The sequence below is a fragment of the Sus scrofa genome, chromosome 13 (assembly GCF_054392235.1).
Source record: "Sus scrofa isolate SSC_HxYL_T2T_F1_AM1 chromosome 13, Sscrofa_HxYL_maternal_Yorkshire_Landrace_v2.0, whole genome shotgun sequence".
NCBI lineage: Eukaryota > Metazoa > Chordata > Mammalia > Artiodactyla > Suidae > Sus > Sus scrofa.
The window spans coordinates 177411051-177483139 of record NC_139395.1 but is presented as its reverse complement, the minus strand read 5'-3'; the positions used below and the strand labels follow the sequence as shown (position 1 = coordinate 177483139).

The window sequence follows — 72089 nt, the reverse complement described above, 5'->3', positions numbered from 1 at the left end:
CAGGTGGGGTTCATCCCATGTGCACAAGGATGGTTCAATGTAATGCAAGTCAATCAATGTCATACACCACATTAACAAAAGAAAAGTCAAAACTAGATGATCATCTCAATAGATGCAGAAAAAGCATTTGACAGTCCAACATCCCTTCATGATAAAAACTCTTACCAAAGTGGGTATAGAGTGAGAACATACCTTATCATAATAAAAGCCATTTATGACAAACACAGAGCAAATATAGTACTCAATGGAGAAAAACTGAAATACTTCCCACTAAAATCTAGAACAAGACAAGGATTCCCATTCTCACCACTGTTATTCAACACAGTATTGGAAGTCCTATTCACAGCAATCAGATAAACAAAAATAAAAAGTATGAAAATTGGAAGAGAAGAGGTAAAATTGTCATTGTATGCAGATGACATGATACTATATATAGAAAACCCTAAGGCCTCAAACCCACAATTACTTGAACTGATCAACAAATTCAGCAAAGTAGCAGGATATAAGATTAACATTCAGAAATCAGTCACATTTCTGTACATTAAAAATGAAATATTAGAAAAGGATTACAAAAATACATTTTAAAACTGCACCCCTAAAAAATCAAATATCTGGGAATAAACCTGACCAAGGAGGTGAAAGACTTATATGCTGAAAACTATAAAACATTAATCAAGGAAATTAAAGAGGATCCAAAGACATGGAAAGATATTCCATGCTCATGGATTGGAAGAATTAATATTGTAAAAATGGCCATACTACCCAAAGCAATCTACAGATTCAATGCAATCTCTATAAAATTACTCATGACATTTTTCACAGAACTAGAACAAACAATCCAAAAATTTATATGGAGCCACAAAGACCCAGAATTGCCAAAACAATCCTGAGGGAAAAAAAAAACAAGCAAGAGGCATAACTCTCCCAGACTTCAGGCAATATTACAGAGCCACAGTAATCCAGACAGCATGGTGCTCATTCCAAAATAGACATACAGACCAATGGAACAGAGTAGAGAACCCAGAAATAAACTCAAACACTTATGGCCAATTTATTTTTGACAAAGGAGGCAAGAATATAAAATGGGAAAAAGTCTTTTCATCAAGTGGTGGTGGAAAAACTGGGCAGCCAAATGTAAATCAGTGAAACTGGAACCCACCCTCACACCATGCATGAAAATAAACTCAAAATGGCTTAAAGACTTCAGCGTACGGCAAGACACCATCAAATTCCTAGAAGAGAACATCAGCAAAACATTGTCTGACATCAATCTTACAAATATTTTCTCAGGTCAATCTCCCAAGGCAACAAAAATCAAGCAAAAATAAACCAGTGGGACCTAATCAAACTGAGAAGCTTTTGCACAGCAAAGGAAACCATAAAAATAAAGAAAACCTACAGAATGGGAGAAAATAGTTTCAAATGATGCAACTGAAAAGGGCTTAATCTTTAACATATACAAACAACTTATACAACTCAACAGCAAAAAAGCCAACAACCCAATGGAAAAATGGGCAAAAGGCATGAATAGACACTTCTTTTCTTTCCTTTTTTTTTTTTTTTTGTATTTTTGTCATTTCTTGGGCTGCTCCCATGGCATATGGAGGTTCCCAGGCTAGAGGTCCAATTGGAGCTGTAGCCACTGGCCTACGCCAGAGCCATAGCAACGTTGGAACTGAGCCACATCTGCAACATACACCACAGCTCACGGCAACACTGGATCTTTAACCCACTGAGCAAGGCCAGGGATCGAACCCACAACATCATGGTTCTTAGTCGGATTCGTTAACCACTGAGCCACGATGGGAACTCCTAAATAGACATTTCTCCAAGGAAGATATACAGATGGCCAACAAGCACATGAAAAAATGTTCAACATCCCTGATTATTAGAGAAATACAAATCAAAATTACCATGAGACACCATCTCACACCAGTCAGAATGGCCATCATTAGTAAGTCCACAAATAACAAATGCTAAGAAGGTGTAGAGAAAAGGGAACCCTCTTGCACTTTTGGTAAAAATGTAAATTGGTACAACCACTATGGAAAACATGATGGAGGTACCTTAGAAAACTACATGTAGAACTACCTTGTGACCCAGAAATCCCACTCTTGGGAATGTATCCAGCAAAACTTTCCTTGCAAAAGACACATGCACCCACATGTTCATTGTAGCACTATTCACAATAGCCAAAACATGGGTACATCCTACATGTCCATCAAGAGATGAATGGATTAAGAAGATGTGGTACATATCCACAATGGCATACTACTCAGCCATAAAAAGAATAAAATAATGCTATCTGCAGCAACATGGATGGAACTAGAAGACCCTCATACTAAGTGAAGTAAGTCAGAAAGAGAATACCATATGATATCACTTATACTTGGAATATAATATAGGGCACAAATGAAACTTTCCACAGAAAAGAAAATTATGGACATAGAGAACAGGCTTGTTGTTGCCATGGGGGAGGCGGAGGGAGTGGGATGGACTGGGAATTGGGGGTTAACAGATGCAAACCATTGCCTTTGTAATGGATAAGCAATGAGATCCTGCTGTATAGCACTGGGAACTATATCCAGTCACTTTTGATGGAGCATGATGATGTGAGAAAAAAAGAATGTATATATGTATGTGTGACTGGGTCACCTTGCTGTACTACAGAAAATTGACAGTGCACTGTAAACCAGCTATAATTGAAAAAAATAAAAATCATTAAAACAATTAGAACATTTTCTAACACCATATGCAAAAATAAATTCAAAATGGATGAAAGACCTAAATGAAAGGCCAGATCCTCTAGAACTCCTAGAGATAAACATAAACAGACCACTCTTTACATAAATCCCAGGAATATCTTTTTGACCCACATCCTAGAATAAAGACAGTAAAGACACAAATAAACCAGCGGAACTTTATAAAACTCAAAAGCTTATGCATAGCAAAGGAAACCATTAAAAATATGAAAAGACAACATATAGAATGGGAAAAAGTTTAAAAATGACTTAACCAATAAAAGTTTAATCTCCAAAATATAGAAATAACTCATACAACTTCAAAACAAGAAAACAAACAACCCAATTGAAAAACAGGCAGAATATATATATATATATATTCACACACATTTCTCCAAAGAAGACATATAGATGGCTAGCAGGCATATGAAAATATGCTCAATATCTATAATTATTACAGAAATTCAGATCAAAACAACAATGAGGTAGCATCTTACACCATATTGGCCATCATTAGAAGTCAAAAAACAAATGGAGGAAACAGTGTGGAAAATAGGGAACTTTTCTTCACTGTTGGTGGAAATGTAGACTGATACAACCACTATGAAAAACATTATGGAAAGACCTCATAAAACTAAATATAGAAGTACCATATGACCCAGCAATCCCACTCCTATGCATATATCTGGACAGAACTTTCATTGTAAAAGATATATGCACCTGTATGTTCATCAACACATCATTCACAATAGCCAAGACATGGAAACAACTTAAATGCCCAGTGGCAGATGAATGGATTAAGAAGATATAGTACATATATGCAATGGAATACTATTCGCTCATAAGAAGGACAAAATAATGGCATGATATTACTTATATGTGGAGTCTAAAATATGCCTAAAATGACCTATCTATGAAAGAGAAACAGATCATGGTCATGGGGGACAGATTTGTGTTTGCCACGGGGAGTAGGAGGGAGATGGATGGATTGGGATTCTGGAGTTAGTATATGAAAACTGTTGCTTTTGGAGTGGATGGGCAAGGGCATCCTGCTGTGTAGCACAGGAAGCTGTATGTAATCATTTGTGATGGAACATGATGGAGGATAATGTGAGAAATATAATGTGTATATATGCATGACTGGGTCACTTTGCTGTACTGCAGAAATTGACAGAACACTGTAAATCAACTATAATAAAAATTAAATAAAATAAAAAATAAAAGAATAAAAAAGAACTAAATGTTAAAAAAGATGAATATATTTGTATATAAAAGTAAAATCATTATTCTTTTGAAAAATCATGTTTGATTAGCTAAGATCAGACCACACTAATTTAAGCACTTAGAGTAACTTTATAGATAAAGAGGTATTTGCCTAAACATGTCAGAAATTTCACCTGTGGTGGAAAAGAGTGGCATAAAATGCAATTTCAATTGTTAAAACTGGAACTGTTTACAATGACTTGATATACAAGTATTACAGAGTCTGTAATACTCTGGGGGACATTTTAGACTTTTCCTACATGTCCAAGTTTATAATGCCCAGTAGCAGAGCCTAGTTTTATTCTAAAGGGAATATACGGGTGTTATTAGGGGAATTTTATTTCTTTACTTCCCTCCACTTCTGGCAAAAGCAGAGTAGTTCAACTGTCTGACTCTTGGTTTCAAAACAAATTTATATATACAGTTTTTTTCTGATCTTGGGAACTCTATACTCTAAGATTAGTCTGTATGCAAAGAATTTTTTACCCGTGTTATCGTCCTTCTTGTGGTATGTAATTTTTTTCCACTTTAGACTGATTTACCCTTTGATGGATTTTCTCATTTTCTTAAAAGTTATAGGTAAGAGAAATTAATTGATATATTTATCCATATATATATATCCATATATATATATATATAAAGTTAAAATACTGTGTAATTTCTTATAATTTTATATTTGGTTAACAAGATTCCAGTAAAGCCAGGTGAACAAGGAAACTGAATAATCTATATATTTTATTTTAATGACTATAATCTAAATAAGCAAATAGCCTTAAGACTGAATTTTTCCCTTTAAAATGTTTTACTATGTTTCCATAGTTATGACTTTATGAGGTAAATTTTGGAGAACTAAACATTAAACAATTAAAACTGTTGTAAAGTCAGTTCATAATGGGTTCTATGTATGAAATTTCTCTGGTTAGTCTTATTAAAAGATCCACTCAATTTAACTAATAACATTCCCTGAATAAAATTTGCAAGGTAAATCACTTTAATATTAACTCCTCTGTCCTTTTCCCACTTCTGATAGTAATTTCATTCAGTATATTATATTCATGCAGTAGGAAATAGGCACGCAATGTCTCTCTGTTATTGTTTCTAGGATTTTAAGACTTAAGGGGCCACACATATGTGGAATTTGGGAATTTTCAATTACCTAAGTGATTTGGGATTGTATGGAAGCAAGCCTGTTCCAAATAAAAATACACTTAACTACTGCAATTATTGTTGGTGGTTACTTACGAAGCCTGAATTATATCCCAGTAGTTAGCTCAATTTTATTCAGCTAAATCAAATTTGGGGGATAAAAATTGCTCTCAGGTAAAATGAGTAAGATTTCTAGAGAAATTCAGTTTAACCATTGTGATAACAAAGATAAAGCACCTCTCAAATATGGAAAGATTTTTCCACAGTGATAGCATATTTATGAACAGTACACAGTTTCAAAGGTAAAATTTATCATTATTATTATTATTTGATCATAGGGCTGCACCTGTAGCATATGCAAGTTCCCAGGCTAGAGGTCCAATTGGAGCTGCAGTTGCTGGCCTATGCCACAGCCGCAGCAATACCAGATCTGAGTCACGTCTGCAACCTACACTGTAGCTCACAGCAATGCCAGATCCTTAACCCACCGAGCAAGGTCAGGGATTGAACCCATGTCCTCATGGATACTAGTCAGGTTCATTACCACTGAGCCATGATGGGAACTTCCAAAGGTAAAATTTAAATCAAAAATTTCTTTCATATACAAATTCCACAGGAAAATAAACTTTAGACTTTCAATAAAGGAAAAAGAAATGATTTCCACTATTGACAAATTTTGATGAAAACTAGGATTAGGATAAAGATGTACCCTCTACATCTGAGCCATTCCTTTTTTTTAACAACTTCAGACTTTCTCTGACCACCCCCCCCTTACTCCTCTTCTGTGGCTTGTCTTTCCTACACTTATCCATCTAGGATTCTATTATTTTCTTCCTATTTCTCTCTCTCTAGTTTTATGATGTTTTCATCTACTTAAAATTTCTTTCTATTTCTCTATGAATGCCTCCTTTCTCTTCCTAATTCCTTCCTTTTCTCTCCTTTCTTTGGAAAACTTTTCTTAAAATGATCTACATGAAAAATTCTCTATCTCTCCACAGGCAGTGGGCATTAACAACATGAATTCTCCATTTCATTCTCCTCACTGTTGTGCCACTTGTTTGCCTTTCATTTCTCATTATTCTTGGGTCCCATTTCTCTCACATAATGCAAGTTGCTCTCACCAAATCCACTAAAATATCTCTTAATTTTCATGCACAATGATATACTGTTCACTTCTTGACCATCACAACATCTATTTTGGCCACTGCCCTGTGATTTTCTTTGTCCTTCTTGAACATATTTCTTCTCTTTATGTTCATAACACTCTGCTCTCCAGTTACCCTGCTTTTCTGATCATTATGATCTTATGGTCTTACCCTATCTTTATCACTGCCAGCCAAGGATACTGGATGTAATATGAAATGCTTTTTTGAAGCAACTTTTCCCTAACATGCAAATGGCAGTGATATTAGTGGAATCAGCTAGACAAAAATAGGCAGCAATAAAAACAAACATGGCAGTCAGTTAATAGCAGAAATCATGTCACAGCCTTTGCCCCATGAGGTCTCTGCTGCTGTATTGGACACCATGGCTCGTGCTGAGTGCCACTGGTGTGGATGAAGGATGCATTTGCTGTATTTGTCCTGTTGCTGCTTTGGCTACTTTAGCAAACAAAGATATTTAGAATGTCATTCATTTTCAAATCTGTTGACTGTTTTCATGGTTTTTGGATTTCAACAATCATTTAAGTCCATCCCCCCCAATACATTCCATATTATGTATGTAATAAACAAACTTAAGAGAGAATTATGATATGCATTTTTGTCTCTGTTCTCCAGTATGTTTATACTATAATTTCTTAGTGACTTTTCCTTTGATTTACCCCATTTACTTCAGGAAACACCTAGTGAGGAGATGGAAAAGGGAAATACAACATTGCTGACAGAATTTATTCTCACAGGACTTACATATCAACCGGAGTGGCAAATCCCCCTGTTCCTGCTGTTCTTGATTATATACCTCATCACCCTCATGGGAAACCTTGGTCTGATTGCTCTCATCTGCAATGACCCTCACCTTCATATCCCCATGTACTTATTCCTTGGGAATTTGGCCTTTGTTGATGCTTGGTTATCATCCACAGTGACCCCCAAGATGCTGGTCAACTTCTTCACCAAGAACAAAATGATCTCTTTCACTGAATGCCAGGTACAATTTTTTTCCTTTGCAATCTGTGTAACCACAGAATGTTTTTTGCTGGCAACAATGGCATATGATCGTTATGTGGCCATATGCAAACCCTTACTTTATCCAGTAATTATGAACAATAGACTATGCATTTGGCTATTAATTTGGTCATTTTTAGGTGGCCTTTTCCATGCCATAATTCATAATGCTTTTTTATTTAGATTAACCTTCTGTAATTCCATCATAGTACATCAAATTTACTGTGACATCATACCATTGTTTAAGATTTCCTGTACTGATCCATCCATTAATTTTTTGATGGTATTTATTTTCTCTGGGTCAATACAGGTGTTTACCATTCTAATTGTTCTTGTCTCTTACACACTTGTCCTCTTTACAATATTAAAAAAGAAGTCCATGCAAGGCATAAGGAAGGCCTTCTCCACCTGTGGAGCCCACCTCCTATCTGTCTCTTTATACTATGGGCCTCTTCTCTTCATGTATGTGCGCCCAGCATCTTTACAAGCAGATGCTCAAGATATGGTGGACTCTATATTTTACAGCATCATAATTCCTGTATTAAATCCAGTTATCTATAGCTTGAGAAATAAGAAAGTTATAGATTCATTGACAAAAAAGTTGAAGAGCAATGCTTAGAACTCATACTAATACCGGTCTTCCTTCATTTAAACAGTCATATAACTGTGGAGATTAGATGTCACCATGTGTTGATTAGTGTTCAAAGTTTTTTCCATTTACTATTGCCTTAGAGTTTTAATGCCTTAAGGTGGAAGTATTAGTAAACATCTTACAGTAAGTGCATATGCTATTAAAAACTTAGAAAACACAGAATAATTTTTAACCAAGTGCTCATCTTATATTAGGATAAGAGAATAAATTATTAAATTAAAATGTTTTATGCATATGTTATCAATGTGACTTGATACATGCACTAAGCACCATGCTAGTATAACTACTTAGAAAATAAATATACATATGATGTATTTGAGAGTAGTAGAACTGTGCAAACTTGAGACTCATATTACCTATTACTCATATTATATACCACAGTGGAACCAGGATCTTGTTTGCAAGAACAGAGGCCATTCCCAATGAGGCAGGAGATAGATGGGCTTCAGAATAGACATTTACAACTAGCCTCTTGTTTATACTACTTGAGGCAGGAGCTAGGTTGCTTTTGGTATAGACGTTTATGATGAGCCACCTATTTGTACTTCAAGATAGAAATAACAGGAACAAGATAAATAACCAGAATTTGTCTTCGATGGATACTTTAAACAATGGTAATGTCAGGGTTAAAGAGAGGGTTAAGTCCTGCTTGGGCAAAAGATCACATACTTCCTATCCTTGGGGTTAAGGAGACTGACACATGTGGAGAAAGATTCCTAGTGTCAAAAAGGGAGGGGATATCAGAGCATAATAAATCCTGACACCATACCATAATCCTTCACTCTGGAATCAATCTTGGCCCAAAGATGTTCATGCATATTGAGGAGGGCCCTGCGTCTGGTCAGGTATGCGAAATAAAACAAGATAATTAGCCAAAGGAAAAGAAAGACCTGGAAGAACTGTCCTGACTGAGTGAATTAATTCACCTTTCTGTCATGCTTCTCTTTCAAGGGAATACCCACAACCACACTTTTCCTTTGGGTGTGCATTACTGCTTTGCTTCTGCCTTAGAAAAATAGACCACTTCTTTGTGTGCTCCCCCACATGTTGTAATGGGATTTTAAGAATAGAATTGGTACCTGCTTTTAGGAGCCTTTGCCATTTTGAAACATTCTTGCTTTCTATAGGAGGCAAGAATCAGGACAATTCTGCTTTTAGCCTCTAGCTGCTCTGGTGGCTGGTAGTCCTGTTTTTCACACAGGCTGCACATGTTCAACTTCTGAGCAGATAATTAAGATCCCATTTCAAGCCATCACTCCTTGCTGTCTCCCTGAAATCACCAAGACAATGAGAGGGAAACTTCTCTCTCACTGATTCAGAAAGCTAAGAGATGAGATGGTGGATTTAATTGGGATGGACCTTGGAGTAAAAAGTGTCAAATTAGGAAGGAAATGGTTTCTATCATCCAACTATTTTAAAATCTTGAAACTGATAAGAAAAAAAGAAGGAATATGTAAAGTTTACTGGACTATGCTGTTGAGAGCAAAAGTCTTCAAGTAATGTTAAGATCATATGATATCAGAGCATTCAGTAGGCACCCAAGAAAACATGAAAAAGAGAAAGAATTTGCATGTTTTGTGCTCCCCAAATCCTTAAATGTCACCTTTTGTCTTGCCATACACTCCATGAATAAGTGATTCACCTTCGGGTTCATCTCTGACTTTTCCAACCTTATCAATTATTTATACACATTCCTATTGACAATGCACTCATCCTAAAACTACTCACATCTGTAATAACAAATCACATCTGTAATTTAAAATAGCCTTCTTACTTCTCCTGTATCCTGTTTCTATTCTCTTCTCAAACATTGCAGGTTATTTTATGAACAGTACTCTGATTAAATAATAACCGTCTTCAAACATGCTTAGTGGCTTCTTATTTCTACCAGATTATAAGTGTATATTTGGTATACATATTCAGAATTTCATATATGTAAATGTATATGTAATTTGCTCATGTATTTATGTTCTTAGCTTGCCAATTTCTGTTGTTGTATAACATTCCCATGGTTCTGCTTTTTTCCTGTAAGTTGTCTAAACATTTGTTCCTACATTGTCATGACCCAAAGACTACATTGCTAATATAAGCAACTGGTGTGTGTTTCTTTGAAATTTGTAGAAATGCTTCACTAATTGGCCTGGTGTTTGAATGAAAAGGGTGACATCAAGCTGAGTGAATGAGCATCGTGTGCTTACCTGCCCAGTCCTTTTTTTTTTAGTTTAGGTGGATATTAAAGAAGAGGTTAGGTGGATATTAAATTGGAGGGTCTCAGAAATCCAGTCTTCCTATGTGGCATTATTTTGAACTTGTCTGTTTAATCTAGAGATTCTACTGCTTTTATATGTTTTTCATAAAAATCCCAAGTAATTTATCCCTTCCAAAAATTTACCAAAATGTCTTCACTGATATGTTCCTGTTTACACTGTGGTTTTACATATATACACACACACACACACACACACACATATATATAAAACCACATATATATATACACACACACATACATATATATATATATATTCATTTTTGGATCATATATGTCATTTAAGTGGCATGTTTGGAAAGATTTAAAATATAAACCTATATGAATACCACATTTTAGAAGACATTTTGCATATTTCTATAAAAAGAAACAAATATGATATATGTATTACTTAATGGTCTTTAGATGAAAAATATAATATTACAATGCTAAGTTCATCCATTGCCTGGAACACTGATAATATTTAATGAAACCACCCTCTGTAAATACTAATAATATAATAGAAATACTCTTTATTATCAAAATATACAGATTTTTCTTAACCTGGAGAGTTAAAAGAGTTCATAGTTCCCCTCTCTCTGTGTATATGTATAAGCATTTATTCTCATCATTTTATAATACCTTGTGCAGTTGAGAGGTTGCTGACAACATTATGTTAGGCTGTGTTTAATGAGCCAATATAGCTAAAATTAGGTAAAAACAAACACTATCAGATTATAACAGTATGTCTCATTCAGAATTGTGAACTACCTATAGCATAATTTATAGGGTATAGGCTATATATTAAGCATATATGAATCCCCCTGTAGTCCAGGCTTTCTTTTTTCTTGTTGTTTTTCTCTAATAGAGTGGTTCTTAAAGTTTAGTGTGCCTTGGAATCACCTGGGCAGCTTGTGGAAACAAACATTAATAGGCTCTGTCAGGAGAATTTCTGTCCAAATGTTATTTTTCTTGTTTTGGGACTTATGAAATAGCTACTCTTTTTAATAATCAGTGAAGTAAATATTTTAAAATCAAGATGTTAGGGACAAGTTAAATGGAGTTTCTATTCCCTACTTAAAAAGCACTATGTAAATATTCTGAAGATATCCACTCTAGGTTTTATACTTTCCTTCCAATTTTGGGTAGCTGGCTACAGATTTTTTTTCTTTATTTTTTTTTTCCTTTTTAGGGTCACACCCGCACATATGTAGGTTCCCAGGCTAGGGGTCGAATACGAGCTGTAGATGCCAGCCTGAGCTGAAAATAGAGCAATGTGGTTCTGAGCCCCACCTATTATCTACACCACAGATCATGGCAATGCTGGATCCTTAACCCACTCAGCAAGGCCTGGGATTGAACCTGCGTCCTCATGGATACTATTTGTATTCATTAACCACTGAGCCACGACTGGAATTCCCTGGATACAGATTTTAATGGGGCATATTTTCCAAAGGATGAAGTATTATGGACCTTTTTATAAACTTTTCTTGGGAAACTTGACTGACAGTATTGATAGCCAGCCTAAATCCCACTGTATCATATTGATAAAGCTAATGGGAAATATATCTGTTAATCATTAAAATTAGTTGTCAGGTTATATAAACTTATGGACATTCATTATTTCATTTTTATTTTTTTACTTTTATATTTTTATGATAGCTTCCAATTTTGGCTACAGTGTTCTGTCAATTTTCTACTATACAGCATGTTGACCTGGTTACACATACATGTATAGATTCAACAGTCTGCATCTATTAACCCCAGACTCCCAGTCCATCCCACTCCCTCCTCTCCTCCTTGGCAACAACAAATCTTTGCACCAAGTCCATGATTTTCTTTGCTATGGAAAGGTTCATTTGTGTCTTATGTTAGACTCCAGATATAAGTGACATCATATGGTATTTGTCTTTCTCATTCTGATTTACTTTACTCAGTACAGCCAAGACATAGAAACAACCCAAATGTCCATCAACAGACAACTGGATTAGGAAGATGTGATATATATACACAGCAGAATACCACTCAGCCATGAAACAGAACAAAATAATGACATTTACAGCAACATGGGCGGAACTTGGAACTTCATTCTTATTTATTTATTTATTTATTTTACTTATTTACTTATTTATTTTTTTCTGCTGTGCAGCCTGGGGACCCAGTTACACATGTATGTATACATACTTTTTCCTCCCATTGTTGTGTTGCTGTGTAAGTATCTAGACATAGTTCTCAATGCTACACAGCAGGATCTCATTGTAAATCCATTTCAAGAGCAATAGTTTGCATCCATTAACCCCAAGCTCCTGATCCCTCCCATTCCCTCCCTCTCCCACCAGGCAGCCACAATTCTATTCTCCAAGTCTATGATTTTCTTTTCTGTAGAGATGTTCATTTGTACTGTATATTAGATTCCAGTTGTGTGATATCATATGGTATTTATCTTTCTCTGACTTATTTTACTCAGTATGAGAGTCTCTACTTCCATCCATGTTGCTGTAAATGGCATTATGTTCTTCTTTTTTATGGCTGAGTACTATTCCATTGTGTACAGATAACACATCTTCCTAATCCAGTTGTCTGTTGATGGACATTTGGGTTGTTTCCATGTCTTGGCTATTGTGAATAGAGCTGCAATGAACATGCAGGTGTATGTGTTTTTTAAAGGAAAGTTTTGTCTGGATAGATGCCAAAGAGTGGGATTTCTGGGTCATGTGGTAGTTCTATGTATAGATTTCAAAGGTACCTCCATACTGTTCTCCATAGTGACTGTACCAATTTACATTCCCACAAACAATGCAGGAGGGTTCCCTTTTCCCCACACCCCCTCCAGCACTTGTTATTTGTGGACTTATTAATGATGGACATTCTGCTGGTGTGTGGTGATATCTCATGGTAATTTTGATTTGCATTTCTTTAATAATTGGGGATGTTGAGCATTTTTCATGTGCTTGTTGGCCATCTGCATATCTTCTTTACAGAAATGTCTATTCAAGTCTTTTGCCCATTTTTTCTATTGGGTGGTTGACTTTTTTGCTGTTGATTTGTATGAGTTTCTTGTATATCCTAGAGATTAATCTCTTGTCAGTTCCATCATTTGAAACTATTTTCTCTCATTCTGTGAGTTGTCTTTTTGGTTTATTTTTGGTTTCCTTTGCTGTGCAAAACTTGTCTGATTAGGTCCCATTGGTATATTTTTGCTCTTATTTCTGTTGCCTTGGGTGAATGACCTGAGAAAATAATCATGAGGTTGATGTCAGAGAATGTTTTGCCTATGTTCTCTTCCAGGAGTTTGATGGTATCTTGTCTTATATTTAAGTCTTTAAGACATTTGAGTTTATTTTTATGCATGGTGTGAGGGTGTGTTCTGGTTTCATTGCTTTGCAAGCAAATGTCCAGGTTTCCCAGCAATGCTTGCTGAATAGACTTTCTTTTTCCCATTTTATGTTCTTGCCTCCTTTGTCAAAGATTAGTTGACTATAGATGTCAGGGTTTATTTCTGGGTTCTCCATCTGTTCAATTGGTCTATCTGTCTATTTTGGTACCACTACCACACTGTTTTGATGACTGTGGCTTTGTCATATTGCTTGATGTCCGGAAGAGTTATGTCTCCTGCTTGGTTTTTGTTGTTCACAATTGATTTGGCAATTCTGGATCTTTTGTGGCTCCATATAAGTTTTTGGATGGTTTGTTCTAGTTCTGCAAAAATGTCATGGGTAGTTTGATAGGGATTGTATTGAATCTGTAGATTGCTTTGGGAAGAATGTCCATTTTTACACTATTAATGTTTCCAACCCAGGAACATGGAATATCTTCCCATTTCTTTACATTTTCTTTAATTTCCTTGATTAATGTTTTATAGTTCTTGGCATATAGGTCCTTTACCTCCTTGGTCAGGTGTATTCTGAGGTATTTGATTTTTTTGGGGTGGATTTTAAAAGTTATTGTATTTTCGTATTCCTTTTCTAAAGTTTCATTGTTAGTATACAGAAATGTGACTGATTTCTGAGTGTTAATCTTATGTCCTGCTACTTTGCTGAATTTGTTGATCAGTTCAAGTAGATTTTGGGTTGAGTCCTTAGGGTTTTCTATGTATAGTATCATGTCATCTACATACAGTGACAGTTTTATCTCTTCTCGTCCTATTTAGATGCCTTTTATTTCTTTTGTTTGTCTGATTGCTGTGGCTAGGACTTCCAAAACTATGTTGAAGAGCAGTGGTGAGAGTGGGCATCCCTGTCTTGTTCCAGATTTGAGTGAGAAGGCATTCAGTTTTTCTCCACTGAGTATTATATTTGCTGTGGGTTTGTCATAAATGGCTTTGATTATGTTAAGAAATGTTCCCTCTATACCCACTTTAGCAAGAGTTTTTGTCATATGTTGGACTTTGTCAAATGCTTTTTCTGCAGCTATTGAGATGATCATGTGGTTTTTTACTTTTCTTTTGTTAATGTGGTGCATGACATTGATTGATTTGTATATGTTTTACCACCCTTGTGAATCTGGGATGAACCCTACCTGGTCATGATATATGATCTTTTTGATATGTTGCTGGATTCGGTTGGCTAAGATATTGTTGAGAATTTTTGCATCTATATTCATCAAAGATATTGGCTGATAGTTTTCTTTTTTGGTGGTATCTTTCTTTGGTTTTGGAATTAGGGCGATGGTGGCATCATAGAATGTCTTTGGGAGTGTTCCTTCTTCCACCTTTTGAAAAAGTTTAAGGATGATGAGCATATGTTCCTCCTTGTATGTTTGGTAGAATTCGCTTGTGAAGCCATCTGGTCCTGGGCTCTTATTTATTGGGAGTGTTTTTATGATGTATTCTATTTCATTTCTAGTGATCAGTCTGTTCAGATGGTCTATTTATTCTTGATTCAGTTTTGGCAGGCTGAAAGATTCTAGAATGTTGTTCATTTCTTCCAGATTGTCAGATTTGTTGGCATATAGTTGTTCATAGTATTTTCTTATGGCTTTTTTTTTTTTGTATTTCTGCTGTATCTATTGTGATTTCTCCTTTTTCATTTCTTATTTTGTTTATTTGGATTCTTTCTCTCCTCTTCTTAGTGAGTCTAGCCAGGGGTTTGTCAATTTTAATTACCTTTTCAAAGAACCAACTCTTGGTTTTATTAACTTCCTCTATTGTTTTTTGAATCTCTATTTTATTGATTTCCTCTTTACCCTTATAATTTCCTTCCTTCTGCTGACTATAAGTCTTTTTTGTTCTTTTTCTAATTCATTTAGGTGGTGGGATAAGTTGTCAATTTGAGATTTTTCTTCTTTTTTTTAGGAAGGCCTGTATCACTATGAATTTCCCTCTGAGCACTGCTTTTGCAGCATCCCATAGATTTTGAGTGGTTGTGCCTTCATTATCCTTTGCTTCAAGGTATTTTTTAATTTCCTTCTTGATTTCCTCATTGACCCATTGGTTTTTTAGTAGCATATTGTTTAGTCTCCCATGCAGTAGGTTTTTTCTCATTTCTTTCCCTGTGGTTGATTTCTAGTTTCATGCCATTGTGGTCAGAGAAGATAATTGAAATAATTTCTATACTCTTAAATTTGTTGAGGTTAGCTTTGTGTCCCAAGATGTGGTTGATTCTTGAAAATGTTCCAGATGCACTTGAGAAGAATGGGTATTCTGATTTTTTTGAATGTAGTGTCCTGAGGATGTCAATTAAGTCTAACTTTTCTATTCTTTCCTTTAGGATCTCTGTTGCTTTATTGCTTTTCTGTCTAGATGATCTGTCCATTGATGTGAGGGGGGTATTTAGGTCTCCTACTATGATTGTAGTCCCATCAATTTCTCCCTTTATGTCTGTTAATATTTGTTTTATGTATCTGGGTGGTCCTATATTTGGTGCATATATATTGATGATAGCAATCTCCTCTTCTTGAATGGATCCATAATCATTAAATTGTGTCCTTCATTGTTTTTCCTTGTCTTTCATTTTAAAGTTTATTTTGTCTGATTTGAGTATTGCAACCTGTTTTCCTGTCATGTGCATTGGCATGAAATATTTTTTCCCAGCCCCTCACTTTCAATCTATATGTGTCCTTTGTCCTAAGGTGAGTTTCTTGTAGGCAGCATATTGAAGGTTTTTGCTTTTTTATCCACTCAGCCCCTCTTTTGATTGGAGCATTCAGTCCATTGACATTTAAGGTAATTATTGATAAATATGTATTTAAGGTGATAATTGATAGATGTTTATTTATTGCTGTTTTAAACCTCATTTTCCAGTTGATTCTATGATTCTCCATTCTTCCTTTCTTTTTTTGGCTGGATGGTCTGCATTTATTTTCTGCTTGAGTGTTTTTCTTTTCATTTTTTGTGAATGTAATGTTTGGTTTTGATTTGTGCTAGCCCTGTTTTTTTAAGTATGTTACCCCCTTCCTATTATTGTGTGTTTCAGCCTGATAGTCCTGTAGGTGAACACTTCATTGCCATACTAAAACTAAAAAGAAAGAAAATTAAAAAAGAATCTATTTATTTCCTTACTTCCCTTGCCCACATTTTTGATCTCAATGTCTTTTTTCTTAAAAATTTTATTTTGTTTTAAACATGTTCATGATTAGATCTGTATGTTCACCTATTGAAGTGACTGCTCTCTGATTGTGGTTTCCTCCATCCTAGTTCTTCCTCTCTCTCTCTCTCTCTCTTTTTTTTTTTGATTTAGAGAAGCCTTTTAAATATTTCTATTAGAATGGGTTTTGTATTGCTGTATTCATGTAGCTTTTGTTTGTTGGAAAATACTTTTATTTCCCCTTCTATTTTAAATGATATTCTTGCTGGATAGAGTATTCTAGGCTGGGTATTTTTTCCTTTCAGTGCTTTAAATATCCCTTGCCATTCCCTCCTTGCCTGTGGAATTTCTGTAGAGAAAACAACTTATAGCCTTTTGGGGGTTCTCTTATAAGTGACACTTTGCTTTTCTCTCACTGCCTTTAGGATCCTCTCTTTATCATTAACTTTTGCCATTTTTATTATGATATGTCTTGGTGTGGGTCTATTTGGGTTCAACTTGTTTGGGGCCCTCTGTGATTACTGTATCTTGATATCAGTATCCTTTAGACTTGGGAAGTTTCCAATGATAATTTCTTCAAATATATTTTCCATCCCTTTATCTTTTTCTATTCCTTCTGGAATTCCTATTATGTATAGATTGGCCTGCTTTATATTATCCCCTAGGTCTCTGATATTGCTTTTATGTTTTTTTTTCATTTGGTTTTCTGTCTGCTGTCCTGTTTGGCTGATTTCCATTATTCTATCTTCCACATCACTAATTCGTTCCTCTGCATTATTCATTCTGGTCTTTATTGGCTTTAGCAGTTTGTATCTCTGCAAATGAATTTTGTAGTTTTTTTCTTGACTCCTCCTTATATTTTCTAGTTCCTTTCTGAGGGAGGCTGCATTACTGTTCATATCTGCTCTTCATTCCTTCAGCATTTTCACTATCTCCCTTTTAAATTCAAAGTCTGTCAGACTGCAGAGGTCTGTTCCAATATTGACTGCTTTAGGTGAGTTCTCATGTTGGTTTAACTGGGAATGGTTTCTGAGCTTCTTCATCTTGCTTGTTATTTTCTTTTTTGTGGTGGAGGTGTACTCCTTGTGGCTGGGAAGGGTTTGCCCTGGCACTTCTCTGGAGTGTTTCCCAAGGGCTGGCAGTGTTGGCTGGTCTTTTTTGAGGCAGCTGGACATTTCCTGAGGGTGGGCAGGGCTAGAAGCGTCACTCTGAAGCCAAGGAGGACTTCCTGAGGGTGGGCAAGACTGGCAGGTCCACAGCATAATGATTGTAGACTTCCTGTGGTAAGGGAGAGCTTGCTCTGGTGTTTCTGGGCCGTGGAGCACTTCCAGGGGGTGGGCAGTTCTGGGCAGTTCTGTCGGAGTGCAGTGCCTCCTGAGTGTGGGAGCAGCTATCCGGGCCACTGGGAGACCAAGGAGCACTTCTCCAGGGCAGCCAGAACTGGCAAGACCACCCTGTGGTGGAGGTAGACTTTCTGAGGCCTGGCAGGTTTTTCCCTAGTGCTTCTGGGCTGCAGAGCTCTTCCAGGGGACAGGTGGGGCTGGGTAGCTGCTCTGTGGGAGTACAGCATCTCCTGAGGGTGGGAGTAGCTGGTGGGGCACTCAGAGACAAGGGAGCCCTTCCCCAGGGCAGCCAGAACTGGCAGTACTGCACTGCAATGGAGGCATACTTCCCGTGCCTGGGCAGAGCTTGCTCTGGTGTTTCTGGGCTGCAGAACTCTTTCAGTGGGCTGGCAGTGCTGGGTGCTACTCCACAGGGTGTAGCCCCTCCAGAGGGCGGGCAGGCCAGGCCAGGCCAGGGAAAGTACCTGAAGTGGTCAGCTTCCTGCGAGTTGTGAGGCCAGCCCTCCAGGAGGGCAGGTGGCCTCAGGTCAGGCATGCATGGATTAGGGGAGAAGGGATGCACTAGGTAGCACCGCTCTCTGCTGGCTGGTGGGCAAGAGCACTACTGGGGTGCAAGGAGTATTCTATGGCAGCCCGCCCCTCGTGCTCTCTTCTCCCCAACACTGGCACCTTGTCTCTCCTGCGGGTCCAGCTCTTCTCCCAAGTTCCCTCTGTTGTGGCTTTCCACTCCACAGCCCTTAGTGTATTGCTCCCTCCACCTGTGATGCACTGCTTCCTAGTCCCCCAGGCAGTCTCTGCACTGCCAAACCCAGCCTGCTCCCTCCTGGGGACTAACCTCTGGAGCTGAGGTCTTGGTGCCCAGCACCCACCCTAGCGTCTCAGTTTTTGGTGACTGTGCCAATAGTTCAGGTGATCTGTTCAGCTCTCACTGTGCTTTTCAGATCTCAGACCCACTGCTGTGCTCTCCTCAGGGTCTGGAGATCTCTCTGACTTGGTTGATCTTTCCATCGATTAGGTGACTTTCCAAGGTGTGGGTTCCCTTTCTCCTTCCCAGTTCCCTTTCAGGAGTGCTGATCCAGTCCCGATTCCCCTTCTCTCACTCTCCTCTTTTCTCTCCTTTTACCCAGTTATGTCATGAGATTCTTGCTGTTATTGGAGGTTTAATTTCTTCTGCCAGCATTTAGTTGCTGTTCTGTGTTAGTCATTTAGTGTGGGTTTTTTTTTTTGTGGTGTTTCTGGGAGAGGGCGAGCAAGTCCCCCTACTCTTCTGCCATCTTGCCTTCTCCCCCTTCAAAGAAATTTCATTTGCGAGTTATTCCTTTTGTTATGACAATATGATGATATCTTGTTTGAGAAGGTTCTAAATCAGCCTTATTTAATGACAATGGCTAGCAATTCCATTATATTTCTATCTTTTTTAAAAAATAAAGACATTCACTAAACCTACAGTGAGTTTTGGTATTAGGATTGTCCAGAGTAATAAAAACTATATATATACATATCTCCACACCCACCCACATCCACAATATAAAATCTAGATCAATATATATCTAAATCTATATCTATATCTACATATATATCTATAACTAAAAACATTTGTTATAAGATAACTGTGTCACATATTTACTAATGCTAAGAAGTCCCATCATCTGGTATCAGAAAGACAGAGACTCAGGGAAGCTGATGTTAGTATTAAAGCCTGAGAATAGGAGAGCTAATGGTATAGATATCTATTCATGTCTGAAAACCTGAGAATGAAGAGCACTGAGAGCAAAATAAGAATCATAATTCCAAATAATCAGTCCTCCTCTACCTTTTTGCTCCACTCATGCCCACAATGGGGTAGATGATGGCCATTGAATTAGTTCACAAATTCAGTACTAATATTTTATAGAATCATCCTCAAAGACACAAATAAAAATAATGTCTAACCAGATATATAGGCATCCCTAGGCCATGTCAACTTGACACATAAACTAAAGCATTTCCAGTCTCCCTGTGGCCAACTTGGTGCCCATACACAATTCCTTAAACTGTAATTAAACCTTAAATGAAGACAATAGCACCCCTGGGCCAAGGTGGCAAAGCAGGAAGACTGTGAGCTCATGATCTCTCATGGACACACAAACATTAAAACTCTTTAGGGAACAATTATTAATGAGAAAGGACAAAATCAACCAGGATAGATCTTCTACAACTAAAGATAAAAAGAAGGAATTCCCACAAGACAGACGGGGGAATGAGTAGTTGTATAGTCAAGACACATGCTCCTCAGTGAGTGATCCACAACTGGGAGAATAATTACAATTGCAGAGGCTCTCTCCAAATAGTGAGGGGTGAGTCCCACATTAGGCTCCCCACCCTGGGCATTTTATCTCAGGAAAATGAGTTTCCAGAATGTTTGACTTTGAAGGCCACCAGGATCACTTTTGGATAATCAAGAGGTTGGGCTATAAAGACTCCATTCTAAAAAGTTCCATACAAAATATCACACGGAATGTCCACCAGGGGGCTCAGGACCTGGACCCACACACCAGCACACAGGCACTAAATATGGAGAGCCCCAGGCCTCTGCAGTCAGAGAGCCCAGGCCCTAGCTCCATCCACCAGTGAGCAGGCACCAGCCCTAGGGCACTCTTGGGCCAGGCCCAACCAACTGGCAGGCTGAGAATGAATATTGTTAAACTAAACATGGTATCCAAAGCAATTTCTACAGTCAAGACAATTCTGATGGAACAGCATTGACACTTTTCACAGAACTAGAACAAATAATTTAAAAATTTGTATGGAAATACAAAAGACCTCAAATACCTAAAAAATCTTAAGAAAGAACATAGCTGGGGTATCACACTCCCTCATTTCAGACTATACTACAAAGCTACACTAATCAAAACCGTATGGTACTGGCATGAAAACAGACACAGAGATCAGTGGAACAGCAAAGAAAGCCAAGTGGGTGAGGCACCACTTCCATTTCCACCCTTGATTCCAATACTATGTATTGAATGCTGATATAAAATATTACAGTTTTCTGAGGAACCTTGTGTTTTTATGGTATTGTAATCCAAGAAGTGCTATAACTAAGTTCTAAAAGTCCATTCAACCATTCTCTTGAACTAGCTGCTACAGGATTTCTAGGGAACACGGTAAATAAGCTAATTTCATAAAAATAGAATCATTACCACACTTCATTTGCTGTGAAGTGAATTCCTTGATCAGAAGCAATGCTGTATGAAATATCATGACAGTGGATGAAAATTCTCTAGGTCCACAGATAGGTGTTTTGGCAGAAGCACTGATGACAAGGAAGGAAGGAAAATCTGTATCTAGAGTGTCTATTCTCATAAGAACAAAACACTGATCCTTTCAGGATGGAAAATTGTCCAAAGTAATCAATCTGTCACAAGATAGCAGGATAATCACCCCAAGACTAGTGCATTATAAGAGACTTAGTATTGCTTTCTGTGCTGTCAAATGGGGCACTCAGAAATGGCCTTGCAAAGCTGGCCATGCTGAATGCAAGTCCATGTTGCTGAGCCCAAGCATAACTTCCATTTCTGCCATCATGGCCCATTTCTTAACAGGCTCATTTAAGGAGGAGAGGGGTTCCTGAAGAATGATGTTAATTGTTGTCCAGAGACTGAGTTATCCCAGCCATTTGATTTTTAAGGTCTTTCTTTGCTGAAGTCACCCTGTAGTGAACATTCATGTGGGACAAAAATATCAGGGGTTTGTGCATTTAGAAGAATCTATCCATATATTTCTTTCAAAGGTTTCCTTGGTATAATTTTCCAATATCATTCTTCAAAGTACCTTACCATCCAGCTAAACCACTGGCTAAAGCCCATGATCATTATATCATCATAAATCTTCTCCTTCTATGTAGAACACTCAAAGTTTTGCCCAGTATGAGGATATTCCATCACGACAGTCCTACATGGATGTCACAGAGAATGTTGATAGTACTGCAGTTGTCCACTCTCAAAAGGTGTTGGCATGTGGTACAGATTCATTGGAAAATCAGGTCCAGGTAATATATTTCTCTATCTATTTATTACAGAGAACACTGTCCACACCATCATGACGCCATAGTGCAGGCTGGGATAGAGAAACTTACTGGTGCCCTCGGGGCTTGCTCAGACCAGAGAGTGAACATACCACTTCCACTTGATAAAGGAAAACCTTGTCCTGCCCATTTTGTAGCTTGGTGGGTCATATAACACCAAGTTCATGAAATGCAGCTCTGATCCCATAGAAAACTTGTGGCCCATGGTTAAGCATTCAGTCCTTAATAAAGCCCGGTAGCAGACCAAGAGTTATTTCTCACACAGGGAATAGTTATTGGCAATGGATGCCAGGGCTTTGCTCCAAACATAAGTCTGTCTAGATTTTAACCTACAGACATCCCCAAGGCTCCAAGCAGCATCGCTAGCTGCTACTACCACTCTGAGCACCATTCTCTGTGCTGGGTCATGTGGCTCAAGTGTCAGAACTACTTGCACTGCAGCCCATATCTTTGGCAAATCCTTCTTCTATTTTGAGCCCCACTTAAACCTAGCAGCTTTTCTGGATACTTGTTAAATGTGTTGGAATAGCACACCCAGAGACACATGGTGTTGCTCTAAAATCCACAGGTGGTCACGAGGTTTTTTGTCTCTTTTTGGTTTTAAGACATGCCAGATGCAAAATCTTATCCTTCTCTTTAGAAGGTATATCTCCCCTTGACCCAGACTAGTGATCCCCTAGAAATGTCACTGAGTTAAATGGCCCTAGATTTTTGATAGATGCATTTTTCACCTTCTTGATGCAAATGTCTGCTAATAAGTCTACAGGAGTTGCTATTTCTTGCTCACTAGTTCCAAACAGCATGGTGAACCAGTGTTATATCTTCTGCCAGGGAAATAAATCAAGATCCTGGAGAAAATATTTGCAAGTCATATATTTCTATAAAAGCAGTATATCTAGGATATTTGGAAAATTCTCAAAAGTCTATGACAAGAAACTATACAACTCCATTAAAAATGGGCAAAACCTTTGAACAGATTTCACAAAAAAAGATATATCACATAAGTCAAATAACAGAAAACTATGCTCAATATAATAATACCAGGGAAAGGCAAAGGAAGAGCACGATGTGACAACATGACCCACCTATTAAAATGATTATAATTGAAAAGACTAGTCATACTGAAAACAACAATGCAGACCTTTGTACTCATCCATAGGCAGGAAAATGAGTTAAAAGATAATTACAAAAACTGACAGGGATAGTAAATTTATGTCAGGTTTGGTTTATGTCGAAGCTACTAATAGACATTCCCTTACTTACACCACCCATCTGCTGAGGTTTCAGTCACTTGTCTTTGGTCTACAGAGTTTTTTCATGCCTTTTTTAGTTTTCACTAGCACACTTCTAAGTACACAGGATAATGAATTAATGAGCATACCAAAGTTGACATCCTTTGCTTTCCCCCATCGGACAATAGAGTTCCAAGTACATATTAAATATTTTCCAATTTTCAGAATCAAAACAAAACATTACCATTTTTGTATTATACTATTTTGACCCAAATAATGTCATTATATCTCTTAATATAAGTTCAATGGCAAAGTCTCTGTTGATAGTTAAAGTCAAAAGGGAACATGAGGCTACTATGTTTAACATCCCTCAATAGTTTTCCTTTAAGTTGGGATAAAGAACAAAGTCTCTGATTTGGCCTCTAGCTTTTCTGAGATCCAACCCATGTTGGCCTTCATTGTCTATTCTGTCTCCACTTTGCCTCTCTCTTTGCACACCAGCATGTACTTGCCATGTTTTTGTTTTTGTTGTTGTTGTTGTTTTTCCTTAATAATCTAGCTCTTACTAAGCTGGCTTGCAAATGAAGGAAGACCCAGAGGATGGCAAATGTCCAGAGGCATCATCTTGTTGGAAATGAAGAACTTCAGGCCCCACCCTGACCTAGTGATACAGAATGCGAATTTTAAGAAAATCACCAGGAGATTCACAGGAACTGAAGTCTGAGGAGCATTCATCTAGGCCACCTCCTATTGTGTTCTTCCCTTGATTGATAAGTAATATTCCTCAACAATTTTCAGTGTAAAGTGGGAGTTAGTTGTAAGTCTGGATGTGAGCTACAGTTTCCACGAGGGGGACAACCTTCTTGGGGCTGGCTCCTGAGGAGAATTTAGAACTTTGATGTCATGAAAATCAAGCCTGATTAGCTAAGCCAGACCATCCTGAACAAAGCACTCAGAGTATCACAATTCATAGATAAATTTGGAGTTTGCATAAACCTGTCAGAAATATCATCTGTGGTGGAAAGACTGGAATTTCACTTGTTAAAACTGGCCCTGTCAACAAGGACTTGATGTTTATAATTTCAGAGTCTGTTGCCTTATGGAATAACCTGAATTCCTCTTATATGTCCAGGTGCATAATGCCCAGTAGAAAAGCTTAGTTTTGTCCTAAAGGGAATACTTAAGCATTATCAGGGGAATTTCAGTTCTCCTCTCTCCTGGCAAAAACAAACAGTTGTACAACTGGATGACTCTATTCAAAACAAATTCATATAAACAACATGTTCCTGAGCTTGGAAAATAAAGCTTCCAAAACGAGTCAGTGTAGAATGTATTGCTGCTTGTGTTATTGTCATTGCTGTGCCATTATACTATTTTCTACTTCACTACACTGAAAACTGAGAGGGTCTCAACAATTTCTTAACAAACATTGGTAAGAGAGAATTATTCTATAATATTCATTATTGTAATAGATAGTAAAATACTAGTAAATGTGTAAAAAATTTGATTTGTTTTATATGATATCAAAATAGCCAGTTGAAAATGGAAAATAATGAATAATTTGCATATTTTATCATTGTGAATAAAATCTGGATAAGAAAAATAACTCTAAGACTATACCGTACTCTCTGATATATAATTATCTCATTAGAATAATTAAAATGACTCCATAGGATACATTTTGGTGAATTAGAATGTCAAACAAATTAAAAATCTTAGGGATTTAGGTCATTATATTTCCTACATTAGAAATCTTCCTGATAATTGTCTTTGAAATCCTTATTCCATTGAGTTACTCATATTCTATGATAAAATTTTAAGTTAGTTTACTTAAACAGTACCCCTCTCTCTCATTTCACCCACTTCTGACAATAAGGTCATTGAAAAAAATACCTATATGGAAAATATCAGAAAATGTTTCTCCAGTGCTCTTTTCACCATTATGACTTAGTAAGTACTCACATATTGAAATGAAAAATTTGACTGTTTAGTTTTGGGAGTGCATGAAAGGAAGCCCATTTCAAATAAATTTAAATTTAGCAATGCAATTATTGACATTGTTTATTTATACTGCTTGTATTCAGTTGCAGTCTTTGGCTCAATTATTTTCTGCTGTCAAACTGCTGGAAAGGCAAAATCTGTCCAGTAAATTCAGCAGGATTTCTAGGGAGAGTCAGCTTTCATCACAGTAATAGCAAAGATAGGAGGCAGTGGTAGTATATTTAATAACAATACAAATTTATTAAGTAAAATTAAAATGAATGTCTCCATTTCATATATAAATTCCATGGGAAAATAAATTGAGGATTTTGAATAAAAGAAAAAGAAAGGATTCCCAGTGTTGACAACCTTTTTTTCTTTTTGTCTTTTTGTCTTTTTAGGGACACATCTGTGGCATATGGAGGTTCCCAGGCAAGGGGTGTAATCAGAGCTATAGCTGCTGGCCAACATCACAGCCACAGCAATGCCAGATCCAATGAAAACCAGAGTTAAGATGAATATTTGAGCCCTACTTCTAAGCGTATCCCCTTATTTCATCTAACCATTTCTCTGGTACTTCCTCTCTTCCTCTTCAATGCCTTCTCTTTCCTGCAAGTATCCATCAATGTCCTTTCACCTCTTCCTGCTTCTTGATTTCTCCCTTCCTCCCTCAATTTCCCATTTCACTGCTTATCCTCTCTCCTATCAACACCTGCCCCCGTCTCTTTTGACAACTTTCATGACATTGTTCCACAAGACAAGAAATTCACCTCTGTTCTCCACATCTCAGATGCTCTGTTTCATTCTCCACCCTGCTGTGCCACTTGCTTCCCATTCACTTTTCACTATTTGCTGACTCATCTCTAATACAAATTGGCAGCTGCTCTTACTGAAGCCACTAAAAGTCTCTTAAATCCTACATGTAGTGATCTCTGTTCACTCCTTACCCTGTCAGAGCATTTGTTTTGCTTTAAGCATGGTATTCTCTTTGTCTTTCAGATTATTTTCCTTTCTTTGAGTTCCCAACACGGAGACCTTCAATTCCCTCCCTCTTCTCTGATCATTCTGCTCAGTACCTTTTCTCTGGTCATTTCTTCTTCTTTCTTTTTTTTAAATAAAACAATTTTTTTCTCCTTTCTTTTTTCTCTTTCTTTCCCTCCCTCCTTCCTTCCTTCCTTCCTTCCTTCCATCCTTCATCCCTCCCTCCTTCTCTCTCTCCTTTCTTCCTTCTTCCTCTTTCTTTCTTTCTTTCTTTCTTTCTTTCTTTCTTTCTTTCTTTCTTTCTTTCTTTCTTTCTTTCTTTCTTTCTTTCTTTCTCTCTCTTTCTTTCTCTCTTTCTCTCTTTCTTTCCTTCTTTCCTTCTTTCATGTGATCCTGGGTAGAAGTTTTCTGGGTAGAAGAGACAAAAAATTAACTGAATGGAAATCACTCTAAAAAATTAATACTAAAGGAGTTTTAGAAATTCTTTGGAGAAATATACTGAAACACATACAAAAAACTATTTAAACCACCATCAACCAAAATCCTGTCCCAGCTTTGGCTCATTAAGAGTTGCTGTCATTGCTGCTAAACTTGAATGCTACAGCTTACACTGATGAGGCCATTTTTGTGGGCAGAGCATCCATTTCGGTGTCATGATACTTCTTCCTTGCAACCAAAAATCTCTTATAACCAAAATCTCTTTGGTCCACATTTGACTTTTTTCTCCCCTCTTCATATTCCTAATCCAGTGTAGGTAAGGTTGAGTGGCTAACCATAGATCTGGTCCCCTCACTATAGGTTTAAGAGGAGTAAAATTCAGTTTTCAGAATTTTGGTTCTAGAGCGAATGACAGTGTATGTCTACCACCAAGAATTAGGTGGCAGAAAAGAATAGCAGAAGTTATCCATCTAAAAAATGAAGTGTATACATTTTAAGTTAATATAACTCCCTCACATTTATTTTCATTATTTTTAACCTCCTGCACATTGTCCACTGGATAGGTCATCCATATTATGCTTTCAGACACTTCAGTGACTTCCAAGCCATTATTTCTAGTAAGCATTTGTAGAATCATATTGCTAAGTTTATATCATTTTGATGTTTACAAGATGTTCTTTGCAAAAAGTGGCTGCTTTATCTGAGTTTTCAATCTCCATTTTCCAAGATCATCTACCCAGACACTGCGGGGAGCCAAGAAGATACAAGGAGCTGAGGAAGGGAGCTTGCCTGAACAGTGCAATTCTGAGGGCAGGCTCCTAATCAGGATGAGGGGCCTTTCTGAATGATGCAATTCTGAGGGCAGGTTCCTAAACAATGGGATACCTTCCTGAACAGCGCAATTCTGAGGATAGGCCCTAAAAGACAATAAGTCCAGCCCGCTGACATTAGCGGGGAACTGAGTTTTCCAGGAAACAATTTCCATTTTGCATTGCTGAGTGGGGATTGTTCCATGGATGACTTACTCCTTTCTTTTCTTTACTTGTTATTCAGTTTTCCTCAGACTTTCCTGATTATTTATTTATTATTCTTATTTTCCATTCTTATTTTCCTGTAGTGGTTTGTGATTTAACGAAATTACAATAATAATATAGTAACAATTTCCTTCTAAAGGACTTTCCCCTATTCAATTCCGACTTAATTAAAAACATAGTGTTTATCTACTAACTAGTTATACAGTAAACTTTAGAGTTAGGATTTTAATGAGGTTTATAGAAGTTAGACATATATTATTGATGATCAAAAGAAACCTAGTTATGAGTTTTGTCCTTGATTTTAGAAGCTTTTAGTGATAGCTGGCTAAGTTGATTTGTATATTCTCATACTGTCTCTCTGCCAAGGACACTTTGAAGATAGGCACTAGTCTGAAGACAATAATTGTTATATTTGTGGCCTCTTCAGCTTGTAAAAATTGGCTGGCCATGAGATGGTTTGTGCTGGGTCTCCTCTTTCCCACATGATATGTTGTGCCTGTTTGTCCTTGAATTGTACTCACTAAATTTAGTTAAGTTGAAGATTTTAGAACATGATGTATTGCTGCTGTACCATGTGATTGAAAAACAAAATCTAAAAGTTGACTAATGTACTTTTAACACTATGATGTAATCTGTAGTTAGAAACTGTCTATATAATCAACCACTTATGCCAATAAATTTTGAGCAGTCCAGCACCCGGAAAGAAGAGGCTGTATCCATGTGCATTCACCGACGCCATCCCTCTCCTCTCAGGACATGCACTCCCTGGCCGCTGGAGCTGAACTCCAGCAAGACACCAAGTGAATGTTTCACCTTTAGGAACCAACCCTTAACATCTAAGATGTCATAAAGTCCTAGGGGGTCTACATTCTGATTTATTTTGATCTATCTCTTTGCCTTCCTCAGAACTCCTAACGTCCTGTTATACATGGACTAAGAAGCTCACATGCACTTTAATCACCTGGGGAGCATTTAGAAAATACATATTACTAGATACCACTTATGACCTTCTGAATCAATTTCTATAATACCTCAGAATCTGTATTTTGTACCAAACTCACTCAGAAAACTATGATATGTAATCTGGTTTTCAAATCATCGGACAATTGTCCCAGCTTCTTGACTAGTATTTCTGACCCCAAGTTCTTCAATCTCCAGCCTCTATTCTACAAGCAATTATTTATTTAAAAAAGCAAGTACTGATTCCCATCTTAAACATTTTCAGGGTTTTCCTGCTTCATGAAAAATAAAATTAAAGTTCCTTCACATCTAATTCAATTCACTTAAAAATCCAGGCCCGTCTAACATTTTCTTTTGATGCTACTTCCATGAACTAAACAAAGGATTAAACTACCTCATTCAATAATTTCCCCATACATTTGCTCATGTTCAGAATGGCTTTCTTCTTTTCTACATATGTCTATTACTATACATATTTTGAAATACAACAACTGCATGTTTTCAATATAACAATTTCCATAATACTTTCATGTTTTTAGTAAGAATAAATAACATAAAGGCATTTAGGCTGGTGTATGGTTTTATTTAAATTATCCCCACCAAATTTTAATTGTTAAATTCTTAACTGTCTTTTCACATTTCATTTTATTTCAGAGGCCCTTCATTAAGGATATGGGAACCAAGAATGCAACAGAACTGACAGAGTTTGTTCTCACAGGACTGACATATCCACCAGCTTGGCAAATCCCACTGTTCCTGCTTTTCCTCATGCTGTATCTTGTCACGATCATGGGGAATCTCGGTCTGATTACTCTCATTTATAATGACCCTCACCTTCACATCCCCATGTATTTATTTCTTGCGAACTTGGCATTTGTGGATACTTGGTTATCCTCCACAGTGACCCCCAAGATGCTGGTCAACATCATTACCAAGGACAAGATGATATCTCTCCATGAATGCGTGGTACAATTTTTTTCCTTTGGAGTCAGTGGAACCACAGAATGTTTTCTGCTGGCTACAATGGCATATGATCGTTATGTAGCTATATGCAACCCATTACTTTATCCAGTGATTATGACTAATAGGCAATGCCTGAGAATGCTGGTCTCATCATTTGTAGGTGGTCTTAGTCATGCCTTAATTCATACTGGTTTTTTATTCAGATTAACCTTCTGTAATTCTAACACAATACATCACTTTTATTGTGACATCATGCCATTGTTGAAAATTTCTTGTACTGATCCTTCTGTTAATGTTCTGATGATATTTATTTTCTCTGGCTCAATTCAGGTCTTCACAATTCTCATTGTTCTTGTCTCTTATACACGTGTACTCTTTACGATCTTAAAAAAGAGGTCTGTACAAGGTATAAGGAAGGCCTTCTCCACCTGTGGAGCTCACCTCCTATCTGTCTCTTTATACTATGGGTCTCTTCTCTTCATGTATGTGCGCCCTGGGTCTGCACAAGCAGATGATCAAGATATAATTGACTCTCTATTTTACACTGTCATAATCCCTTTCTTAAACCCAATTATTTACAGCCTGAGGAACAAGAAAGTTATGGATTCAATGAGAAAAGTTTTCGAGGGAAAATTTAGATGTAAGAAGAATATGTGTTCCTTTACGTGAAAAGAAAACAAACTTGTACAGATTACATCTTGTTATGTGTAGATTAGTGCTTAACATTTTCTTTCATCATAATTGTCCTGTTACTTTAATGACTTCAAATGTCAGTGCCTCATAAATTCTTCAAAATACTTGTGTATGTTTTGCAAAACAGAGAGGCCATTTCATCAAGTGTTCATGCCACACTAAATTAACTTCAGCAGAAATTAACTTGAAAATATTTTATGTGTCTTTATATTTTTCATTGTGGCTTGATAAGTACAATTATTAAACAGTTGTGAAGCATTAAAATAGTGCTGTGCCTCTGAAAGGTACTTGAGTTTGAGGTACTTGATATAGCTGTACAGCATGAAGAGTCATACCTCATTTAGCTCCACAGAGTGGGCATATTTGTAGTTGAGTGAACAAACATAAACTCTAGAAATTTTGCCAACCATCCAAAGATCTTATATTTGGTTCATGGTGAATCCACTTCCCAGAGATCCATCTCTCATGTCCAACAGAGAAATAAACAGAATAGGAAAGCAATGAGGACAACATGATAAGGGGTTTAAGACAGTGAAGGTCAGGCGAAACCATAAGAGGATGCTCTTAACTCTATGTGCTTCTATGAGATGCTAGAAGCCTAGAGTTCCATCTCATTGTGATGCCTTCTGAGGCCCTTTCTGCCTATGTTGTTTGTTGCTGGGTGTTCTGAATATCTTCACTAACTGAGGGCTAAAATTTAGATCAAAAAACGAAGTATCAATGGGCATGGTGGAAATATAAATGGCAGAACAGGAAGGAAATGGGTTCACTCTTCTAAGAACTAAAAAAGAAAAAAAAGGAATATAACATGTACTATCACATTATTGATTGATTGATTTAAACTTCACTTGGCATTTGTTCCCTCTGACATTATTTGAAATTCTTTCAAAGAAAGTCTTGATTTAACTTAGTTTAACTTGGAAGGCCCTTCCTCCACAATTCTCCTGTGGACTCTACATTATACCCAAACTGAGTTACTGAAAGCCTTCTGGACAAACCTCTCTCTCTGACCGGTTCAAGCTTTTGCTCACAGAGGTCCCTCCGCAGAGAATCCTTTCCACTCAAATGCTCCATCTTCATTTAACATTGACCTGGTATCATTTTCTCAATCTCTCTCTCAAATGTTACAACTTCCAAGATACATTCACAGATCCTCTCAAAGAAGATAGGAATGCTCACTGATTTCAAGCATTTGCCAGTTTATTTATTCTTCTTGGCCCCACTTGGCCATGTATGATAATATGATATATTTTAGTCTATAAGATTTTTTAGATGACAATGTGTAAGTTTTCTGTGTTTTGCAGTAGGTAGCACAGTAGCTTACAGACTTGAGCTCCTAAATAGGAATTTGTGAAATATGTGCAATATGAAAATGATTGAAGGCACAAATATATAGCTTGTGTAAGTGGGTATCTCTCTTTCTTACCTGATAATAAGCCCAGAGAAATTATTGGCTTGGGATGACTGTTGCATGCCAGCTCCATTTTTAAATTTCTTTTATGAAAATCACACATATCTCAGTCCCAAAGTGAAATATGCTTTCCTTTTCATTTTGTTAGAGCCACACCTAAAGCATATGGAAGGTCTCAGGCTAGGGATCGAATTGGAGCTGCAGCTGAGGTGTTATCCAGTGCCACAGCAACAATGGATCCGAGGTGTATCTGAGATCTCCATCGCAGCTTGTGGCAATGCCAGGTCTTTAACCTACTGAGTAAGGCCAGGGATCAAATCCACATCCTCATGGATACTAGTCATGTTCTTAAGCAGCTGAGCAACAACAGGAACACTTAACATGAATTATTCTTCTTATAATTATGACTGGGTCCTGGCACAGAGTATGACAAAATATCATGTCACAATTAAGGAGGTTGTGTGTGTGTGTGTGTGTGTGTGTGTGTGTGTGTGTGTGTGGTGTGAGAGAATGTTCTAATTTCATTGTTTTACATGTAGCTGTCTGTTTTTTGCAGCACCAATTATTAAAGGAATTATCTTTCTTCCACTGTATGTTCCTGCCTCCTTTCTCAAAGATTAGTTGACCATAGGTGTTTGGGTTTATTCCTGGGCTTCCTGTCCTGTCCCATTGACTATATTTCTGTTTTTGTGCTTTTACCTTATGGTTTGGATGACTATAACTTTGTAGTATAGTCTGAAGTCAGGAAGCTTGATGCTTCCAGTTCCATTTTTCTTTTTCAATATTGCTTTGGCTCTTTGGGATCTTTCACGTTTCCATACAAATTTTGAAGTATTTTGTTCTAGTCTGTGAAGAATGTCCTTGATAATTTGATATGGATTGTAGTGAATCTGTAGATGGTTTTGGGTCATAGTCATTTTGACAATACTGATTCTTCAAACATAAAGAGACATTTCTCCAAAGACGACATATGTTTGGCTAGTAAGCACATGAAAAATGCTCAACATCACTCATTATTAGAGAAATGCAAATCAAAATGACAATGAGGTATCACCTCACCTTAGTCAGAATGGTCATTATTTACAAGTCCATAAATAACAAGTGCTGGAGACTGTGTGGAGAAAAAGAAACTTTCCTTCACTGTTGGTGGAAACATAAATTGGAACAACCACTAGGGGAGATTCCTCAGAAAATTAAATATAGGACTACCATATAATCCAGCAATTCAACTCCTGGTCACATATCTGGACAAAACTTTCATTCAAAAGTATACATGTAACTCTATGTTAAGTGCAGCAATACTCATTTGCCAAGACATAGAAACTACTTAAATGTCCATTGACAGATGATTGGCTTAAGACAATGTGGTGCATATAACTGATGGAATACTACTCAGTTGTAAAAAGGAATGAAATAATGCCATTTGCAACAACATGAATGCCACTAGAGATTCTCGTACTGAGTGAAGTAAATCAGAAAGAGATAGTCAAATACAGTATGTTATCACTCATATGTGGAACCTAAAATATGGAACTAATTATTCTATTGACAAAACAGAAATAGATTACAGACAGAGAAAGAAAGTGATACATGTGGTCACTAGGGGGAAGATGGAGGAAGTGGGATGGATGGTGTTTTCAGGGGCTGGCAGATGTAAACTATTGCATTTGGAATGTGTAAGCACTGAGGTCCTTCTGTACAGCACAGGGAACTATGTCAAGTCTCTTGGGGTGGAACATGAGAGATGATTGTATGAAAGAAGAAGATACATAATATCTGGTTCACTATGCTGTACAGCAGAAATTCACTCAACACTTTAACTCAGCTATATTGTAAGAAAAATAGAAATTTTCTTTAAAGATACAAGTCTTTAAAACAATCATGATATCTCTATATTCCTGGAGGTGCAGTTCACAAGATGAGACCTGGGCATCTGCCTAATTTTTATTTCTCAAAGGGATTGTCCCAAAGTCCTAGAAAAAGTAATAGGATTGATCATATTTGAGTTGCTCTTAATATTTCTCCCTAAAGAATTATTGTTATTGCATATGTCCCTAGTTGTTGATTGTTACTGCTTTAGAATGTTTCCATTGTTCAGATATTTCCCTGTCTATTACTGAGATTTTTGCTTGCTCACACAATATATTTACCCCAAGACTAGCTGAAAGTACAGGCAACTGATGTGTATATCTTCTGCCTTCAATGAGGACTGTTTCCTAATGGATCTTACCTTGAGTGAGAATTTTGATGTCAAACTTTGAGTATATACGTGGGACATACACCCTTTCAAGACCTACCTTAGCTTGGTGAGCACAGAGCAGACTGTCAGAGGCCTCCAAGAAACACAGACTTCCTTGTAGCCTTCTAGTATAGATGTCTGATCTACAGATTCCTCTGCTGTGTTTTGACCTTCAGTACAATCCCAACTATTTCATGCTTTTCAGAAATTACCAAAATCTCTGGTCACATGATGTGATCCAACTCATTTCTCTTATAGATTGATTCATTTTGTACATTGTTTTTGTCATTTCAGCTGCATGTTGGGAAAGAGGTAAAATATACACTTGTGAAAAGTGAACATTTTGGAGACGACATTCTGCTGATTCTTTTAAAGAGGTACTATGTATTGTTTAACAGTTATTTAGGTATAAAAGATGATATCATTTTGCTACATTCACCCTGTTGTCTGGAACACTGATAATTTTGGATTAAGTCATCTTTTGGATATATAAATACAATACTTGAAATACTCTTTTTTATGAAATTATATTCATTTTCTTAAGCTAAAGATTAAAAAGAGCGTAATTCCTCTCACTTTACATACATGCATATATGAGTTTTCTCATCATCTTAAAAATACCTTCTAGAAAGTAAGACATCTAACAAGATGTCAAGAGCTTGTGGACAAAATTATCATAGGGTGTATTCCTTTAACGCACTGGGCGAGGTTGAGATTGTGTGGATTGTGTGTTCATAGAATCAACAGAATTAGAACAAGGTAAAAACCAATATCAATTAAAACTAGAACTGTGTAGGAGTTCCCTTGTGGTGCAACTGATTAAGGATCTGGCATTGTCTCTACAGTGATTTGGGTTGTGGCTATGGCATCGGTTTGAACCCTGGCCGAGGAACTTCCACGTGCTGTGGGCATGATCAAAACAAAAACAAGAACCAAAAACAAAACTAGAACTGTGTAACTAAATTCTGGTTGTTGATTAACTATGGTAAAATCTTATTTAGTACATGTATTAACAATGTGTCAAACCTCCCTTGTACAGGCTTTCTCTCTCTTTTTAGTGTTTTTAAAATAACCTTTCTCAACATTCAGTGAACAAAGGAATCACCTGGAGAGCTTACAAAAAACAGAGATTGATGGGTGTCATCGCCAGAGCTTCTGATTTAGTAATGTAAAAACTTGATTTGGGACCACACAGTGCAGGCAGCTGCAGCTGCTGGCCTACACCACAGGCACAGCAACTTGGGATACAAGCTGCGTCAGGAAATACATTGCAGCTCATGGTAACACTGGATCCTTTAACGCACTGGGCGAGGTTGAGATCAAGCTGATATTGTCAGGGATACTAGTTGGGTTCCTTACTGCTGAGCCCTAACAGGAATTCTCCTTAAATATCTTGAATGCTCATAGCTGTGTGTCTTATTTTGTTCTCCTATGCAAGCAGTTACTATTAGGTGAAAGGATGAGAAGGAGAGATAGGATGGGATTAAGATGGTGGAATAGAAAGTCTAGAGCTCACTTTCTCTCATAAAAACAACAAAATTTCAACCAAATGCTGAACAACCTTCAACCAAATGCACTGGAAACTTTCAAAAAGATATCCTACTCCAGAAGACAAAGTGGGGGCCGCATCAAGAGGTAGGAAGGGTGATTATGTGATATAAGCAACCCCATACTTGCTGAGCTGGAAGCCCACAGACTGGAAAATAACTGTATCACAAAGACACACCTATAGGAGTGAGAGTTCTGAGCCCCGTATAAGATCCCCATGCCTGGGGATCTGGCATTGGGAGAAAGAGCCACTGGAGCATCTGGCATTACAGGCCCAAGGGGCTTGTGCACAGAAACTCCACATGACTGGGGGAAATGGAGACCCCATTCTTTTTTTTTTTTTTTTTTTTGCCATTTCTTGGGCTGCTCCCGCGGCATATGGAGGTTCCCAGGCTTGGGGTCTAATTGGAGCTGTAGCTGCCGGCCTACGTCAGAGCCACAGCAACGCAGGATCTGAGCCGCATCTGCAACCTACACCACAGCTCACAGCAACGCCGGATCGTTAACCCACTGAGCAAGGGCAGGGACAGAACCCGCAACCTCATGGTTTCTAGTCGGATTCGTTAACCACTGCACCACGACTGGAACTCCGAGACCCCATTCTTGAAAGGCGCATGCAGGTTTTCATGTGCACTGAGTCCGAGGGTAAAGCAGAGACTCCATGGGAATATGGGTTGGACCTGACTGCAGTTCTTGGAGGATCTCCTGGGAAAATAGGGCGTGACTGTCGTTTGCTGTGGGGGAAAGACATTGAAGGCAAAGATCTTGGGAATATTCATTGGCATGTGTTCTTCTGGAGGTGGCCATTTTGAGAAAGTCTGGCCCCACTTATCAGTGCTGAGAAGCCCCAAGCCAAACAATAATCCAGGTGGGATCACAGCCCTACCCATTAGTAAATAGTCTGTCTAAAGACATCCCAGGCACAGAGCCTCCTCTAATCTCATCTAGAGACAAAGCCCCACCCTCTAGAGGGATAAGAATCGGCCCCTCCTACCAGTGGGCATTCCCTCCAATCAGGAAGCCTACAGAAAGCCCCCATACCAAGTTCAGCCACAAGGGCGGCAGACATCAGAAGTAAGAGAGGCTACAACTTGATTGTCTGCAAAAAGGAGATGACACCAAAAGGCTATAAAAATGAAAAGGCATAGAGCTATAACTCTGATAAGGGAGAAATAAAAAAACTACAGAAAAAGGGCTAAGTGATCTGGAAATTATCAACCTCTAGGAAAAAGACTTTAGACTGATGGGACTACACAGTGCAAACCACTGGGGGACTGAATGTTGGGGTCCCCTCAAATTATAAATTGAAGTTCTAACTGTTGAATGTGGCAACATTTGAAGTGAGGTTTCAGGAGGTAATTATTCTTAGATAAGGTCATAAGGGTAAGGCTTTCATGATGGAATTACTTTCCTTATAAGAAGATAAAGAGACAAGAAAGCTCTCTCTCTACAGGGGTATTGGCCAGGAGAGGCCATGTGAGAAGGCAGGCTGCTGCAGGCCCTAAAGCAAGTTCACACCAGGTAGAGGATCTGTGGGCTACTCCTTCCCGAGCTTCCTGTCCTCCAGAATGTAAAAAATACTTGTCTGTGACATAAGGCCAAACGATCTATGATATTCTACATAGCAGCCTAAGCTAAGACGCCATGAGTTAAAATAATCAGTAAAGCAAAACTGTTATAGTATCAAGATATTTAGAGAGCAGACAGAAAGGAGTGTCTACATATCCTCTATTGCCTACTTACTCAGCACTTTGAAAATATTCTGAAAGTTTCCACCATCATTTTATTCTTACCTCACACTTTTAGACAAAAGGACACAGATGAGGCATACATTTTAAAAGATGAAGTATTGTGGACTCTTTAAAAATGACTTTTTTGTTTAATGAAAAATTAATTTTTTCACTATTGATAGTGGTGATAGCCAATCAAAACTTCATTGCCTGATTTTAGTAAGGTTAATGGGAGGTGTCACAATTCCTTTTGAAAAATAATTATCAAGCTAGATCAGTTTTAGAGCATGATTTTCAAAAAAATTTCATATATGAAGCTGTTCCTTATGCTGTAATGCTTGCCTATTCTGAGAAGGTAGTGAGAATCTTTAGAGCAATAGTCCACAGTTGCCTCATGCTATTTCCCATAATTTTCAAGACACAATATGTTCACTAAATGTACAATGAGTTTCTTTTAGTCCTGTTTATACAGAGTAACAGAACCAAAAAGACTGATCTATCTCCATCATCTCTCTACCATCTCAAGACATCTATTATGAAATAATGGCTCACAGAATTACAAAGGATGAGAAGGTCCCTGAAAAGCTAGAGACAGAGGACAGAAAGTGACAGGTACTGGCTGTCCTTCAGCAAGCACCACAGCTACACATTGTTTTTCACTTGGTAGAGTAACCCTTCTAGTGTAGTCCATTAGAGCAACTGTCTGCATTTGTTTGTTGAAGTTTTCCATTGACCTTCATTACAGGATTGAAAATGCTGAGAGACACCATTGAGGAACGTCTGTATTCCAGATGTATGCTTCCTTACTCATTCTGTGGAGCTCTAATTGAGCTTCCCCTTGTTAGCTATCATAAATCATCTCAGCCAGTATATTAACACTCTACGTTGTCTGATGATTCAAAGGAATGTGGAACTAAAGGGACTGAGTGGCAGCCGACTTTTATCCCAAATGAATCATTGCTGTGAGTCCTGGGGCAAGCCCTCCTCCCTCTGGGAGTGATTCCTCAAGACCAGTAGGGAATAAACTGATGAGAACAGAAAACAAATATTTTGTAGTGGGGCATTAGGGGCAATAGTGACTGTTGCCCTTTGATTCCTAGATCCAAGAATCCTAGCCATAGTAGGAACAGTACCATGTACTAGAAATTGGTTCAGAAATTCTCAGTCTTCTGGAGTTCTTTGCCCTGGCCTTGCAAGATATTGATATCTGGTTCTGCTATAACTCAGTCTTTAAGAGGGCTGCTCTAAATTCTGTCAAACTTTGTGCCTCAAAACAGTGTGATGTGAGGAAAGACCAGTGAATTCCACAAGCATGGGCAACTGTTTTACTGTGAAGTGAATTCTTTGATCAGAATTAGGGTGGTTAGGAATACTATGACAGTGGCTAAGGAATTTTATAGGACCAAGGATGATAATTTTGGCAGAAGCATTGATATCAGGGAAGTGCATATATCTAGAATGAGTGTCTATTCCAATAACAACAAACACTTCTACTTTCATGGTTGAAGTTCTCCAAACTAATAAAGTTGCCACCATGTATCTAGTTGATCACTCCAATAAATGGTGCCACATCAGGAACTCAATGATGGTCTCTGCTACTGGCAGATGGGGATCTCAGGAGTGGTCCGAGTCAGGCTGACTCTAGTAAGTGGAAGTCAAAGGTGTTGATTCCATGCAAAATCTCTATCCCTGCCTCCCTGGTCTCTTTGTTTATGAGTCCTTTGAGTGGTGTCAGAGATTGCCTGAGAAAGACTGACTAGTTTCTATAAATTCATCACTTGATGATAAAATCTTTTCCTGCTGAGGTCACATTTTTTGGTAAGCACATAAAGCAGAAATATCTTCATGTTTTTTTGCCCATTCGAGAGACTTACTAACATTTTCCTTGCCATCAATTTCCAGCCATATTCCTTCAAAGTCCCTGAACATCAAATCAACGACTGGCCACAGGTGATGTATTGGTATATGATCCTACATCTGCCCAGTTCTCCTTCCAAATTAAGGGGAAAACTCAATGCAATGCTTGAAGTTCTTCCAATGGGAAGGTGCTCCCTTCACAACTCTCCTCCTGGAATATCACAGAGAGGAGCTCTAGTGCAACAGCTTCTTCTTCGTGGTGGTGCCAGCATATCATGCAGGACCATCTGTAAATCATGCCCCAGTCTTCTCTTCTCTGTTAACTCACCATACAGGACTCCCTAAGAGGCCTCAGGGATAGTCTGGGAGACAGAAGTCTTTGTAGCAGGACGGGAGGCCAATAACATTTGGACCACTTCTTCATGTAACCAAGCTGTGCTTTCAGGGCTTCTTTGTGCTTGATCAAGTTTATACTACTTCCATTTGATGAAGGAATGCTTCTGTGCCTACCCAAATTTATGGATAGTGGGTCAGATAACATTTAGTCTGTCAAGGGCAGCTCTGGTACCATGGCAAATTGGCAGCTCACAGGTAATCACTCGTTTGCTACTAAGGTCCATTAGCAGGTCAACAGCTGCTTCTATATAGTATGGTAGTTATCCAGGAGATGACAGTGCTTTGCTCAAACATCTAAGGGCTTGTAGTGTTATCCACCTTTTGAGGCCCATTAAAGGACCTGAGCATCTGCCACTGATGTTGCAACCCTACTGGTTATGCTGGATGTGGCCCAAGTGGCAGAACAGCTTGCACTGCAGCCTAGACATGTGGAAAAACCTTTTCTAGCTCTGACCCCCACACAAAAGTAGCTCCCAGTAACTTGGTAAATGGACTGGAGTAACTCATCCAAATAAGGCTAATATTGCCTCCAAAATTCACAGAGGCACATTATGTGTTGTGCTCTCTTTTGGTTTCTGGGCCAGAAGTATCAACCTATCCTTCACTTTAGAAGGGTTATCTCAGCCTGGTCTATATATTTGGACCCATAAAGTAGTTCCCTGAAGTTTAAGATCCATGAATTGTTGTCAGATTTGTTTACCACCTCTTCCTTATGAATGTCTCACCAATAAGTATTACCTCTTGCTCACGAAGACCAATCAGCATAATGTTATCAATATAACAGACTAGTGTGATTTTTATAATATTTGCAAATCTGATAAAAGCTTCTATAGAGGATATATGAAGCTCTCCCAAACTCATAATCCAAAGATAAATAATCCAATTAAAGATTGGGTAAAATACCTAGACAAACACCTCCCCCAAAAAGATAAACAGATATCAAAGTAGAACGCAAAAAGAGGCTCTACATAATCAGCCAGTAATGAAATGCAAATGAAGCACAAAGACATGTTACCTACTAAAATGACTAAAATTGCAAAGACTGCCCATATTGAAAGCAGCAATACAGACCTTTTGGCTCACAGAGAAGCAACTGAATGATTTAGACAGTAATTACACAGAAATGCAGGGGTCAGTGTAGTTTAGTCCACTGTTGATTATGTGGAACCCAACCTCTGCACATCACATTCCCCACTCCACACTTATTTTATCTTGTAGTTTGGACTTCTCCATTAAAATTGTAAGGAAGCAGAATAGTGGAAATGATGCTGTTGCTATACTCCTATCTAGCCAAGGAAGTCCCAAGTGGAGAGTAAACATTTTTTTTTCTATTCAGATATGACATCAAAATGTCAGAAATAAAATTACTGTTTCATTTTCTGAACAAGTGTTCACTGACAACTGTGTTATTGCACAAAAAGCAAATCTGAAAACATTAATCCCTCGATAATTTTCCTCTAAATTAAGGTAGAAAAAAAACTCCATCACCTAGCCCCAGATACTGTGTTACTCATGTATGCTGGCCTCTCTGACTCCACCTGGCTCCTCCTTCATCCCTCTCTGCAAGTTCCATTTATCATGTGCTTTTCCAATAACCTAGGTTCTCTCTGATCATTTAGATCTGGAACAGAGATACACTTACAAGGGAAAGTCAACTTTTTTAAAGTTGCCAGCTGAAGGGACTCTAGAACCTTGGTCTCCTTAAAATCATGTGTGATTAGCTCAGACAAGCTCATACTGATCAGTCATCAGAGCACCAAAATTTATAGATACCCTGGGGTTTGAATAAACATGTCAGAGTGCCATCTGCAGTGGAAAGTAATGGCACAAGGTACAACTCCAGTTGTTAAAACTGGATCTGTCTATAAAGACTGCTGTTCAAGATTTGAGAGCCTGTAATGAATGCCCTGTGGAACCACCTGGATTTCTCAAAAATGTCCAAGTCCAACAATGCCCAAGAGAAAAGCTCAGGTTTGTCCTAATGGGAGTCCACGGGTATTATCAGGGGAATTTCAACTCTTCCTTCCTTCCTCTTCTGGCAAAAGCAGAGAATTGTACAATTGGTCATCTCTTGTGTTCAAAAAAAATTCATGTAAGTTAATATTTTCTTGAGCTTGGATAATGAAGCCTCCAAAATGAATCAGTGTGTAAACTATTTCTGCCTATGTAACTGGCAGTGCAGTGCTGTTATATTATTTTCTACCTCAGAAAGTGAATACTAAAAGGATCTCAACCATTTACTAGCTATTGGTAAGAGAGAATGATTTCTATAATATTCACCATATTTTATAGAAAGTTAAAATACTGTTAAATTCATAATAGTTTTGAATAGGTCAACAAAATGCCAAATGAAGCAGTTGAAAATGGAAAACCTGTAAGGGATAATCCGTATATTTTTCTTTTATGAGTAAAAGCTAAGACTATATTTTTCTCTTTAATAATATACAATCATCTGATTAGAATAATCATAATGACTCCACAGGATAAATTTTGGTGAAATAGAGTGTTAAAGAAATTAAAGGTGAGTTTAGAGAGTTAGGTCACAATGTTTCCTATATAAGAAATCTTTCTGACAATTCTGTTCAAACCATAAATTCCTTTAAATTAATCACATGCTCTGATCAAATTTCAAGAAAAATCACTTAAATTGTCACCTCTATATCCTTTAACCCAATTCTGACAGTAATTTCTTTGGAAATTAAAACAATTTTGTTGACATATATTTTAATTTTGGAAATTAAAATAATTTCATTGACATATATTTTCATACATATAATGAAAATGGTTATATATTTGTATATACACACAATATATGCATACATACATATACATTCAAACACACAGAAAAGCTGTATATCTTGTGTATATATAAGTATATGCAACAATATTACTTTGTAAATAACCACATATTAAATTGAAATTTTGATTATTTAGTTATTTAGGATTTGCATGGTAGGAAGGCAATTCAAATAAATATACATATTACAACTGAAGCTATTGCCATTGTTTATATTGCCTGCTTTAATATTGTAGGACTGGGCTCGATTTTTTTCCTTCTATAAAACTAGAGAGGAGGCAAGGCCGTCAAGTAAACCCAGCAGGATTTCTAAAGAAAGTCAGCTTTCATCACAGTAATAATAAAGATACTAGGCAGTGGTAGCACATTTATTAACGATACAAATTTATAAAGTAAAAGGAAAATGAACGCCTCTATTTCATAAGAAAATAAACTTGGGATTTTGAATGAAAGATAAAGAAAGGATTCCCAGTGCTTACAATTTTTAATGAAAATCAGATTTAAGACAAATATTTATGCCCCACCTTTAAGCCTTTCCCTTTATTTCATCCTCATCCTTTCTTTGATAATTCCTCTCTTCCTCTTCATTGCCTTGTCTTTCCTACACTTACCTATCTCTGGCCCCTTGTTTCTTTGTCTTCTTTTTTTTTTACCTTCCAAATTTCCCATTACATTCCTCATCCTCTTTCCTTTCAATGCCTGCCTCTCTCTTTTCTGAGAACTTTCATGACATTGTTCTACAAGACAAGAAATCCACATCTGTCCTCCACATCTGAGATACTTTATTTCATTCTCTCACTGCTGTGCCACTTTCTTCTTATTCATTTCTCATTATTCTATGACTTCAACTCTATCAGAAAATGCAAACTGCTCTCACTAAAGCCACTGAGTGTCTCTTATTTCCCACAGTGATCTCTGTTCCATTGTTATCTCATCAGAAGATTTATTTTGCCTGAGGCACTATACTTGCCTTATCTTTCCTGAATATTCCTCTCTTTAAGGTCTCAAGTCTCAGTTTTCCAATTCCCTCCTGCTTTTCTGATCACTCTGCTCAGTAGCTTTTTCAGGTCTTTCCTTTTCTCCTTTTGAGTAAGCCAGAGCTCTGGGTTACAAGACACGAAGAGTAAACTGAATGGAAATTGGCTCAAACACGGAAATGCTGGGGTAGTTGGAGAAATTCACTGGTGAAGTGGGTAAGACACAGAGAATGAAACTAGATAGCCAAAACCAAAAATCTTGTTCCAACTCCAGCTCAATAAGAGTTGATCTCAAATGTCACAACTCATATTGACAATGCCACTGTATTGGGCACAGAATGCATTTTGGTGTCTTGTACGCCTGGTTGACTTGAAACAAAAAATCTCTTTGGTCCACATTTGACTTCTTTCTCCCCTCTTTATATTGCAAATCCAGTTAGGTGAGTTTGAGTTGCTCACCCTAGATTTAGTCCCCTCACTCTCAGTGCAAGATTAAAATCAGTTTCTAGACTTTTTGGCATGTTCAGTGGATGACAGCTTTCGTCTGCCACCAAGACTAATGTGGTAGAAAAGACAATCATGGTATCTATCTAATAAATGATGTGTATCCATTGGTAATGTCTTTACTATAACTTCTTCAAGTTCATTTTCATGCCTTCCTGCTCTTTACTTTGTGCACTTTGTCCAGTGGGTAGGATATACATACTTGGCTTTTAGCCACTTCAGTGATTACCAAATGATTATCCCTATTAAGCATTTGTAGAATCATAATGCTAAGGATGTATCACATGGATGTGGGGAATGCTCCTTGCAAAAACTTGCCACTTCATCTGAGTTTTCATCTCCATATTTAGTGACTTTCTACTGAGTCATCAAGTGATTCTCTCTTTAGTAAGCACCCCTTCATATCTACTATGTCACCAGTGCAAGTGACTCTGTTCTTATTTATTTGAATGATTATCTTTAATTCCTCATCATCCCAAAGATAAATCAGGCAGAAAATAAGAATTTTGCAACAGTTTAATCGCCTAGGAAGCATTTTTAAAATGCATACTAATAGATGATCTACTAAATCATCAAGTGATTCTCTGTTTCCTAAGCACCGCTTCACATCTGATATTTTGCCAGCTCAAATGACTCTATGTTCTGATTTATTTGAAGTTATCTTTAATTCCTCATCGTCCCAAAAAAATTCACACAGAGAATAAGTGTTTCATATATATTTTAATCACCTAGGAAGAATTTTAAAAATGCATTCTACTAGATGACATTCATGATCTACTAAATCAATTTTTATAACACCTCGGAATCTATATTTTGTCCCAGAACCTCCCCCAGAAGATTCTGATATGTAATCTGGTGTTAGAATCATGGGACTATAGTTGCAGCTTCCTGATTAGTATTTTTGAAACCATGTTATTTTCCCTGAAGGCTATTGTCTGCAAACACCTATTTAATTAAAAAACACTTGATGATGCCACCTCCTATTTCAAAAATTTTCAATATTCATATATGCCAAAGGAATAAAATTCAGTAAAGTTTCATGTAGCGTCAATTCATGTTATAATCCAGGTCCTTCTAACATCTTTCCTTTAATGATACATCCATGTTGAAACAAGATTTATTTACCCCCTTCAGTATTTTCACCATAAATTTTCTCATGTTCAGAATGTCTTTTTTCTCCCTTATATACATTCATGGCTGTATATATTTTGAACTAAAATAATTGCATTTTTCCAACATAACTTCCTCAAAACTTCTCATCTATTTTAGTAAGATTAGATAAAATAAGGACATTCAGGCTATGGTATGGTTCGGTTTGTATTACCCTTACTGAATTTTCTTTTTTAAATTATAGCTAGATATTCACTTTCCATTTATTGCATTGTATTTCAGAGGCCATCCATTAAGCACATGGAAACAAAAAATGCAACAGAACTGACAGAGTTTGTTCTCACAGGACTGAAGTATCAGTCAGAGTGGCAAATCCCCCTGTTCCTGCTCTTCTTGATGATATACCTCATCACTCTCATCGGAAACCTTGGTCTGATTGCTCTCATCTGCAATGACCCTCACCTTCATATCCCCATGTACTTATTCCTTGGGAACTTGGCCTTTGTGGATACTTGGTTATCATCCACAGTGACCCCCAACATGCTGGTCAATTTCTTTTCAAAGAGCAACATGATCTCCCTTTCTGAATGTAAGATACAATTTTTTTCCTTTGTAATCTGTGTAACCACGGAATGTTTTCTGTTGGCAACTATGGCATATGATCGCTATGTGGCCATATGCAAACCATTACTATATCCAGTGATTATGACCAATAGACTATGTATCTGGCTATTAGTTCTACCTTTTTTAGGTGGCCTTTTTCATGCCACATTTCATAATGCTTTTTTATTCAGGTTAACGTTTTGTGATTCTATCATCATACATCACTTTTATTGTGACATTATACCACTGTTTAAGATTTCCTGTACTGACCCTTCCATTAACTATCTGATGGTATTCATCTTTGCTGGGATAATCCAGGCATTCACTATTTCCATTGTTCTTATCTCTTATACACTTGTTCTCTTTACAATCTTAAAAAGGAGGTCTCTACAAGGCATAAAGAAAGCCTTCTCCACCTGTGGAGCCCACCTCCTATCTGTCTCTTTATACTACGGGCCTCTTCTTTTCATGTATGTGCTGCCTGGATCTGCACAAGAAAATGATCGAGATATGATGGACTCTCTATTTTACACTGTCATAATTCCTTTCTTAAATCCAATTATCTATAGCCTGAGAAACAAGAAAGTTGTAGATTCACTGACAATAATGTTAAAGAGAAATGCTTAGATTTCATACTAATATTTGTTCTTTTTTTATTAAAACAACACAAAATTGTTCCGATTCAATGTTGCTATGTGTTGATGATTGTTCAAAGTGTTTGTATGTGTCATCGCCTTATTTTTTTAAATGATTTATGATGGCAGTACCTAATAAATTCCTTAAAACTATTGCGTATCTTTTTTTATAACATACTAAAATAATTGGAGCACAAACAAGAAAGAAAATATTTTACAATCTCATATGTTATTCAACATGGCTGTATAAATGGATGAAGTACTGAAGTAGTGCTGTTCCTCTGAACGGGACTTGTTTGTGATATGTTTGATATTTCTACAGCCATGTAGCAGAAAGATTTATTCTGGTAGCCATGAAAATGTCCACATGATTTGGGGCAAGGTAAATTTTACTTCTTGGGATCAACTCCACAGCACAGAGAGAAATAAACAGTAACATGAGAGATAAAACAATGAGGAAGAGCTATAAAGTAAAAGATGCTCTCAGCTTAGTGCTATTTTTAGAGAAAAAGAATGAGGGGAATTGCCTCTTTTTGTATATGACTTTTTAAAAAATCCTTTTTAGCTGCATTTGTATGCTGCATGTCAACCTGAAAAATGTCACTAAATATAAACCTTACAGATTAGAATGAGGGTTTAATTTGGAGAGGCATAGAGAAGAAGAAAGAAATGGCAGCATGGGGGAAAATGTGTAAGTCTCTTAGATAAAAAATGAAGCTAATAAGATAAATCAGTAAAATGTAAAGCTTATTAGAATGTATGGTTAAGAACAATGAGCTGTAAATACACATTACCAAAGTTCAAACAATGTTAAGATGCTATCATAGTGCTTAGTGAGTGGATGGGGAGAACATGAAAATGAAAAATAGTTTGAAGGTCTGTATACAAAAGTCTTCAAATGTTCATTTTCATCACACTCCACATTCGAAGAAGAATGAGGGGAGTATCTTCAGGTTCACCCCTTCTATTCTCTCACTACTGAATCTAGGTACATTCTTACTGTTGCCACATAAACCCTCATCCTTCTAACTACCTTCCTATTTCCATGATTTGCAAAATTGCAGTTACTTGTTCCCTCCCTTTGGTTGACTCTTACTTCCCAACACAGTTGCCAGAGTGTTCTTTGTAAAAACAACTCAGATGAAATCAAATAGCTCTTAAATATCTTTTAATGGGTTGTCATCGCTACTGTGACATATGGTATTGTATTTAGATTTGTATATATATACTTAAGGATATATTTATTTGTTCATGTGTGTATTCAGATTACATGATATATATCTATATATTTACATATCTATTATCACCTATCTATATGTATGTATGTGTCTGTCTGTCTATCTATCTATCTATCTATCTATCTATCTATCTATCTCTATCATCACTATCTCATATCTCTCATCTCTATATCCATTTATCTCTATCTTCTTCACCTAGCCTTTGTTTCTGGCATAATTTACAGTTCTTTCAGATTAAAAAGTGTTTTTACTCTGAAGTCTATTCCTTTACATTTCTCCTGATAAACTCTGTTCTTATATTAAAAATGAGTTAGTGAAAGCATTCTGGGCACATCTCACTACTCAGGTTCATCCTATTGCTTATACAGGTCTCTCCACAGAGAACCAACCCACCCCTCTGAAAATACCCTACATCCATTTACAATTGAAGTGGTGCCCTTTCTTCAAGGTCTATTTTAGAAGTTAAAACTTCAATGATGCATTTACGCATTTCCAGATTACCCTAAAGGGAATCAGAGTGTGCACTCATTTGAAACATTGCTGGTTTATTTATTCTCTTTAGATCACGAATGGATTTGTATAATACTTATTTCAGTCAACAAACCCTTTCAGATTATAATTGAGAAATTCTAGTACTCTTTCTAGCTTTTGAGGTGTGTAGCAGAGTGGCTTATACACATGAGGGTCTAGATAAGTATTTGAGAGTACCAACAGAATTGAAATAAATGTAACAGTAAAAATACAGAGAATTCAGTAAGAGTGCATCAGGCTTTTCCAATATTTTAATGAGCCCTAGGAGATTCCTGGATCTGGCATGGCTGCTGAATGCAGTTCACCTTCTTAAGATTCTTTTGTGACAATTCCAAGTATATACAGTCAAAGTGAATAGTTCCTGTTGTTCTGATCACTAGAATTAGCTGCTTGGAGAGAATGGGATGCAAAATTAAGGAGAAATAGTTTAACTTGATGTTTGTTTCAAAGATACAAAATAAATAAATACTTAAATATCATTATTATGTATGTTTGAAGGTAAGAGTCATAAGAATAGACTAGGTAATCTGCCTTCTTTTTGTTTCTCTAAGTGATACCCCCAAGCTTTGAGAGAGTGACTGGGAAAGAGTCCATCTACTTTTATTCTTTCACCCCAGGGAATTCATGTTATCGCATATGCCTGTAGTTTGTTGATTTTTATTGCTATGTAATAAGCCAATTGTTCTAATGGTTTCATTTCAATCACCCAGATTTTTCTTGCTCATTTATTGTTATGACCTCACATCTAGATTGATAATAAAAGGTACCAGTTTGAATTTATTCTGCCATCATAAAATCTATATCTCAAACTGGCCTGTTCTTTGAATGATAATGCTGACATCAAGTTTTGAGTGTATAAGCTTGGTTTGTAATTTGTCTTGTCTTAGTTTAGGATGGGTTACTATAGAGCAGAGGGTTGGGGGGTCTTCTCAGACACTCAGAATTCCTGGGCAGCCTGCTCTTGTGCATGTCTATTTCCTTGGCTCTGATGTGTCCTTCAGTATAATCCCAACTACTTTACCCTTTCCAGAAATTTACCAAATCCCTAGTCCATTGATGTGATCCCATTCTCACTTCTGGCATAGATTTATTCATTTTATACATTATTTTGGTCAGGTTAGTCCATGTTGGCAAAGAGGTAAATACATCAGTGTGAAGCATACTTTAGGCAAGATAATTTCTAAGTATTTCTTTTAAAAAATAAGCTATGAAAATACTTACATGTTATTTAATGGATATATAGATGTAGAAGATGTTAACACAATGCTGGGTCCACCCAGTTGTCTGGGAAAACTGGTGATGTTGGATAAAACCACACACCAGAAATACAAATATTAGATCCCCAAACACTCCTTCTTATGAAGGTGTATGCATTTCCTTAACTCAGAGATTTAAAAAAAATTCATAGTTTCTATTTCTTTACACACACACACACACACACACACACACACACACACACACACATATATATATATATACCCAGCTACATCCACCATGGAGCAGCAACGAGCCCTAGAACATGCTGGGCCCCGACCACACCCCCTAGCAGGCCAAACATTAATATTATTACTAAAGAGACCATATTACCCAAGGCAATCTACATATTCTGGGTAACCCTGATCAAAATACCAATGGAATTTTTCACAGAATTAGAACAAATAAATTTTAAATTTGTATGGAAATATAAAAGATCCTGAAGAGCCCAAATATTCTTGAAAAAGAACAAAGCAAGATGGTATCATACTTCTTGACTTCAGATTATACTATAAAGCAACAGTAAACAAACAAGTATGGTACTAGCATAAAAACAGAGACAGAGATCAACAGAACAGAACAGAGAGCCAGGCAATAAGCTTAAGAACTTAAGAATACCAATTAATCTATTGGAGATAAGAATTTACAATGGGAAAAAGATAATATCTTCAATAACCTGTGCTGAGAAAACTGGATGGCTACATGTAAAAGAAATTAGAAAATGTTCCTATACTATCAAAAAAATAAGCAAATGGTACATAATTAAACTTAAAAACTTGTGCAACAAAAGAAACCATCAATCATATTAAAAAATGGCAGAGGAGTTTGATGGTGTCTTGTCTTACATTTAAGTCTTTAAGCCATTTTGATTTTATTTTCGTGCAAATATCCATCAACAGATGATTGACTAGGAGGATGTGGTATATACACACAATGGAATACTACTCAGCCAAAAAAAGAACAAAATAATGCCATTTGCAGCAACATGGATGGAACTAGGCACTCTCATACGGAGTGAAATCAGTCAGAAAGAGAAAGACAAATACCATATGATATCACTTATAACTGGATATTAATATACATCACAAATGTACATTTCCACAGAAAAGAAAATCGTGGACTTGGAGAATAGATTTGTGGCTGCCCAGGGAGAGAGGTAGGGAGTGGGAGGGATTTGGAGCTTGGGGTTAATGGATGCCAACTATTGCTCTTGGAATGGATTTACAATGAGATCCTGCTGTGCAGCATTGAGAATTGTGTCTAGAAACTTACACTGCAACACAACATGGGAGGAAAAATTATGAATACATGTATGTGTAACTGGGTCCCCATGCTGCACAGTGGAAAAAAAAATTAAAAAAATGGCAGAGGACTTAAATAGTCACTTTTCTAAACAGGATGTACAAATGGTTAACAGGGATATGAAAGATGTTCAACATTGCTAATCATCAGAAAAATGCAAATCAAAGCACAGTGGGATAACACCTCACACCTGTCAGAATGACCATCATCTAAAAGACCACAAATAGGAGTGCCTGTTGTGGCTCAGTGGTTAACAAATCTGACTGGGAACCATGAGGTTGTGGGTTTGATCCCTGGCTTCACTCAGTGGGAAAGTATCTGGCCTTGCCATGAGCTGTGGTGTAGACTGCAGATGTGGCTTGGATCCTGTGTTGCTGTGACTCTGGTGTAGGCTGGCAGCTACACCTCTGATTAGACCCTTAGCCTGGGAACCTACAAATGCCATGGGTGTGGCCATAGAAAGGACAAAAAAACAAACAAAACAAACAAACAAACAAACAAACAAACAAAAAACCCCAAAAAACCCCACAAACAACTTCAGTGAGAATGTGGAGAAAAGGGAAGCCTTTTACACTGTTAATGAGAATGTAAATTAGTACAGTCACTGCAGAAAACACTATGGAGTTTCCTGAAGAAAAAGCAAAAAAACAAATATAGACTACTACATGACACAGAAATTCTACTTTTGGGTATACATCCAAAGAAAAGTAAAACACTACACTCTTTTGAAGGACACACAAACTCCATAAACTCCATGAACTCCTTATTGTCAAGATTAAGAAGCAACCTAGGAGTCCATCTACAGAGGAATGAACAAAGAAGATAGAGTACATCTTCTTTAGTTGTCCACCCTCCGGTGGTATTGGCATGTGGTACAGAATCATTGGTAAATCAGGTCCAGGTAATACCTTCCTCTATCTATTTATTATATAGAATGCTCCCCACCCCACTATGAGGCAATAGTATAGGCTGGGTTAGAGAAGCCAGTTTAGCAGGTATGGGGACTGTGGGCACTTGGACCACTGCTTCAAGAAATTTACTGGTACCCTCAGGACTTGCTCAGTCCAGAGTATGTCCATACCACTTCCACTTGATAAAGGCGTGGCTTTGTCCTGCCAATTTTATAGCTTGGTGGGTCATATAACACCAACATCATGAAAAGCAGCTCTGATCACAGGGAAAACTGGTGGCCCATGGTTAATCATTCAGTCTCTAATAAGGCTCAGTAGCAGGCCAAAAGTCATTTTCCACACAGGGAAGAGTGAGTTATCTGCAGTGGATGGCAGGGCTTTGCTCCAGACCTAAGAGTGTGTCAGGTTTTATACTTATACAGACCTGACAAAGGCACCAAGCAGCATCCCTAGCTTTGAATACCACTCTGAGCACCACTCTCTATGCTGGATCCTGTGGCTCAAGTGGCAGAACAACTTGCACTGCAGCCTAGACTTTTGGCAAATCTTTCTCCTCTTTTGAGCCCCACTTAAATCTAGCAGCTTAGCTGGATACTTGGTAAATGGGTTGGACTAGAACACCCAAATACCAATGGTGTTGCCCTAAAATCCACAGGGGCTCACCAGGTGTTGTGGTTCTTTTTAGTTGTATGAGGGGCCAGATGCAAAATATTATCCTTCGCCTTAGAAGGTATATATCCCCATCACCCAAACTAGTGAACCTCTAGAAATTTCACTGAGTTAAATGGTCCTGGATTTTTGATAGAAGCATTTTTCACCTTCTTGCTGCAAATGTCTACCAATAAGTCTACAGGAGTTAATATTTCTTGCTCACTAGGTCCAATCAATTGGTGAATCTGTGTGATATCTTTTGGGAGGGAAAGAAATAAAAATCCTAGAGAAAATATGTGCAACTCACATATTTTATAAAAGCATTATATCAGGATGTATGGAACATTCTCAAAACTCTATAATAAGCAAATATACAACTTGATTAAAAATGGGCAAAGCCTTTGAACAAATTTCACTAAACAAGCTATATTGTATATGTTAAATAACAGAAAACTATGCTCTATATAATTATACTGGGGAAAGGCAAAGGAACAGCACAATGTGTCAATGTGACCCACTTATTAAAATGACTAAAATTGAAAAGACTACTCATACTGAAAGTAGCAATGCAGGCTTCTGTACTCATCCATAGGCAGCAAAATAAATTAAAAGATAATTACACAAAACTGACAGGAACAGTACATTTACATCAAGTTTGGGTTATGTTGAATCTACTATAATACACATTACTCTACTTACTCCATCCATTTGATGAGTTTTCAGTGACTTATCTTTCATCTGCAGTGTTTTTTCCATGCCTTTTTTTCCGGTTCACCAACACAATTCTAAGAACACAGTATAACTGATCAGCGAGTGTACCAAAGTCTATGTCCTGTGCTTTCCCCCTTCTGACAATAGATTAAAGTATAAACATTTTTCTGTTTTTCAGAATCAAACCAAAATATGACTTTTTTCATATTACACTAGTTTTACATAAATAATGCCATTATATTTCTCAATGAATGTTCAATAACAACTTCTCTCTTAGTAATTAAAGTCAAATCTGAACATATGGCCACTATGTTCAAAATTTCTCAATAGTTTACCTTTCAGTTGGAGTAAGAAAAACATTTCTGATGTAGCCTCCAGATCCTGTATAATTGCATGTATGCTGGCCTCCCTTGTTCAACCTGGCTCCTATTTGCATGCCAACTACATTTTCTTTTTTTTTTTTTGGTTGGTTTCTTTAATGACCTTGCTCTCTGATAAGCTGGGTCTGACAATGATGGAAGATCCTGAGGATGGCAAATATCCAGAGGTATCACCTTGCTGGAAATGAAGACCTTGAATCCCATTCTTGACTTAATGAAATGATCTGCATCTTAAGAAAATCTCCAAGCAAGTCACATGGATTAAAGTTTGAGAAGCACTAATTTAGCCTCTCTCCTACTGTGTCCCTTGTTTTGTGTTTTCCTTTGCTCCTCTCCCTGATTTTTTCTTAGTTATACTTCTCATAGGATTTCATTGTAAAGTGGGGAGTTATGTGTAGGTCTGCATGTGAGCTACAGTTTCCATGAAGAGGACAACTTTCTTGGGGTTGGCTCCTGAAGGGTGGTTAGAAGTTTAACCTCATGATAATCAAGCATGATTAGCTAAACCAGACCATCCTGAGAAAAGCACTGAGAAGTATCAAAATTGAGAGATAAACTGGAGTTTGCATAAATATGTCAGAAATGTCATCTGTGGTGGAAAGCACTCCAATTTCAATTGTTAAAGCTGGAAATGTCAACAACTATTTGATGTTTATAATTTCAGAGTCTGTAATGCCCTGTGGAATAGCCTGGATTCCTCATATATGTCCAAGTACATAATGCCCAGTAGAAAATTTTAGTATTGTCCTAAAGGGAGTCTTCGGGCATTATCAGGGGACTTTCCGCACTTTCCTCCTTCCTCTTCTGGCAAAAGAACACAGTTGTACAACTGACTCTGTAGTCAAAACAAATTCATATAAACAACATTTTCCCAAGCTTGGAAAATAAAGCCTCCAAAATGAATCAGCGTGCAAAAGAACAAACACAGTGTGCCTGTGTTATTGTCATTGCTGTGCTCTCGTACTATTTTCTACTTCAGACAACTGAACACTGAAAAGATCTCAATGATTTCTTAACAGATATTGGTAAGAAAGAATTATTTGTATAATATTTATTATTTTATTGAATGTTAAGATACTATATCCTATTAAAATACTATATAAAAGTAAAAATACTATTAGGTGCATAATAATTTTGATTTAGTTTATGTGATATTGAAAATAGGAAACAAGTGTTGAATCATCCATTTATTTTAGTATTGTGAGTAAAATCTGGATAAGCAAAATAACTGTAAGATTGCACTGTATTCTTTAATGATATATAGTTATCTCGTTAGAATAATTATAATGCCTCCAGGATACTTTTTGGTGAACTGGATTGTTAAAGAAATTAAAAGTGGGCTTTGTGATTTAGGTCTTGTTTCCTGGAAAATAAATATTTCTGATAATTGTGTTCAAAATACTTATTCCATTTAATTAACTACACTCTCTGATTAAATTTTAAGATAAATCAATTAAATAATAATGTCTATTTATTAACCCACTTCTGACAATAATTTCAATGAAAAAATACATATTGAAAAATTCAAAAAATGTTTCTCCAGTACTCTGTTCACCATTATGACTTAATAAGTACTTACACACCGAATTGAAAATTTTTATTTAGTTTTGGGAATGCATGGAAGAAAGCTGATTCCAAATAAATGTAAATTTAACAACTACAATTATTGGCATTGATTATTTCTACTGCCTGTATCAAGTTCCAGTCTTTGGCTCAATTGTTTTCTGCTATCACACTGGTAGAAAAGCAAAAGCTGTCCAGTAAACACAGCAACATTTCTAGAGAAAGTCAGCTCTCATCACAGTTACAACAAAGCTACTAGGCAGTTGTAGTGTATTTAATAACAATACAAATGCATAAAGTAAAATTAAAATGAAAGTCTCTATTCCATATACAAATTTAATGTAAAAAATAAACTTAGGATTTTTAATAAAATAAAAAGAAAGGATTCCCAGTGCTGATGATTTTTAGTGAAAACCAGAGTTAAGACAAATAATAATAAGTTTTTCCCTTATTTCATCTAAGACTCTCTGGTAATTCCTCCCTCTCTCTTTATTGCCTAATCTTTCTTATAATTATCTATGTCCTTTCTTTGCTTCTTGCTTCATGCTTCCTTTTCACTCATAATATTTCCCATTCTACTGGTTCATATTTTCTCCTCTCAATGCCCACCCTTTGCCCCATTGACAATTTTCATGACATTGTTTCTCAAGACAAGAAATTCACATCTGATCTCCACATCTCAGATATTATTTCATTCTCCTCATTGCTATAGTGCACTTCCTTCCCATTCACTTCTCACTATTCTCGGACCTCAACTCTATCACAAAATGGAAACCACTCTCACTAAAGCCACTAAAAGTCTCTTAAACCCTACACTCTGTTTTCTCTATTCACTTCTTATCCTACCAGGGAATTTATTTTGCTTTAAGCACTGTGTTTTTCTATGTCCTTCTAGAGTATCTTCCTCTAAGTTCCCAACACTCAGCTTTCCAATTCCCTTCTGCTTCTCTGGTCTCTCTTCTCAATGGCTTTTCTGGTTTTCTTTTTCTCCTCTTGTGTGATCCAGAGCTCTTGGTTGCAAGACCACAGGAGTTAAAGAGAATTTTCTCTAACGAAAAAATGCTAGAGAAGCTTGAGAAACCCACTAGAGAAATGGGCAGAACACAAAGAAAAATATCAGACAGCCAACACCCAAAATTATGTCCCAGCTTTCACTCAATAGCAGCTGTTATCATTGCTGCTAAACTTGAATGCCACAGCTCACACTCACAATGCCATTGTTGTGGGCACAGGATGCATTTTGGTGTCATGATATTGCTTGCTTAGTTATTTTGCAACCCAAATCTCTATGTTCACATTTGACCTCTTTCTCTCCTCTTCATATTTCAAATCCACTGTAGGTGAGTTTGAGTGGCTAACCTTAGATGTGGTCTCCTCACTCTAGATACAAGGGAATGGGAAAGTCAGTAATCAGAATTTTGGTTCTAGAGGAAATGACAGTGTTATGTGTACACCCAAGAATCATGTGGCAGAAAAGAGGGAGATGTTATCCATCTAATAAATGATGTATATAAATTTTAACATAACATTTCCACTACTCACATTTATTTACTTTACTTTCTTCTTTTTACCTTATTCACACTGTGCATTGCATATATCATACATACTACATGCTAGCCATTGCAATAATTTCTAAGTCATTATTTCTATGAAACACTTATATAACTATATTGCTAATTGTATGTCACTTTGATGTTCAGAGGATGTTCCTAGCTAAAAGTGGCCACTGCATCTGAGTTTTCAATCAAAAATTTTCATATGGTCTACCCAGACACCAAGGGACTCTTTCACTTTTACCAACCAACCCTTCATATCTAATGTATCACCAGGTCCTAGTGACTCTAAATTCTGAATTACTTTGCCCTACCTCTTTGCCTTCCTCCAAAATCCCAATGTCCTATCACACATGTACTAAGAACATCAGATATATTTTAATTACCTGGGGATCATTTATAAATATATATTACTAGATGTCATTTATGACCTACTGAATCAATTACTATATAATTCTTCCAAATTTATATTTTGTGCCAAAATTCCCCAGGACTTTTCTGATACATACACTGATTTGGGAATCACTGGGTAAAAGTCTAGCCTCCCAATTAGTATTTCTGATACCACGTTCTTCACCTTGAAGCCTATTCTATGACCAATATTTATTTTAACAAAATGAGTTGTTAAGCCACTACTTGTAAAAGTTTTCAGTGTTTGTCTATTTCTTAAAGAATAAAATTCAAGATCTTTCACTTGGCAGTCAATTCATTTCGTAATCCATGTCCCTCTAACATCTCTAGTTTTTTGTTCTTTCTTTTATAAATGTTTTTAAATTACTCAGTGCATTTTATTACATTTATAGGTGTGCAATGATCATCACAACCCAATTTTATAACATTTCCATCCCAAACCCTCAGCGCATCTTCCCCCCCCAACTGTCTCATTTATAAACCATAAGTTTTTCAAAGTCTGTGAGTCAGTACCTGTTCTGCAAAGAAGTTCATTGTGTCTTTTTTTTTTTTAGATTCCACATGTAAGTGATAGCATTTGATGTTGGTGTCTCATTGAATGACTTCACTTGGCATGATAGTTTATAGGTCCATCCATGTTGATGCAAATGCCATTATTTCTTTCCTTTTAATGGTTGAGTAATATTCCATTGTGTATATGTATCACCTCTTCTTGATCCACTCCTCTGCTGATGGACATTTAGGTTGTTTCCATGTGTTGGCTATTGTACAGAGTGCTTCAATGAACATTGGAGTACATGTGTCTTGTTGAGTCATGGTTTCCTCTGGATAGATGCCCAGGAGTGGGATTGCTGGTTAAAATGGTAGTTCAATTTTAATTTTCTGAGTAATCTCCATACTGTTTTACACAGTGGTTGTACCAATTTACATTCCCCCCAACAGCGTAATAGGGTTCCTTTTTTAACCTTCTAGTTTTAACACTACATCCGTAACCTAGACAAGGATTTCTCTATCTCCTTCAATAGTTTCCACAAAAATTCGCTCATGTTCACTATTTCTTTCTTCTTTCTGCAATACTTGTTAATTCCTGGACATATTTTGAAATAAAATAATTGTATTTTTCCAATACAATAATTTACACAAACACTTTTCATATTTTTCTAAGGGTAAATATAATAAAGGGCATTCAAGCTAGTGTATGGCTTTATTTCAATTATCCTTATCACATTTTCTCTTTTAAATGGTTGATGACTGTCCTTTTTACACTTGCTACATTTTATTTCAGAGAACATCATTTAAGAATATGGAAACAAAAAATGCAACAGAGCTGACAGAGTTTGTTCTCACAGGACTTACATATCAACAGGAATGTAAAATTCCCCTGTTCTTGTTGTTCTTAGTTATATACATCATCACCATCATGGGGAATCTTGGTCTGATTGCTCTCATCTGCAATGACCTTCAACTTCATATTCCCATGTACTTATTTCTTGGGAACTTGGCTTTTGTGGATACTTGGTTATCCTCCACAGTGACCCCCAGGATGCTGGTCAACATCCTCACCAAGAGTAAGATGATCTCTCTCTCTGAATGCATGACACAATGTTTTTCCTTTGTAGTCAGTGCAACCACAGAATGTTTTCTGCTGGCAACAATGGCGTATGACCGCTGTGTAGCCATTTGCAACCCGTTACTTTATCCAATGATTATGACCAATAGACTATGCATGAGAATGCTCATCTCATCATTCGTAGGTGGTCTTCTTCATGCCTTAATTCATACAGGTTTTTTATTCAGATTAACCTTCTGTAATTCCAACGTAATTCATCATTTTTATTGTGACATCATGACATTGTTTAAAATTTCTTGTACTGATCCTTCTATTAATGCTCTGATGATATTCGTTTTCTCTGGTTCAATTCAGGTGTTTACGATTCTCACTGTTCTGGTCTCTTATACACAAGTTCTATTCACAATTTTAAAAAAGAAATCTTTACAAGGCATAAGGAAGGCCTTCTCCACCTGTGGAGCCCACCTTCTATCTGTCTCTTTATACTATGGACCTCTTCTCTTCATGTACGTTCGCCCTGGGTCTGAACAAGCAGGTGAACAAGATATGATTGACTCTCTATTTTATACTGTTATAATTCCTTTCATAAATCCAATTATCTACAGCCTGAGAAATAAGAGTGTCATAGATTCACTGAGGAAAACGTTAAAGAGAAATACTTGTATCTGATACTAATGTGTTCCCTTACATGAAAACAACACAAAATGAGGCCAATTACATGGTGCTATGTGTTGACTATTGTGCAAAATTTTCTTGGATTCATAATTGACTTATTGTTTTAATGAATTATCTTTAGTAATAAATGTTTTAAAATATTTATATCATAAAAATACATGGAATTTTATCATGTTCATATCATTCTAAATTAACTAAAGCAGAAATTAAAATTAAAATATTTACATGTGTGCAAAATCTTCAATGTGGCTTTATATATATATTTAATAAGCAGCACAATAGTGTTGTAATCAGAAAGGCACTTGAGTTTGAGGTACTTGATAGTAAACTGCTGTACAGCCTGGAGACTCATATCACATTTACCTCCAAATAATAGGCATATTTGTGTTTGAATAAACAGGGTCAAATCATAAGAACTCTGTCAACCATCAAAAGGCCTTTCATTTTACTTTATTTGGGACATGGTAAATCTCACTTCCTGCAGATTCAATGCTCATGTCACAAAGAGGAATAAACAGAATAGGAAAGACATGAGGAAAACATGGTCAGGCCAAATGATAAGAGGATGCTCTTAACTCAGTGTGCTTATATGAGGATCTTGAAGGAGTGAGTTGCCTCTCACTCTCTATAGTGCCTTTTGAGATCATTTCCACCTGTTTCTTTGTTGTTGCGTAATATGAATATCTGTACTAATTCTGTAAACTAAGAGTTTAGATTGAAGGACTAATTTAGAACGGGCATGGGGAAGAGAGAAATGGCAGAATAGGAAGGACATGGTCTCACTCTTCTGAGAACTAAAAAAAAATTTGTAATATAAAGAAATCAGTAATATGTGTTACAATGCGTTATGGATAAGAGGTTTTAATGTGTATTCCCAAAGTTCACATTAATCTATGCCTTGCAAAATTCACTAAAGTGTCTTCTTCACTGATGTGCTCCCATTTTTATTTCTGTTAAAGATTTTTTTTGTATAGATGTATTTTTGTATATCATGTATATCATTTTGGTGGATGGTTGGGAAAGATATAAAATATAAACTGTATAAAGCCCACATTTTAGAAGATATTGTAGATATATTTTTTAAAAAGAAACAATGAAATGACATATAAACTATTTAATGTTATTAAGATGAAAAGAATGTTGTTTCAAAGTTACAATTATCTAACCATCTAGAACACTACTGATATTAGATGAAATTCTCCCCTTTGCAATACTAACAATATAATAAAAATATTCTTTATTATGAAGGTGTATCAATGTTTTAACCTTGAAATTTAAGAGAATTCATAGTTCATCTCTCTTTATGCACATGGATAAACCTTATTTTCTCATCATTTAACAATACCTTGTGCTATTAGGAGTTGCTAACAATATTAAACTCTGTCAAAGAATCAACAAACTTAGGAGTCAAGTGAAAATAAACACTAGCCAATACTAGAAGAGTATCTCTAGGTCTGTGTTGTGACCAGCTAGAGTAGAATATCATTAGCACATCCATTAGGTATCTGTGAACTCCTCTGTAGTCTAGACTTTAAAAAATTGTTATTTTTCTCTAATATAGTGGTTCTCAAAATATAGTGAGGCCCAGAATCACCTGGAGGGCTTAGGGAAAGAGATTAATAGGCTCTACCAAGAGAATTTCTGTTTCAAATGCTAATGCTATAGGTTTTGGACCACACTAGAAAATTACTCTTCTAAATAATAAGTAAATATTTTAAAAATCAATATATTAGAGACCAGTCAACATGGAGTTTATACACATTTAATCCCTACTTAAACAGTTCTATGCACATATTTTAAAGATTTCCACTCTTGGTTATACTTTCCTCTATAAATTTGGCAGTGGGATTTAGATTTTAATGAAGTGTCTTTTCCAAAGGATGAAGTATTGTGCACATTTTTATAAAAGTGTCTTGGAAAACATGACCCATAGTGTTGAAAGTCAATCAAAATCCCATTGCATCATGTCAAGAAGGTTAATGGGAAATACATCTGTGAATTACAAAAACTAATTAATTGGTTGGATAAACTTTAAGACCATCATTTCAAAGAATTTTCATATACAGGGAATTCCTTGAGCTATAATATGATGATGCAAATCTTTATTAAGTACTGAATGTTGGCTTCCCACAAAATCTCATGTTGACACATTAACTTCCAATGTGGTAGTGTTTGGAGTGAACCCTTTGGGAGGATGTTAGGGTTAGATTAAGTCATGAGGGCAGCCTTTTACAATGGGATATGTGCACTTATAAGAAGAAAAGGGACAAGAGGCTTTTTTTTTACATGGGTATTCAAACAGGAAAGGCCATATGCAATGGCAGTTACCTACTAGCCAGGAAGCAGCAAACTGATAATGTACAATGTCTACTGACACCTTTTTCTTCAACATTCCATTCTTCAGAACATCAAAAAATAAATATTTTGGTATAAGGCCAAATAATCTAAGACATTTTATTATTGCAGCCTGGGATATGGTGATTACTAACTAATCAGTGAAGCAAAACAGTTACAATCTTAAGGTATTTAGAGAAAATACAGAATGGAGTTTCTACATATCTTCTATTCCTTACTTAATCAGCACTATGTAAATACTCTGAAAGTTTCCATTCTCTATTTATACTTTTCTCCCATTTCCGGATAGAAATACAACTCCATACATACATACTAACCAAACTGAAAAAAATTAAATAGAAAGATATTAAAAGCAACAAGGGAAAATCAACAAATCATATGCAAGCTAACTCTCATAAGGTTAGCAGCTGATTTTTCAACATAAACTGCAGGCAAGAAGGGAATGGAATAATATACTTAGGATTTTGTTTTCTTTTTAGGGCATAGGGAAGTTCCAAGGCTAGGGGTTGAGTTAGAGCTACAGCTACCAGCCTATGCCATAGCCACAGCAATGTAGGAACTGAGCCGTATCTGTGACCTACACCACAGCTCATGGCAATGTAATATGCTTAACACACTGAGTGAAGGCAGGGATCACACCCAAATCCTCATAGATCCTATTTGGGTTTGTTAACTGCTGAGCTACAAAAGGAATGCCTATTTAGGATTTTTGAAGGGGGAAAACCTACAACTGAGAATACTCTAGCTAGCAAGGCTCTCATTTAGATTTGAAAGAGAAATCAAAAGATTTACAGACAAGCAAAATCTAAGAGAATTCAGCACCATCAAACAAGCTTTACAACAAATGCTTAAGAAACATTTCTAGGTGGAAAAGCCGAAAACTAGAAACAAGAATATTATGAATGGAAAAGATCATGAGTAAAGTTAACATGAAATAAAAGTCCACAGACAAACGTTATCAAAACCAGCAATCATGAGAAGAGGAGAGGACAAATGCATAATATTAAAAATGCATTTGAAATTAAGAGATTTTTAAAATATTTTAAAAATGATTTTTATTTTTTCCATTATGTATGGTTTACAGTGTTTTGTCAGTTTTCTATGGTATGGCAAATGACCCAGTTACACATACATATATACATTTTTTTGACTAACATTTCAAAACTATCTGACATATGTATGGAATGCTATATCAAAACCCCATGGAAACTGAAAATTAAAAATCTACAATAGATGCACCCATAAAAAAGAAAAGAGCAATCTGAGTGCAACACTAAAGATAGACATCAAATCACAAGAAAAGGAAAAATCACAAGAGAAGAGAACAAAAGAAGAAAGGAAGAAAAAAAATCCAATAACAAAAAAGTCAAAGAAATTCTGAAAATGGCAATGAGTATATACATATCAATAATTACCTAGAATTTAAGTGGGTTAAATGCTCCAACCAAAAAACACAGACTCACTGAAGGGATACAAAAATAAGACCCACATGTATGCTATCTACATGCGACTGACTTCAGATCTTGGGAAACATACTGACTGAAGGTGAGGGGATGGCAGAAGGTATTCCATGCAAATAGAAAGAAAAAGAAAGCTGGAGTAGCATTATTCATATCAGACAAAATAGACTAAAATAAGAAAAATGTTATGAGATAAAGAAGGGCACTTATTATTGATCAAGGGATAATTCCAAAAAATGACATGACAACTATAAATATATACGCACCCAACATAGGAATATCACAATATATAAGGTAACTGCTAACATCCATGAATGGAGAAGACAATAACAACCCAGTAATAGTGGGGGACTTTAATACCCACTTACAGCAGTAGACAGATCATCCAAACAAAAAGTCAATAAAGAAACACAGGCCTTAAATGACGCATTAGACCAGCTAGACTTAATTGATATCTACAGAATATTCCATCTCAAAGCAGCAGGATACATTTTCTTCTCTTGTACACATGGAACATTCTTCAAGGACAGATCACATCTTAGGCCACAAATCAAACCTCAGTAAATTTAAGAAAATTGAAGTCACGCCAAGCATTTTTTGACCACAATGCTATGAGACTCTAAATCAACCACAAGGAAAAGGCTGCAAAAAACCCAACAAACAAACAAACAAACAAACAAACAAACCACAAACACATAGAGGCTAAATAATATGCTATTAAACCACCAACAGATCACTGAAGAAATCAAAGAAGAAATTAAAAAAATGCTTAAAGACAAATGACAATGAAAATGTGAGGATAGAAAGCATATGACATGAAGCAAAAACAGTTCTAAGAGGGAAGTTTATAGCAATATAATCTTATCTCAAGAAACAAGCAAATTTCAAATAAAGAATATAAAGTTGAACTTAAAGCAACTAGACAAAGAAGAAAAAGAAAACCCAAAGTTAGTAGAAGGAACGAATTCATGAAGATCAGGGAAGAAATAAATGAGATGGAGATGAAGAAAACAATAGAACATATCAATGAAATAAAAAGCTGTTTCTTTGGAAAGATGGAGAAAATTGATAAACCTTTAGCCAGACCCATCAAGAAAAAAAGGGAGAGATCTCAAATCAATAAAATTAGAAATGAAAACGGGGAAATTAAACTGACACCACAGAAATACAAAGGATATAAAAGACTACTATGAGCCACTGTATGCCAATAAAATGGACAAACTCGAAGAAATGGAAAAATTATTTCAAAGGTACAATCTTGTCAGACTGAACCAGAAAAAATAGAAAAATATGAATAGACAAATAACAAGTATGGAAATTGAAACAATGATTTAAAAATTCCAAAAAACAAAAGTCCAGGATCAGATAGCTTCAGAGGCAAATTCCCTCAAACATTTAGAGAGGAGTTAGCACCTATCCTTCTGAAACTCTTTGAAAAAATAGCATAAGAAGGACACTTCCAAGCTCATTCTATGAGGTTACCATCACCAAAAACAAAGATGCCACAAAAAAATAGAAATTACAGGGCAACATCACTTATGAATATAGATGCAAAAATCCTCAACAAAATATTATCAAACTGAATCCAACAATATATTAAAAGGATCATACACCATAATCATGTGGGATTTATCCCATGGATGCAAGAATCCTTCAGTTGATTGATGAATCAATCAATGCGATATATACCACATTAACAAAGTAAAGAATAAAAATCATATAATCACATCATTTGATGCAGAAAAAGCTTTTTGACATTAATTCAACACCATTTCTGATAAAAACTCTCCAAATGAATGAGTTCCAATTGCAGCTCAACAAGTTAAGATCCAACATTGTCTCTGTAAGGCTGTGAGTTTAATCCCTGGCCTGACTCAGTGGGTTAAGGATCTAGAATTGCAGCAAGCTGTGGCATAGGTTGCAGATGGGGTGCAGATCTAGTGTCACCATGTTTGTGGCACATGCCTCAGCTGTAGCTCTGAGAACTTCCATATGCCAAAGGTATAGCTGTAAAAAGAAAAGAAAAAAATTCTCTAAAATGTAGGCATAGAAGGAACCTACCTCAGCATAAACAGGCCATAGATGACAAACCCACAGCTAACATCATTCTCAATGGTGAAATGTTGAATGCATATCCACTAAGATAAGGAACAAGACAAGGCACTCCACTCTTGCCACTTTTATTCATTATAGTTTTTGAAGTCCTAGTCATGGAAATTAGAGAAGAAATAGAACTAAAAGGAGTCCAACCTAGAAAAGAAGTAGTAAAACATTCATTATTTGCTAATGAAATGATACTATACATAGAAAATCCTAAAGATGCTATGAAAAACTGCTAGATCTTATCAGTGAATTTGGTAAAGTTGCAGGATACAAAATTAAACCCAGAAATATCTTGCATTCCTGTACACTAACAATGAAAGGTCATAAAGTGAAAATAAGGAAATAATCCCATTTACCATTGCATCAAAGAGAACAAAATACCTAGGAATAAAGCTACCTTAGGAGACAAACTCCAAAAACTACAAGATGTTGATGAAGGAAATCAAAGATGACACAAACAGGAGTTCACACTGTGGTGCAGCAGAAATGAATCCAACTAGTATCCATGGGGATGTAGGTTCCATCCCTGGCCTTGCTCAGTGGGATGGGGATCTGGTGTTGGCATGAGCTGTGGTGTACGTTATAGACATGGCTCGGATCCCATGTTGCTGTGGCTGTGGCATAGGCCGATAGCTGTAGCTCCTAATTGAGCCATATCCTGGGAACTTAAATATGCTGTGGATGCAGCCTTAAAAAGTTAAAAAAATACAGAGAGAAAGATATACCTTGCTCTTGGATTGGAAGAATCATATTGTCAAATACACTATACTACCCAAGGGAATCTATGGATTCACTGCAATCCCTATTAAATTACAAATGATATTTTTCACAGAACTAGAACAATAAAAAAATTATATGGAAACATCAAAGACCCTGAACAGCCAAAACAATACTGAGAAAGACAAACAGAGTTGGGGGAATCAGACTCCCCATCTTCAGAGTGTACTGCAAAATCTGCAGTCATCAAAACCCCATGTTACTGACACAAAAACAGAAATACAGATCAATGGAACAGGATAGGAAGCCCACAACCAAACTCATGCATCTATGGTCAATTAACCTACAGCAAACAAGGCAAGAATATACATTGGAGAAAAGATGGACTCTTTAATAAGTGGTTCTGGGAAAACTAGACATCTAAAGGTCAAAGAATGAAATTAGAACACTCTGTAACATCACATACAAAAATACACTCAAAATGGATTAAATACCTAAATACAAGACTGAATACTATAAAACTCTTAAAGGAAAACATAGGCAGAACACTGATACAAATCAGGGTAATACCTTTCTTGATCCACCTTCTAGAGTAATTAAAATATGAACAAAAATAAACCAATGGAACATAATTTAACTTAAAAGCCTTCACATTGCAAAGGAAACCCGAAACAAAATTAAAAACAACCCACAGAATGGGAGAATATCTCTGCAAACAAAACAATTGACAAGGGATTCCTCTCCAAAATATGCAAACAACTCATATAGCTCAATATCAAATAAACAAATAATCTAAGCAAAAAAGGGCATATGATCTAAGCAGACATTTCTCCATAGAAGACATAAAGATGAAAAAAAAGAAAAAATTCTCAACATTGCTAATTACTAGAGAAAGGCAAATCAAATCATATTGACTTATCACCTCACATCAATCAGAAAGCCTTCATCAATCAAACCATAAACAGTAAATGCTGGAGAGGGTGCAGAGAAAAAGACTCTTATGCACTATTGTCAGAAACACACATTTGTACAGCCACTATGGAAAACAGTATAGAAGGGCCACAAAAAACTAAAACTAGAACTACAACATGACCCAGCAATCCCACTCCTGGGAATATATGTGGAGAAAATAATAATTCAATAAAACACATGCACTCCAATGTTCATTGCAGCACTATTTGCAGAAGCCAAGACATGGAAGCAACCTAAATATACATTAACAGAAGAGTGGATAAAGAAGATGTGGCACGTATAAACAATGCGACATTACTCAGTAATTAAAAAAGGATGAAAAAATGCCATTTGCAGCAACACAGATGGAACTAGAGAGTATTATACTAAGTGATAGACAAAGACAAATATCATAAGATATCACTTATTTGTGGAACTTAAATGTGATACAGATAAACTTATTTACAAAACAGAAACATATTCACAGACTTTAAAACAAACTTACGGCTACCAAAGGGGACAAATTGAGGGGGGAAGAATGATTTGGGGGTTTGTAATTGGCATATGCACACTATTGTATATGGAATGGATGGTCAATGGGACATGCTGTATAGCACAGGGAACTCTATCAAATTTCTGTGGTAACATACATAGGAAAAGAATCTGAAAAAAATGGATATGTCTATATGTATAACTGTATCACTTTGTCATACAGCAGAAATTATCAAAATATTGCAAAATTCACTACAATTCAATAAAACTTTAAAAAGATAAAACCCAATGAAAAAATGGGCAGAAGATCTAAATAGACATTTATCCAAAGTAAACATGCAGATGGTCAAACAGCACATGAAAAGATGCTCAACATCACTAATTACTAGAGAAAAGCAAATCAACACTAAATGAGGTACCACCTCACACTGGTTAGAATGGCCATCATCAATAAATCAAAAAATAACAAATGCTGGAGAGAGTGTGAGAAAAGGGAACCCTCCTACACTGTTGGTGGGAATGTCAACTGGAAAACAGTATGTAAATATTTCAGAAAATGAAATATAGAACTATCATATGACCTAGCAATCCCACTCCTAGGCATACATCCCAACAAAACATTCATTCAAAATGTTACATGCTGAACTATGCTTGTGAATCTAGGATGAATCCCACCTGGTCATACTGTATAATCTTTTTGATACGTTGTTACATTCGGTTGTCTAAAATTTTGTTGAGAATTTTTGTGTCTATATTCATCAAAGATATTGGCTGATAGTTTTTTTTTTTGATGTTATCTTTGTCTGGTTTTGGAATTAGGGTGATGGTGGCACCATAGAATGTCTTTGGGATTGTTCCTTCTTCCTCAACCTTTTGAAAAAGTTTAAGGAGGATGGGCACAAGTTCCTCTTTATATGTTTGATAGAATTCGCCTGTGAAGCCATCTGGTCCTGTACTTTTATTTGTAGGGAGTGTTTTTAATGACCTATTCAATTTTATTTCTAGTGACTGGTCTGTTCAGTTGATCTATTTCTTTCCTGATTCAGTTTTGGCAGGCTGTAAGACTCTAGAAAATTGTCCATTTATTCCAGATTGTCAAATTTTTTGGCATAGAGTTGTTCATAGTATTCTCTTATGATTTTTTTAATTTCTGCAGTATCCACTGTGATTTCTACTTTTTCATTTCTTATTTTGTTTCTTTGTGTTCTTTCTCTCCTCTGCTTGGTGTGTCTAGCCAGAGCTTTGTAAATTTTTTTTTTACTTTATCAAAGAACAAGCTCTTGGTTTTATTGATTTTTTTCTATTGTTTTCTGAATCTCTATTTTATTGATTTCCTCATTGATATTTATGATTTCCTTCCTTCTGTTTACTTATTTAAAAAATTTCTGTAGTATCCATAGTGATTTCTCCTTTTTCATTTCTTACTTTGTTTCTTTGTGTTTTTTCTCTCCTCTGCTTGGTGTTTCTAGCCAGAGGTTTGTCAATTTTGTTTACCTTTTCAAAAAACCAGCTCTTGGTTTTATTGATTTTTTTCTATTGTTTTTTTGAATCTCTATTTTATTGATTTCCTCATTGATATTTATGATTTCCTTCCTTCTGTTTACTTATTTAAAAAATTTCTGTAGTATCCATAGTGATTTCTCCTTTTTCATTTCTTACTTTGTTTCTTTGTGTTTTTTCTCTCCTCTGCTTGGTGTTTCTAGCCAGAGGTTTGTCAATTTTGTTTACCTTTTCAAAAAACCAGCTCTTGGTTTTATTGATTTTTTTCTATTGTTTTTTTGAATCTCTATTTTATTGATTTCCTCATTGATATTTATGATTTCCTTCATTCTATTGACTTTAGGACTATTTTTGTTTTTCTTCTTCTAATTCATTTAGGTGGTGTGTTTGTTGTCAAATCGAGATTTTTCTTCTTTTTTGAGGAAGGCCTTTATTGTTATAAACTTCTCTCTGATCAGTGCTTTTGCAGCTTCCCATTGAATTTGAGATGTTGTGTCTTCACTATCCTTTGTCTTCAGGTATTTTTTAAATTTCCTTCTTCATTTCCGCATTGACCCATTTGTTTTATAGTAGCATGTTGTTTAGTCTCCATGTAGTGTGTTTTTTTCTCATTTCTTTTCCTGTGGTTGATTTCTAGTTTCATGACATTGTGGTCAGAGAAGATACTTGGAATAATTTCTATACTCTTAAATTTCTTGAGGTTAGCTTTTTGCCCCAGTATGTGATCAACTCTTGAGAATGTTTCATGCACACTTGAAAAGAATAAGAATTTTGATTTTTTTGGGATGTAGTGTCCTGAAGATGTCAATTAAGTCTAACTTTTCTATTGTTTCCTTTAGGGTCTCTGTTGCTTTATTGCTTTTCTGTGTAGAAGATCTGTCCATTGATGTGAGTGGGGTGTTAAAGTCTCCTACTGTGATTGTATTCCCATCAATTTCTCCTTCTATGTATCTTAATATTTGTTGTATGTATCTGCTTGTTCCTATATTTGGGGCATATATGTTGATGACTGTAATATCCTCTTCTTGAATGGATCCTTTAACCATTAAATAGTGTCCTCCTTTGTCTTTCTTTATGGCCTTCATTTTGAAGTCTATTTTGTCTGATATGAGTATTGCAACTCCTGCTTTCCTCTTTTGTCCATTGGCATGAAATATCTTTTCCCACCCCCTCAATTTCATTCTATATGTGTCCTTTGTCCTCAAGTGAGTTTCTTGTAGGAAGAAGATTGAATGTTTCTGCTTTTTTATCCACTCAGCCCCTCTGTGTCTTTTGATTTGAGCATTCAGTCTACTGACATTTAAGGTGATAATTGATAGATGTTTATTTATTGCCATTTTAAACCTCATTTTCCACTTGACTCTATGATTTTACTTTCTCCTTTCTTTTTTGGTTGGATGGTCTCCATTATTTGCTGATTGAGTACTTTTCATTTTTTCTGAATGTAATATTCAGTTTTGATTTGTGCTTGTCCTGTTTTTTAAGTACGTTAACCCCTTCGTATCATTGTGTGTTTTTGCCTGATAGTCCTGTAGGTTCAAATACTTCATTACCATAATACAATTTTAAAAAAAGAAGAAAGAAAGAATCTATATTTCCTCACTTCCCTTCTCCACATTTTATGATTTTGATGTTTGGTTCACAAGGATGGTTTGACATACACAAGTCAATCAGTCTTACACCACATTAACAAATGAAAAGTAAAAAACCATATGATCATCTCAATAGACACAGAAAAAGCATTTGACAAAGTCCAACATCCATTCATGATCAAAACTCTTGCCAAAGTGGGTATAGAGGGAAACTTCCTTAACATAATCAAAGCCATTTATGACAAAACCACAGCAAATGTAATACTCCAGGGAGAAAAATTGAAAGCTTTCCCACTATAATCTGGAACAAGACAAGGATGCCCACTCTCACCACTGTTATTCAACATAGTATTGGAAGTGCTAGCCACAGCAATCAGACAAAAAAAGGAAATAAAAGTCATCCAAATAGGAAGAGAAGAGATAAAACTGTCACTGTATGTAGATGATATGATACTATACATAAAAAACACTAAGGACTGAAACCCAAAAACTACTTGAACTGATCTGTAAATTCAACAAAGTAGCAGGATATAAGATTAACATTCAGAAATCAGTTGCATTTCTGTATACTAACAATGAAACTTTAGAAAAGGAATATAAAAACACAATACCTTTTAAAATCCACCCCAAAAAATCAAATACCTTGGAATAAACCTGACCAAGTTGGTAAAGGAGTTATATGCCAAGAGCTATAAAACATTAATCAAGGCAATTTAAAAAGATGTAAAGAAATGGAAAGATATTCAGTGTTCCTGAATTGGAAAAATTAATATTGTAAAAAGGGCCATATTACCCAAAGCAATATACAGATTCAATGCAATCCCTATCAAATTACCCATGACATTTTTCACAGAAATATAAAAAACAAACCAAAACTTTCTCTGGAACCACAAAAAGACCAGAATTGCCAAAGCAATTGTGAACAACAAAAACCAAGCAGGAGGCATAACTCTCCCTCACCTCAGGCAATATTACAAAGCCATAGTTATCAAGACAGTGTGGTACTGGTCCAAAACAGACATAGAGACCAATGGAAACAGAGTAGAGAACTGTAAATAAACCCAACACCTATGGTCAATTAACCTTTGACAAAGGAGGCAAAAATGTAAAATGGGAAAAAGACAGTCTCTTCAGCAAGAATTGCTGGGAAACCTGGACAGCTGTATGCAAATCAATGAAACTAGAACACACCCTCACATATTGCATGAAAATAAACACAAAATGGCTGAAAGACTTAAATATAAGACAAGATACCATCAAACTTCTGGAAGAGAACATAGGCAAAACATTCTTTGACATCAACTTTATACATGTTTTCTCAGGTCAGTCTCCCAAAGCAACAGACATAAAAGCAAAAATAAATCAATGGAGCCTAATCAAACTGACAAGCTTTTACACAACAAAGGAAACCAAAAAGAAAACAAACAACAAAAGACAACTTATAGAATGGGAGAAAATAGTTTCAAATGATGCAAGGGACAAGAGCGTAATCTCTAAAATATGCAAACAAGTGCTACAATTCAACAGCAAAAAAGCCAACAGCCCAATTGAAAAATGGTAAAGAGACCTGAACATATATTTATCCAAGGAAGATGTATAGATGGCCAACAAGCACATGAAAAAAATGCTCAACATCCCTGATTATTAGAGAAATGCAAATCAAAACTACCTCGAGATACCACCTCACCCTAGTCAGAATGGCCATCGTTAACAAGTCCTCAAATCACAAAGGCTGGAGTGGGTGTGGAGAAAAGGGAACCCTCCTACACTGTTGGTGGGAATGTAAGCTGGTTCAAGCACTATGGAAAACAGTGGAGGTACATTAGAAAACTATACGTAGAACTACCATATGACCCAGCAATCCCACTCTTGGACATATATCTGGACAAAACTTTTTTCTTGAAAAAGACACATGCACCTGCATGTTCATTGCAGC

General features: G+C 36.4%; 4 protein-coding genes across 4 annotated transcripts; all 4 read left to right on the top strand.

Moving 5' to 3' along the window:
* The first annotated feature begins 4264 nt into the window (after positions 1-4264).
* Positions 4265-7934, top strand: LOC110256244 (olfactory receptor 5H2-like). Its single transcript, XM_021068967.2, has 2 exons — positions 4265-4272; positions 6998-7934. Exons 1-2 carry the CDS (start codon positions 4265-4267, stop codon positions 7932-7934), a joined length of 945 nt encoding a protein of 314 aa, XP_020924626.2.
* A 21487-nt stretch (positions 7935-29421) lies between these two features.
* On the top strand, positions 29422-30402 carry LOC110256360 (olfactory receptor 5H8-like). Its single transcript, XM_084989988.1, has one exon. The coding sequence runs from the start codon at positions 29443-29445 to the stop codon at positions 30400-30402; it is 960 nt and encodes a 319-aa protein (XP_084846114.1). The 5' UTR covers positions 29422-29442.
* A 14893-nt stretch (positions 30403-45295) lies between these two features.
* LOC110256240 (olfactory receptor 5H8-like) lies at positions 45296-46225 on the top strand. Its single transcript, XM_084992475.1, has one exon. It carries the CDS (start codon positions 45296-45298, stop codon positions 46223-46225), a length of 930 nt encoding a protein of 309 aa, XP_084848601.1.
* An 11786-nt stretch (positions 46226-58011) lies between these two features.
* Positions 58012-58977, top strand: LOC100514986 (olfactory receptor 5H8-like). The gene has a single exon (XM_003132727.5). The coding sequence runs from the start codon at positions 58042-58044 to the stop codon at positions 58975-58977; it is 936 nt and encodes a 311-aa protein (XP_003132775.4). The 5' UTR covers positions 58012-58041.
* The last annotated feature ends 13112 nt before the right edge of the window (positions 58978-72089 follow it).

Excerpts from the sequence above, each read along its gene's own strand:
- LOC100514986 (XM_003132727.5), top strand. The coding sequence starts at position 58,042 with ATGGAAACAAAAAATGCAACAGAGCTGACAGAGTTTGTTCTCACAGGA.
- LOC110256240 (XM_084992475.1), top strand. The coding sequence starts at position 45,296 with ATGGAAACAAAAAATGCAACAGAACTGACAGAGTTTGTTCTCACAGGA.
- LOC110256360 (XM_084989988.1), top strand. The coding sequence starts at position 29,443 with ATGGGAACCAAGAATGCAACAGAACTGACAGAGTTTGTTCTCACAGGA.